Source organism: Rattus norvegicus, chromosome 4, assembly GCF_036323735.1.
Source record: "Rattus norvegicus strain BN/NHsdMcwi chromosome 4, GRCr8, whole genome shotgun sequence".
Taxonomy (NCBI): Eukaryota; Metazoa; Chordata; class Mammalia; order Rodentia; family Muridae; genus Rattus; species Rattus norvegicus.
In genome coordinates, this window is record NC_086022.1 from 120563003 (window position 1) to 120634613 (window position 71611).

Below are 71611 nucleotides of genomic sequence, written 5' to 3' on the forward strand. Positions count from 1 at the left end.
CACGTTAAAATGGGGAGAAGGTTCACATGAAGTCACCTCAGTGCATTATTCACTCCTCATCCCAGGCAGACCCTTTTGGGAAGTGGAATTAGCAGCAAAATACAAACAACACCAGGGCAATCCGTAACAGTTTATCTTTTAAAAAATTACATTTGTTCATTTTATGTGCGTGGAGTAGAGGATGGGATGGCATGCAGGTGCCATAGTGCCCTTGTGGAGATCAGAGGACAAGTTGCAGGAGTTGGTTTTCTCCCTCCACCATGTGGCTCCTGGGGATCAAATTCTAATAGTCAGGCTTAAGTGCCTTTACCGTGTGCCATTGTGTTGGCCTCTCAGCTGGTCTGTCTTTAAACATGCCTCCTATTTGGATGCCTGCAGTGGTCTTGGAGCTCCTTTAAGGTAGTTGGAAGGAGGGAGGGAGCATTTTCCAGACCACCTCCTTCTGGCCCAGACTTAGGCGCTGGCCTCCAGAGCCGCAGCAGTTTAGGGCTGGCTTGAATGTGAATCTGGACTTGCTTTCTGAATTGTGGGGAAGGACTTTAGGTGGAAATCTATCAGTGAAACACAGGAAGAAGTAAGGAAGAGGCCAGGCTTTGGTAGCAAATGCCTGGAGAGGCTAAGGCAGGAGGATCTGGACTATATAGTGAAACCCTGTCTCATGTCATGAACAGGTGCTCCCATGTGCCAAAGAGCCATGAGAGAGGCTGTCCCAAGTCCTCTTGGAGGTGTACTGTTTTCTTTCTTAAGATTTATTTATCGGGCTGGAGGGATGGCTCAGCGATTGGGAGCACCCGACTGCTCTTCCGGAGGTCGTGAGTTCAATTCCCGGCAACCACATGGTGGCTCACAACCATCTGTGAAGAGATCCGATGCCCTCTTCTGGTGTGTCTGAAGACAGCTACAGTGTACTTGTATATAGTGGATGAATAAATCTTTGAAAAAAAAAAGTACACTGTAAGCTATAAGTACACTGTAGCTGTCTTCAGACACACCAGAAGAGGGCATCGGATCTCTTCACAGATGGTTGTGAGCCACCATGTGGTTGCCGGGAATTGAACTCACGACCTCCGGAAGAGCAGTCGGGTGCTCTTAACACTGAGCATCTCTCCAGCCCCTGTTTTCATTTATAGCTTGAACTTTCCTCGAAGCTGAGAGGGGGCAGAGCAGAAACAGTCCTTGCTAAGACAGTACACTCTTGTGTTGCGGTAAATACTAAAAACAACCAGCAACCATCATAGAACCATATGGCGTTTGCGGGAGTATTTTCATCTCAGCAAAGCATCTCACCCATTAAGCTCTATCCCATGCTGCCACTGGCTACTGCTGAGCCTGGCAGCAACCTCTCCATTCACCTAGTTCCCAAGGCAGGTTGCTGTTGTGCCAGTTTCATACAGAGACCGCCTGTCTTGAGGCTCTGTTGCTGTGGACTCTGCCCACGTTCCCAGCATTCCCCCCTGTGGCTATAGTCACTACTCCCAGTAACACGTTAAAGTCAAAACTCAATAAGCTTGTAATTTATCAGATTTATATCAGTTTTAAATTCAAAACCCACAAAACTTCTTCTGCACAATAAACTCACAACCAATTGATAATGATATAAACTACCCACCTAGATAAGATAAATTGACCTATAAAAATCCATCCCTTAAGAAAAATAACTACCATTTAAGGCCACAAGGATCTGAGTCATCCTTCTCTGCCTCCATCTTGGTTCTTCTCCACTTTCTCCTCACTTTCCCTTTACCAAAACTCTGTCCTGCCCCCCTTTCTCACTATCCAATCACAGGTCCTGCCCCATCCTGTGCCAGCTCTCACCTGTATAAAGACGACAATCCACACTCTTGAAGGCTGGAGAATGTGGCACGGATGGGGCAGTCTAGGGGGTCATCTGTCCTATGTGAAACACATCTGTCCTCCAAGCAGAGTGATTCTGGTGACTGTTGCTAGTTTTCAAGGATGCCCTCCCTGTCTTTGCCCTGTTTTGCACTCTAAGTGTGTCCTTTGATGTCCCCACTTCTTTTTTCTGTTTAGATTCCATAATCCACTCAGATCTATATTCTAGATTACTAACTGCATGCCCAATTGGACTCTGGCTGTGCACAGTTCACTAATACTAAACTTGTCAGCCATATTGCTTCATTAGCTGTCAGGATGATGATTTTGAAGCTTTTAAAAAATAATTTAACTTTTGCTGGGCATGGTATGCAAAGCAGAGGCAAGTGGGTCTCTGAGTTTGAAGCCAGCCTGGTCTACAGAGTGAGTTCTAGGACAGTCAGGGTCACACAGAGAAACCCTGTCTCAAGAAAAACAAAACAAAACAAAATTAACTTTGTTATAAAACAAAACAATAACTTAGAAATAAAAAAAAAACAAACCAGAAAACCATATCACACCCTGAAATTAACCAGACTCAGAGTCCATAGATCTCATTGAACTTCTGTACAGTTAGAATAGGCATTCCCTAACAAATATATTTTCAATATTTCAGCTTAGCAATTTGAAGCTGTGGAGTGAGAGTGGAGGCTGAATTCAAATGTAGAAGCCCGTGCTTCCCTCCTAGACGCTCTACTTAACAAGTATGGAGTGACGACCAGGGATGTGTAGGTGACCGTCCCTCAGATGATTCTGATACCAGGCATCATCTGAGGGACATGTGTCTGAGATCCATGGACTTTGGGGTCTTTGTCACCTCCTCACTATTCAAGGACCAGGAAGCCTTTTTGCTTTTAGGGCTGGAGAGATGGCTCAGTGGTTAAAAGCATGTACTACCTTCCAGAAAACTCAGGTTCAGTTCCTAGCACTCACATCAGGTAATTCACAACCACCTGTAACTCCAGCTCCAAGGGTGCCTGATGCTCTGGCTTCCATAGGCATCAACACTCATGTGCACGCATGCACCACAGCCAAGAATAAGTAAAGTAAAAGATCCCAGGAACTTGGTGTGTGCCACGTGAGAAGTCAGAGAAGGTTTAAGCAGAGATGAAGGAGGTAAGTGAGCAGGTACGGAACTGAGAGTGAGCCTGGGATGGGATCAGGACACACGTACAGACAGTGGAGGACGGAGCAGCACCCCGATGCTTGCTTACACGGAGGGCCTTGATGTTAAGTCCCACTGCAGACAGTGCTTTGGAGATTTACCAGAAGCTTTGCGTAAGAAAGCAGGTTTAAATACAGACCCTGGTGGCTGCCCAGCGTATTAGAGACTTACCTCTAGGATTTTTATATTTGCTGTGCTCTAGCGAAGGCCTTCCTCCTGCAGTCTGGCTGCCCTCAGTCTCCAGAGCCCTCTTTCACATTGCTTCAGTTTCTTATAAGCAACTGGATGCCACTTACCTCCTTTAAGGGGTTCTCCTTGCAGCCTGCGCAGCCAAGTTCAGGGCTTCAGTTTAGAATCAATAGCTCTCCTTAATTACATTTGAATTATGGCCGCCTGTTAGGCTTCCAGTATCTGCCCACGCAGCTCAGTACTTTGCTTCTTTTCTCTCTTCACTATATAGCTCAGGCTGGTTTCATGATCCTTCTTAGCACCCTCATGTTAAGATTACAGGTTTATGCCACAATACCCAGCTTAGTTCCTCTTGTAGAGGCCTTCGCCCTGTGTTATGATTTCACCTAGGAAAGAGAAAGATAGTGCTGTCCATTTAGAGACAGCAAACTTGAGTGCTGGATGGGAAGGAGTGTGCTTGTCTCTGACCTTAGTACTTAGCACTAGGACTGGGGAGAAGGCTTGCTCTTGCAAAGGACCTGGATTCAACTTCCATCACCTACATGATGGCCTGAAACTGTAACTCCAGACCTGGGGGATCCAATGCCTTCACATGATGTACAGACATAATGCAATCAAAGCATGTGTACACATAAAATAAAAAATAAATAACACTTAGACAGCATGTCTCAGGTCACTCAGGGATCATCAAATACGATGAGGTAGAAAGATTCTAAGAGCCAGAGGTTGGGAAAGATGAGAACAAAAAGTATGCTTTTGTGGTTTTGAGACAGAGACCTCTCTCTGTCTCTCTTCTCTCTGTGTCTCTGCCTCTGTCTGTCTGTCTGTCTGTCTCTGTTTTTCTCATGCCCTGGTTGTCCTGGAACTCTATGTAGATCAGGCTGCTCTCAAACTCACAGTGATCATCCACCTGCCTCTGCCTTTCAAGTGCTAGGATTAAGAGTGTATGTACATCACTACACCTGGCATTAGCAGAAGGAGGCAGCTCATAATTTACCCTAGAGTCATGAAATGATGTCTGCTCAGTGTGTGCAAGTTCAACACAGACAGCGCAGGGGAGACACTGCTAGAGAGTATCAGTGCCTGCTTTTCTCTGACTCATCTGGTGACTTGTGCCCTTCTCAGCAGATGTTTTTTTCCAACTGAATATGTTGGAGGCCTGGTGTGTGCGTGCATTGTCTGTTCCTATTGAAAGAACACAGAGGGAGCAGAAGACAGACAGACTGAGGCCCTGGACTGGTACTAAGTAGAGACTTCTGTATCACAGCTTAGGAGAATCTGGGTTCTCTAGATTAATATAAATAGTTATATAGTGGTCAGCAGAGAAGCTGCAACATGATAAACCTTGAGCTCTTAAATTCAGTAAATAGCTATAGAATAGAATAAAAGTGTTTTGTTTGCTTGTTTTGTTTTGGGCAGTCTCAGATAGCTCAGTCTGGCCTTGAGCTCTTTTATGTAGCTGAAGATGACCCTGAACTTCTGATCTTGTCTCCTTCTCTAAAGAGCTGGAATTACAGGTAGATGCTACTTTTATGTGATGCTGGGAATTGAATTTGAGGTTTCATGTATGCTAGGCAAGTACTCTACCAACTGATCTATACCCTTAATCTCATTTTTTTATTTAAAAATTATTGTGTGTATGTGAGTATATATGCGTGTACGTCCACCAGCCACAGCATGGGAGTGGAGGTCAGAGGACATTTGGTTTATGCAGACTCACCATGCGGGTTCTGGTGATTGAACTCAGGTTGACAGGCTTTGTGATCAGAGCCTCCGTGACCACCAGTACATTTTTTCTTTCTTAAAACAGTGTCTGTCTCTGAGACTTAGACTGCCCTGGAGCTCACCTAAGCTAGTCTCAAATTTATGTTAATCCTCCTGCCTCAGCCTCTCAAGTGCTGCAATTGGAAGCTCACACTTGGTTCCAAGCAGCTTTCTGGACAGCCCTAGTGAGGGCATCCTGCATTTCTGGAGTAGCTGTGGCAAGGCAGTGGGTATGGGTGGGATGGGGGTGGGGCTGAGCAAGAGTCAACTTTTCTAAAGTAGCTAATGGCTTACATGGAGGAGGGGAGAAAGCAATTATGCTAGGTCTGATACTTTGTGCTCACTACCCATAGACTCAGATACTTGTTGTATGCTAGGGGAGGAGCTCTGGTCTCCTGTGGCCATTTGTTTCCTTGTAATATCTCAGTCTTGCTTTCTGCAGGCATCTGGAGCTCAGGGAGGGAATAAATAAAGCTAAATAGCCTGGCTTCAAACCCTAGGGATATCAGGGGGTTAGGCCTTCTGGGACCTCTCTTCCTCATCTGTCTTGGTCAGGGTTTCTGTTCCTCACAAACATCATGACCAAAAGCAAGTTGGGGAGGAAAGGTTTATTCAGCTCACACTTCCACATTGCTGTTCCTCACCAAAGGAAGTCAGGACTGGAACTCAAGCAGGGCAGGAAGCAGGAGCTGATGCAGAGGCCATGGAGAGATGTTACTGGCTTGCTTCCCCTGGCTTGCTCAGCTTGCTCTCTTATAGAACTCAAGACTACCAGCCCCGGGATGACACCCCCCACAATGGGCTGGGCCTTCTTCCATTGAACACTAATTGAGAAAATACCTTACAGCTGGGTCTCATGGAGGCATTGCCCTCAACTGAGGCTCCTTCCTCTGTGATAACTCCAGCTTTTATCAAGTTGACACACAAAACCAGCCAGTACACCACCCCATCCAGATTGCTTGAAGGTTGCCTTCGACTTTTTCAGACCCCCTAGCCTGGCTTCTAGGAAGAGGAGGGAGCATAGGGACTGTGGAATAACTTGAGTTAACTGTTGCTGTTCTTAAGTCCTCTCTACAACACACTGGAGGTGGAGGAAGTGAGTGGGAGGCGGTCAGCATGGTACTCTACTTAGGCCTCTGTTACAGCTTCTGCCCTTCTAAAACTGTCCCTCTCCTCCAGCTATTAGTAGATTATGAGCACAGACCCTTTTGGGATTATGCTTGTCTTGAAGCCAGGTCTTGCTGTGTCACCCAGCTGTGAGATCCTCCTGCCTGGGTCACCCAACGGTTACGATCACAAGCAAACATCACCACACCTGGCTGATTTTATTTATTTATTTATTTATTTATTTATTTATTTATTTATTTATTTATTTATTTTTATTAAAATTGTTTTCATAGGCCGTGATGGCTCTCTCGTCTTTAATCTCTCAACACTTGGGAGGCAGAGGTAGGTAAATCTCTGAGTTTGAGGACACCCAGGGCTACAGAGAGAAACCGTGTCTTGAGAAACCAAAAAAGAAAAAAAGAAATTCATACAATATATTTTGATTGCAATTCCCCTTCCCCAACTCCTTCCAGATCCTCCCCACACATCCAACAACAACAATAAGCCCAAACATAGCAGTAGGAGACAAAAAGTCTAAAATGTTTTGAATTCATTTTGTGTTTGCCATCTACTGCTGGGCACGAGGCCTCCCCTGAAGTGTAGTTAATATAACCAGTGAGACTGTTGGGGAAACTAACGTTTCTGGTGGATGTCAGTTACAGCTGGCTTCTTGGTTAGGTGTGGGAGCCTGTGTCCCACTCCCCTCCCAGCACTGGGACTCCATCTGGTTTGATTGCTGATTTTATATAACTTGACTATTAAAGATCCCTTTGGGGCCTGGAGAGATGGCTCAGCCCTGAGCACTGGTCACTCTTCCTGAAGATCTAAGTTTATTTCCTAGCACCTATAAGGTACCTCAGAACTGGCTACTACTCCAGCTCTGGGAGCTCTGATGTCTTCTGGCTTTCTGGTGCATTGTACATATGTGGTTCATAGGCATGCAGGCAGGCAAAATATCTACACACATATAAATAAAACAAAAAACCCTTTAAACAACAACAACAACACCTTTTCATGCCTGTGATCATGGCACATACCTTTAATACCAAAATTCAGGCAGAGGCAAGAGGACAGTTAGGGTTACATAGACCCTATATAATAAATAATATATAATAAATATAAATAAATGTAAAATAAACAAAAGACACTTTAAAAAAGATTTATTTTATATATGAGTACAGTGTTGCTGTCTTCAGATACACCAGAAAAGGGCATCAGATCCCATTACAGATGGTTGTGAGCCACCATGTGGTTGCTGGGAATTGAACTCAGGACCTCTGGAAGAGCAGTCAGTGCTCTTAACCGCTGAGCCATCTCTACAGCCCAAAAGACACTTTTCGTGTCATCAAGAACAGAGTAGATTATAGGGAGGGGATGAAGTTTTTAGTGTATTGGCATAGGCAAAGACCAAAGCCTTGGACCCGTGGGAAAGTGGTAAAGCCTTTCCTCATATGGCGGAGCTCAAGACTTCTTCCTGTGTTCCAAGTCTAGAGGGTTCACTAACAATTGACACTGTGGGCAAAACCTAGCAATTCTACCTTCCTCTTCCTTGTTGTTTACATCCTGAGACTGCTGCCCTACAGATTAGATTCTTCTTACAGAGATTAGCGTCTTCCCTCCTCTGCTGTACCAAATAAAGGCTCTGAGATACCAGGGTGCAGTTCCACCAGGGTGCACAGCTCTCCTGACCCCAATTGAGTGTGTGTGTCTTTCCTTTGTTCCCTCAGTCTCCTGGTCAGTGTTCCAGGACTAAGCATTGTGGGATGCAGCAATTGAGGGGTGAAATATTTCATTTAGTGGTTGAATCATGGTGCATTTATTTCATAGTATTTAATCGATGCATCTCATGTTTAATATTTTAAAGCTCCTATATCTCTTCCTTTTCCTTTTATCAGTAACACTTTATACTGTTAGATTCATTCCATGCTTTTCTCATTTATTTATTACCTCCCTTCTTCCAATAGAATCTAAGCTTTAGGGAGACGGCTTTTCTTCTCCTTTTAGTGCATCTCAGACCCTGTCTAGAACAGTTGATGCTTAAGCACCGAGTGGTTGAATGTAGACTTCTGTTTGCTGTATTTGGGGTGGTTATGCACACAGTGTTATCTTTGCACCCCTTCCACTGTTCCCTTGGTTGAAGTCTGAGAAGTGGAGCAGCAGAGCTGGAGGATACACATGTGCACCACATCAGTTCACGGACCAGCTTCCCTCAGGGTTGCTCACGGCCGTAACCCCACCACTCAGGGCATGGAACAGGAGGATTAAGAATTCTAGGTTGGCCTCTGCACATCGTAGGTTCAGGATCTGTCTAGGCTACATGAGGTAGTGTCTCAAAAAGCAAAACAGAATAAAAAATCCAAAACAAATAGGAGGAGGTGAAGTTCAAGCTGGGTAAGCCTGTACTGCACAACATGACTTTATATAGATAAAGTCATGTGTGTATATGTGATATGTAAAGCTCTAATGAGTGTGTGTAAGAAAATGGAGGGTAGTGGTGGGGAGTGTGCTCAGTATACAGTATAGGTTTGTGAAAATGTCCTATGTCATACAGTACCATGTATGATGAAGCACTCAGGGTGGTTGATTTTGAAACCATGATTCTCTGTATAGCCTTGCTGACCTGGAACTCATTGGGTAGACCAGGCTGGCTTCCAACTCATAGAGATCCTCCTGTTTCTGCCTCCTGAATGCTGGAATTAAAGGTGTGTACCAGCATGCCTGGTGGTTTCCCTGTGGTTCGAAGAACACTGAGTCTTGTGTTTCAGTGTGCTTCTTCACTGACGGGTGGAGACGTGGTCTGGTAAAACTGTCGTGCCTCAGAGTGTGGCTGTGGAGTTAGACTGCTTAGCCTTGGGTGAGTCATTTATCTTCCTGTGTCCCTCCGTTCTTCACAGGAAGGAAGGGAAATAGGGGGTTTTATGAAGGACCCTCAGTTAAGCTAAGGACAGTGCTTGGTCTAGTAGCCGGGTCAGTTACTGCAGCAGAGCTGGTCTGCTTTTGTAGTGCTGGTTCTGCCCATGGCTTCACATGTGCTGGGCAAGTGCTAAGAAACACGGTTGCTTTTCACCTCTGACTGTAAGGGTGAACCAGGGGTCTCATGCTGTCTGAGCTTGTCTCAGACTCAGAGCTCTGTAGCTGAGGCTAGGCTTTCTGACCTTTTCGTCTCCATCTCCCAAGTGCTGGGACTATTGGCCTGCCCCGCCATTTCTGGCTTAAGGTTAATCATCTTACCTGTGCACACTGGGCAAGTATGTAGCCACATCCCCAACTTTCTGATTGATTCTCCCAACACTCATAAACTATAAATTATCCCATGTTTCTTTCAGCTTTGTTTATGCAGTTTTCTGCCTGTAGATTTTATAGTTTTTGGCATTCAGATATTTTCCCTTCAAATTTTTTTCTGGTTTGAGACCAATATTTAGAAATAAGTGTACTTTTCTATCTTGAAATTACAAAAAATGGCTTTTTGTTCTTTTGAGTACTGTGTGTATTTAACTTATTAATTTGAACATTGAAATTTCAACAATTATTCAATCTGGAATTTATTGTTAGGTTGAGATGGTTCAGACATCAGGACACTCTCTGATGTGCTGAGAGAAGAGACATCAGGGGCAATCTGCATATGCCGCTGCCCCATCCCTGGACAGACGAGGGAAGAATGCAGAGAGTGGAGTCAGCCAGGACTTCACAGGGAGACTCTCTCACCATAATCAAACATTTGCTTCAGTGAAGGTTTAGACAGCTGCCCAAATGAAAGTGGAGGCAGAGAGTCTTGATTTTTGTTGTTGTTGTTTTGTTTTGTTTTTAATTTAAGGGCCGGAGAAATGTTGAGAGTGCCTGCTTCTCTTCGAGAGGATCAGAGTTCAATATGGCGGCTCCAGGGAATTCAACACTTTCTTCTTGACCTCCTCAAGCACCCACACACACATGACTTATAAACACACAGGAAAAAAGTAAAAAAAACCAAAACTTAAAAGCAGTTGTATATTTTTAAATTGTGTGTGTGTGTGTGTGTGTGTGTGTGTGTGTGTGTGTGTTAGTTTTCATCCTTTTCTCAATTGTGCCACTAGCATGAGTGTCATGAAGCTTGGTGGCAGGCACCTTTACCTGCTAAGCTACCTCTCTGCCTCCACTTTCATTTGGGCAGCTGTCTAAACCTTCACTGAAGCAAATGTTTGATTATGGTGAGAGTCTCCCTGAAGTCCTGGCTGACTCCACTCTCTGCATTCCTCCCTCGTCTGTCCAGGGATGGGGTAGCGGCATATGCAGATTGCCCCTGATGTTCCTTCCCCTTCTCTCAGCACATCAGAGAGTGTCCTGATGTCTGAATGTGGTCAAGACTGTTAGAGTTGTGACCTGTAGTAAATGGACTGAGGTGAGGAGACTGCAGCCTTTGCCGGCTCTGCAGACCCTGATGCAGGACTGCTGTCCTGGGCTCACCACTCATGCAGACAGAGTGTTCTGCTTTGTTCATAAACAAATAACAGGTTTGGGACTAGCTTAGCAGAAAGCACTGGTCTAGCATTTCAATGCCCTGGGCTTGATCCTAACACCACAGAAACAACCAGATCACTGTAGCAGCCACTTCCTCCAGCCCATGGATACTGTGGAATGTTGGCGAAGAGGTATTGAACACTGGATTCCAATTCTGTCCTTGACAGCTGGAATTTTAATTCCAGTAAGTTTCTTGCCTGGATTTAAAGTGAAAGAAAGCCAGGTATATGTGTATAATCTTAGTACTACTGCTGCTGGCCACAAACAATGCTGACCTTCATGTGGGACACTTTGTGTAGGTAAGGTTCTGAGCGACAGATGAAGTGAGCCCCCCTTGATGAAGTGTTCTGTCTGGTGTGAGTAGCAAACTACATACATACATATACCACTAGTCTTCATGTCTGTCTGTGTGTGTGCTCACACAAGTGCTCTGCCCACAGAGCAGAGAAGGTGGTATTGGACCTGCTGGGATTGGAGGTATAGGTGGCCGTAGGGTGGAAATTGAACTCTGGTTCTTGGCAAGAGCAATAAGCACCTCTTAACCACCGAGCCTTTTCTCCAACTGGGAAATACAGGTTTTGCAAATGTAACTTCAAATGACACTGTGGCAGATCCTAATCCAGTGATGGTACTCCATAAGACAAGGTTGCCATGGAGATGGAGGCAGGGACCAGAGTTCTGCATGCTTCTGTGAGCTGCTCCAAGGACAGCCAGCCATCACCAGGACCAAATTCTCCCCCTGCTTTTGGGAGTGTGGCCTTGCTGACACACCTGATTGTTGTCTGTGGTCTCCAGGCTGTGGGATCAGCTTCTGCTGTCTGAAGCCTGACAGTCATTAGAATATCTCTAGAAACTAAAACACACAAACCACCTCTGTCCTCTAAAAAAGAAAATGGAGGCCCAAAGACGTCAAACATTGGAGAGCTCTGTAGCCAGTACCCTGTGTTGGCTCCTGCTCTCACTTTTGCTGGCTGTACCCCTAATCATGTATGCTGAGCTATTAAAATGATTCTAATGTTAGGACACTTCACCCTGTGAAGTAGACACGCTTGTTAACACCAGGTGTCTTCTCAGCTCTTATTTTTTGTGCGTATGAGTGCTTTGCCTGCTTATGCACCACCTACATTCTTGGTTCCTATGAAGGTCAAAAGATGGCACTGGTTCCCTGGAGCTGGAGTTCAGGATGGGTGTGAGCTGTCATGTGGGTGCTGGTGCATACCAATACTCTGAAGAGATGTTTATTGGGGATCCAGAGCAATGGCTCAGCAGTTAGGAGCATTGGCTGCTCTTCCAGAAGACTCAGGTTTAGTTTCTAGTGCCCACATCTGCTACTTCAGTCCTGGAGATAGACATCCTCTTCTGACTCTCACAGGTTCTGCGTGCATCTGGTGCACAGACATACATGTAAGCAAAACACCATACATCTAAAGTTTAAAAGTGGAAAAAAACCCCAAAACCTATTTTGGTGTGTGCTTTGCCAGTTTCTGAAGAACCTGCTGCCAGGTGACCTTGCCTAGACCTAGTCTGCTGGTGCCTGGACTTTCTCCATTTCTTTCTACCACTTGCTGAGCTTGACTGGCCTTTTCCACTCCAAGATACATCCATCTCCTTAAACTTCAGGCCAAGACAGTGTCCGGGCCCTCTCAGATCATGACCACAGAATAATATAGAACATGGGCACGGCCGCTGCGACCCACTTGTTGAGGCCCACAGGAGCTGTGGCTTGTAGTCCTGTTATGCCCAGGCCTGTTTTGGTCACAATGATTTGGTTCTGCAATCCTGTATGTGGAAAGGCTAGACACTTAACTCGTGACGCTCCTTCCTGAGTCAGAGTGGTCAGTATACAGGACCATTCTGTTTCCTACAGACAAGGCACTGAGGTGCATAGTTTACATATCATAGCAGATTTGGCCAGGTTCTCCCATCATTCCTCAATCCTTACCAGGCATACCCTGCCCCCAACCCTGAACTTTACAGCCCAGAGGCTGGGTTGTTCTCCCAGCAGAGGCTCTTCCCTATATAGTCCAGACATTTTGTTTCTCCCTGTCTTCTTTTTCTGTGTGAATATTCCCCTTTCTTCTCCCATCCCCATGGTGACTTCTCTAGCCTCAATATCATCTAATCTGGCTTGAATTGGCTCATTTCACTGGTGGAGGAATAACCTATCACTGGGCCTCATTGAGAAAATTTTATTTTTATTTTATTTTATTTATTTATTTATTTTGGTTCTTTTTTTTTCGGAGCTGGGGACCGAACCCAGGGCCTTGCGCTTCCTAGGTAAGCGCTCGCTGTACCACTGAGCTAAATCCCCAACCCCTGAGACAATTTTATAAAGAAAGGTTTGACATTGTGAGGGCCAGGCCTCTTCACAGAGTTAATATAGGAGTCAAAGTGGTGTCCACGTGGCATTGAACTCAGGTCCTCAGACTTGCTTTTGTGTGAACAGTGTGATCAGATCAGCTCTTGCAAGGGAGGGGAAGATCTGATAGGGGTTACAAAACAGACAAGGTCTGCAGGGCACACTGCTTGACCTGGTGAACAGAGTAGCCGAGGAGCCAGGGCCTCTTGTATCCTGTCATCTGCCACCCTCAAGCTGTCCCTCCACTAGCCCACTTCAAGGATCCCTGAACAGGAAGGTCAGATGGGAAGAACAAGCCCTCACCCTCATTGGTCAAGAGTGTCTGTCACATTGCCTTTCCTTCTCTATTGGGTTGTAATCCAAGCATCCTGCTGCTGTTGGGCAAGCTCAAAACAAAAGAGCTGTATGCCTTGCTCAAGGTCATGCAGCTAGCGAAGGCTAAACTGGGACTGGTTTCTTCTGGTTTGGCAACTCCAAAGCGGGAGCTGTTTCCCAGAGCAGTTGTCTCTGGTGAGATTCGGGACAGGAGGCTGGGAACAGCAGGAAGACATCGTGTTTCCCTGCCTCACAGTTTGGCCTATACCAACCTGTTTAGCCAGTGTGCCCTGTTTATAGAGACCACAGTGACAAATGACAAGATACCAGTGGGCTGCACAGGAGACCTGACAAACATTGCTGTTGTCTGTTTGTTTCCTCAGTGCAGCCCACATTGTTGAAACCTCACTGCTGACTGACTGGCTTACACCTGCGTAGCCCTGTGTTCATCTCAGATGAAGTCTGATGTGTGCTAGTGAGTAAGGTCTGAGGCAGCAGAAGAGAGGGTGTGGCGTGCCACACTACCTGGGTCAGAGCTGGCCACACCTGTCGTGAGTAAACAAGGCTGGCGCTCTTGCCTTTCTGAGGAAGACCAGATGGCTATAGATGCTGGCACAGGGCCAAAGGGGTCCTTGGCCTTTGGCCAGCAGAGAAAACAGCTTGAGAGAGCCAGTGATTTAAAAGAAAAAAAAAAAAAAAAGACGGGTATGACTTCAGAGGGACCAAGAATGTCCTGTTTCTGTAATCTTTCCCCGGCCTTTTGCTAGTGCTTGGAATTTTACAGCTGAAAGCTCTCATTTTAATTGTGTGTATGCATGTGTGTGTGCGTACCTGTGTATGTGTGTGTGGGATGGTATTAGGGTCCTCTTTTTACTTTTGTTTTGATATAGAGCCCCATAAAGTTGCCCAGGCTGGCCTTGAACTTGTGACCTTTCTTCCTCGGCCTTCTAAGTAGCTAGAATTATAGGTCTGTGTCTTCAGGCCTAGTTCTTACTTTAAATCTTTGCTACTTAATCAAAAGTGAGGGTGGAGGATGTAGCTTAGTGATAGAACCCAGGCTTAGCATGGCTTTTATGCCCAAAGCTCAGCACTGGAGAGAGGAAGGGAGGAAGAAAGGGAAGAAGGAGGGAGGAAGAGGGAAGGAGAGAGGACGAGAGAACGAGAGTACACTCCAGAAAGGGATTTGATCAGGAAACCTCTTGAATGTAGAAGTGGAAATGAACATGGTGTGAGGTTGACTTCCTAGAGCTAGCGTGTGGAAGCGACAGGGAAGGATGCTGTACCTTAGCTGTAGAGGCAGGAGAGAAACCAGTGAGTCTAAGGTCAAGGCAGCTGGGCCCTAAAGGGACGATTCTGTTTTCTTCAGTTTTGTCTACAGAAGGACAAGCCTTGAGGGCTGCTGAGGATAAAGGTTGTTGACACAAGAGTGAGTGCTGGGTAGGGAGGTTTCCACAGGGAGCTAGGATTCAGGCATCTGGAGGGTGGCTGATGTCCAGACTACAACCCAGGAGTGTGCAAAACCTTTGGGTCTGTGGTTTGTTGTGATGTCCTCAGACTGTCCCAGATCTCAGGAAGGGGAGGCTCGGCTTCTCAGAAATGATGCACAATGATGGCGTAAAAAGGCCTCCGGCGACAGCAAGGGCGGGGCACTTCCTCGGTGCTGCTGGTCACAGACTTTCCCAGTGAGCTGTGCTGTGAGGGGGTTTTTCAGGAAACTGAATAGGCATGCGAGAAGCAACTGAAGCCCCTGACACACAGCCCCTTGGGCTGTACCTGGAGCTTCTAGAAGAGCTCAGAGGGCCAGACCAGACTTCAGCCTGCCCTCCACCAGAGAGAGTTTTTCTGGTGTTCAAACTGCCAAAAGGGTTTGGATTCTCCCATTTTCTTTCCCTAGAATCTTGGGCAGGACCAGCTCAGGTCTCAGCTCCCTGAAGATAGTATTTTCCTTTGGATTCAGACTTTACCTTCATTCAGGCCTTGTAACATTCTAACCCCCGCTCCTCCAGCCCCTCAAGTTTACAACATGTAGATCACTAGTAACAGAGTAATAGGACTCTGGAAGTTTCTAGAATACCATCCTTTCAACACCCTTAACCCCATATGCAGACTAATGGCAGCTGTGTCTGCTGTTGATTGAAGGGCTAGCATCCCTGGAGGGAGGGACCCCAGGCATTCGTTCTGTGCCCTAAATGACAATGTTGCCACTTCTCTTTGCCTCCCTCCATCTTACCTTTAGTGTGCTTTTACAGTACCAGGTTCTGTCCACCATCTGCCTCTCACTCTCAGACTCTGGTCCAATAACCCAGTTGTGAGTCCCCTCTTCAGGAGCTGTGGCCAGACTTCAGCGGGGAGAAAGTCCTGCCCACTCTACTGGCCATTTTGAACTGCATGTTGCTTTGGGGACTAACTGGATGTCATGCTGATCGGTCTGCTCTTTTGGAGGAAGGCTTATATCTTCCCTGGATTCTTGTCTTGGATTTTATGCTAGTTCTCCATGTCCTTATCTCAGGAGAAGTTATCAAGAGACATAAACCCTCAGAAAGGAAACCGAGAAGGCATTTCCCAAGCCATCTACTCTTTTGAAGGAAGTTGTTTTTTCACAGTTAGTTACTTTATTTTTCTGGAGCTGAGTGTTTGCTTACCTGTGTGCCTGGTCCTCATGAAGGCTGCATCCCCAGACCTGGAGTTACATATGGATGATGTAGGCCACCCGCCGTGTGGGTGCTGGGAACCAAAGTCTAATCTTCTGCAAGAGCAGCAAGTGCCCTTACCACTGAGCTAGCCCCAGAGTAGTTACTGAGTCTACCAGAACACAGTATTGATGGAATGCAGTGCTGGAAAGGTTTACCACAAAAAGACAGGCAGATGGACTCATGGCAAGAAACCATAACACCAGTTCAGATAAAAACCATGAGGAGCAGGGTTTGGTCACTGCGTCCGTCCGGATTCCCTGCCAGGAACACTCACTAGCAACTCCCAGCGGGAGGCAAGCCCCTGAAATTGGCTCTCTGCCCTTTTGAGTAAGAATGGGATGTCACCTTCTTGACTGTAGGAGTCACCAGCTGTAAGGACCGAGGCTTCTCTTGTACCCTTTCCCCCCTGACCTCTCAGGATTTACGGGCTACACTTTAGCAGTCCTGCCCTCTTGTTGGGAGACCATTTGTCTCAACATCAGCTCAGGGCATCACCGCACAGGGTCATTGGTGTCAGGTGGCTCATTTTTTTATGGAGCATATATAGCATTATAAAATTCCCACTTTCCCTATTAAATCGCCCTCCTTTTACAGTCTCCCTATGGGCAGGGCCATGTAAATCTGCAGGATAAGTGGGCAAATGCCAAGGATGTTGGCATAGCTGGTACCCAGTGGAAGCCATTCACCTTTGAGTGAGATCATTCTTCAGAGTCCATCCCTTCTCTGGACTGCCTCTGCTCTGTGTCTATGTCTGGACTAGAATTTGCTTTGTAAAGCAGGCTGGTCTCAGTCTTGGGAGCTTGTAGTCTTGGGCTTTTGCCTCCCGTGCTGGAATTACAGGTGTGTACAACCACATCTAACTTGTCAAGTGCTTTTGAACCTGAGTCTCCCGCCAGTATGTGTTCATTACCCACAATGGCCACACACTATTGGCCTGTTACCCTCCATAGTGCTAAAATGTCTTAAACTCAGTATGTCTCATCCACATTTCATATTTCTTCTCAACCCATCCTCCCCTTCCTCCTCCTCCTCCCCTTCCTCCTTCTCCTCCTCTTCCTCCTCAGGCTGCCTTCTCTAGACTTACGAACATCATCCAGGTTCATTTATGAACTATGTTCCCATTGCTCTTGTCCACCATTCCCACCAGAAATGGAAAGAACTTTAAAAATTCTCTTTGTGTGTGTATGCGTGTGTGTATGTGTGTTCCTGTGTGTATTCATGCACACATGTTCACCTAGGCAGCGGTGTGCTTGTGGCAGTCAGAGGAAAGCTTTATCATGTTGGTTCTCCCAGTCTACCACGTGGATCCCAAATGCTGAACTCAGGTGGTCCTCAACAACAAGTGCCTTTCCCCATGGAGCCCTCCCAGAAATAATAGCTCTAAGATATGGTTCTTTCTTCCTCTTCCTCCTCCTCCTCTAGAGGTCGGCAAGGAATCTGTAGGTAATCCCTATGGAAGAATTCATATTAAACTAGAAATCAAGCACCAGGAACTGGAAAGTAGGTTCTTGTTGGAGAACAGAGGCCAGGATCAAGTGAAAAGTCCAGCACAGTCAGGACACAAATACATGAAACAGGGCTGGTAACTGGCTAAGTGGGACAAGGAGACCATGAGTGGGCGCATGGCACACACCTGTCATCTCAGCACTGAGAGGTGAGGACAGGAGGACCGTGACGGCAAGGCCAGCTTGAGTTACATACTGAGGTTCTGTTTTTAGAACCTGACTACTGGATAAAAGGAACGAGATGACTGAGAGACTTTAACACCACAGTGATAAAGCTGGTTGCGGTGAGTCACATGGTAATCCTAACAGTACTGAGGAGGCTGAGGCAGGAGGATTGTTGTGAGTTCAAGACCAGCTTGAACTCCCTATGAATTTCAGGACAACCTGGGAGTGTTTTTTTGTTGGTTTTTTTTTTTTGTTTTGTTTTGTTGTTTTTTTTTTTTTAAAGAGCAAAGTAATGAATGTAGGAGAAGAGAATTCGGTGAGACAGGGGTCTCACTGTGGACCTCTTCCTGGCTTGGAACTCTCTATGTAGACAAGGCTAGCCTTGAACTCACAGAGATCCACTTGCCTCTGCCTCCAGAGCCAACCATACATGGTGATGATTAGGTTTTAAAGAACATCTCGGGGCTGGAGAGATGGTTCAGCGGTTAAGAGCACTGACTGCGGGGGCTGGGGATTTAGCTCAGTGGTAGAGCGCTTACCTAGGAAGCGCAAGGCCCTGGGTTCGGTCCCCAGCTCTGAGAAAAAAAAAAAAAAAAAAAAAAAAGAGCACTGACTGCTCTTCCAGAGGTCCTGAGTACAAATCCCAGCAACCACATGGTGGCTCACAACCATCTGTAATGGGATCTGATGCCCTCTTCTGGTGTGTCTGAAGACAGTGACAGTGTACTTATATAGAATAAATAAATCTTTAAAAGAGAGATTTCTTATTTAAAAAAAAAAAAAAGAACATCTCTAATGCATACAACACTCTTACAAATCAGTAGGGAAAGCCAGTACCCCTGACAAAGTTCAGCCCAAGCCATAGAAGTACAATGAAGTCAGTGAAGTACAAAGAAAAAGATGATTTTAGTTTGAATCTAGAAAACACAAGCAAAAATGAAATGTCGTATTTCAGTGTAGATCAACGACAGATATTCAAGGAGAGAGACTGGGAGTGGGGCTTGGGATGCCACTGAGGGGCAGGACACCCACAGTCGGGTATGCATTTAAAAATCAGGGCCAGCAGTGTACATCAGGATTTACTGTGCCAGCAGCTCGGGGAGTCAGCTCAGGATGCACATGGCTGGGAATGTGATTAGAACTGTCTCTCTGAAGGGCAGCATGATAGTACTGATCGAAGTCCAAAGCACAATGCCTTAGACCAGCTGGACTGTGTCTGGGGACTTGTGTTAGGGCAGACTTGCCAATCTATGTCTATTCTGTGTATGGGTAATTTATTACACAGAGTTCAAAGAGCAGCCATAATGGACCTGAATGGCCAGACTACGGCATGTATGTCCATGCACTGGTAAATGAAGCAGACCCATACTTACACGAAAGCATCACTACAGTGTCTACATAGAACATATAGAACAGGAATCTCACTGGAAATAAACATAGCCATAGTTGTGTATGCACTTAAAAATCAGAGCCAGTTAACAACAGCAACAGAAGAATGAGAACCGGCAACAGAACTCAGTAAAAAACACTGTGCGAACTGACCTAACTCTGTCTTTGGAGCCCACAGGGGAAGGGAAACTGACTCCGGAAGTTGTTCTGACTCTGTTACACGGTGCCTACACTTACGTATGCACACAAACATAACAATAATCAAAAATTGCACAACATAAAAATTTTGCACAATACACAAATTATTTGGGGGAAACACTAGTAACAGTGGGAATCTGCCTGGGTCTTGTGGTACACGCCTACAGTCTAGCACTTAGGGGGTAGAGGCAAGAAGAGCAGGAGTTTAAGGCCAGCCTGGGCTACATGAGACTGTCTCACAAAAGCAAACCAGCAACAACAACAATAAAAGGACCCTGACTCCGGAGTGATCTGACCGAATGATTTACTCAGCGGGTGAGGTAAGAAAGAGGCTCGCAGGCCCTTGAGCAGGACCCACGGAAGGCAGCATTCTGCGTAGGAATGGAGGCAGAAAATGAAGTGCATAGACCTGAGGTTCTGAGGCGTCGGTTAGACCGGGCTGTGGAATGATAGGCCAGGATCCGACCAAGGACTGCATGAGGGGTAACCATGGATCCCAGAACGCATAGACGGGTGGGAAGAGGAGAAAGAACACGGTAAGATGCCATAGAAATGACCTGGTCTGACTTCACCCTGTGAAATACAAGCTAACACACATGACAGCAAGAAAGATGAGCACTCTTCTAGAAAGGGAAGATTCTGCGATTGCAGATTTCCATTGGGAGAAGTTTCTCTAAAGCAGAGGCAGCTCTCCTAGGAATCCTACAGCCTGGTCTCCTTGCCTGCTGTAGGAGGTAAGTCATGTTGGGAGGAGGAGAGATGTGTCTCAGAACCCATGAGTGTGGAGCCTGAGGAGAAATGCAGCCCCAGCATGCGAAAGTCGCCTCACCATTGTGCAGCCCCACTGTGTGCACAACTTCAACTGGTAGAAACCCACATGCTTCCTGGTATCTCTTTCCTTTTCATATGAGCTAAAGCTAAGGAATAGAATTGGGGGGGGGGGTAGGGGTGTGTCTCATACCTGTAATTCCAACACCGGAGGCAGAGGCAGGAGGATTGCCATGAGTTCAAGGCTTCACCGTGAGAACCTGACTCAGAAAATAAACAATAAATGAAAACCAGACCAAAGTAGAATTAAGATGTACAGTGTTTAGCTTCAGTTTCTCCTTTCCGTTTCTGTTCCCTGTTTGTTGGGATGAAGTTTCCAAGGGAGAGACTGGAAGCAAAAGATGCAGCCCAGAGCTAAGAGCTGTCAAGGGCACCAGGGCAAGGACACGTCACTGACCCCGTTAGACATTCCCTGACTAGAAAATGGTGGATGCTCTGTTGAGGTCAGTTGGGGGAAAGTTCTCACCTGTCCTTAAGAACCCAGGAAGTGTTTGGACGTGAAGCCGTCCAGTGTGACCGCAGCAGGTAGTGGCGGCTTACTACTTTGTGTCAGTTTATTCTGGCTTCCTTCCTTTGGAAATAATAGAGTAAAAGTGTTGACTTAGACCAGTGAGGAAAGCGTCTGTCTGAGTTAGAGGGAAGAAAGCTTGTGTGAAGTCCTGAAGCTTGGGTATCTACTTTTAAAGATTTATTTATTTATTTTATGTATATAAGTACACTGTTGCTCTCTTTAAACCAGAAGGGAGCATCAGATCCCATTTCAGATGGTTGTGAGCCACCATGTGGTTGCTGGGAATTGAACTCAGGACCTCTGGAAGAGCAGTCAGTGCTCTTAACCACTGAGCCATCTCTCCAGCCCGGGTATCTACTTTTAGATACCCATGCTGCCTCTCCTTACGTATTCACGAGCAGGTACAGATCCCAGATAGACTTCTCCAAGTGGTAGATCAGGCCTCTTAGGTCACGTTGCTCTTCCAACAGGTACCATCTTTATGGCACCAATCACTTGACCAGTGCAGATAGCACAGGAGGTGCACGCTTCAGCCTTTCTGAGCTCACAGGCTCGGCTCTAAGTAGCTCCCAGCACTGCCCTGGTGTCTCAGCACCACTGCGTGAGTTCACCTTGTAGCCCGTTCTCCCCAGTGTTGGGGAGGGAGAAATGAAGACTGAATGAGCTTCAAGTGAAGCACTTGAGGCATCCTCCCCCAGGCATGTGAAGGTGTGGGACAACTTTCCTTGCTTCAAGATGCAGCTTGGGGGTAGAACAACTCCTGCTCAGATTCTACAGTGGACGGGAAAAAAACGGAAAGCCACTGGAAGTGTCTGTTCGGTGACTCCTCAGGCTTTTCCAAACTGTCTCACGGGTCTTAGAGGAAAGAGCAGTCCTCCTGGAAGACCAAGACACTCAGAGTCTGGAGTAGATGAGGAGGCCGGCGGGAGTCAGATGTCGTACCAGCAACCTAGATTTTAGAGCAGGTGGGTAGCTGTTCTCCGGCCCTGAGCAGGAGGCTCTCCACGTCTCTTCCTCCTGCCTGCTTGGCAGAACTCAGGTGCTTCTGCCTTGTCCCTGGGTTCTGGATGCGTGCCAGGGGTGACTTAGTGGAAATGACTACTCTACCAAGCAAAGCGAGCTTGGGAGGTGCTGGCTCTGGCTCCAGAGGGACTGGAGCCTGTCACCTGGCCCTGCCCTGTGGTTTCTGGCATGTGTCCCTGGCCATCCTTTTACCCTTGGCACATTTCCTCTAACCCTGTAATTCTGCCTGGGTAAGGATTACGTATTAGCTCCTTCCAAGGAACTTTGGGGATAGGAGACTCATTACCGTGGAAGGTATTCCTAGATAACCCTGTCTCACCATGGGGAAGGTGCAGTTCTCCTGCAGTCCTGTGGGGGGTTGGGACATGGAGGCATGGAGTGTGTTCACAATAGGTGAGGATTTGCACTGCCTTTGCTTCTAGAGCTCTCTTGCTTTTTTTTTTTTTTTTTTTTTTTTTTTTGAGGTAGGAGCTCACCATGTAGCCCAGGCTGGCCTAGAACTTGCTACGTTATCTTGGGCTGATATGAAACTCGTGATATTCCACCCTCGGCCTCTCAAGAGATGGGATTATAGGTATGCTGCATGTGTCAACCTGCCGGGTTACTAATGTAGTTGGAGGCTAGCCTGGTCTACCTGTGAGTTCCGGCCCACCTAGAGCTACATAGTGACAGCCATCTCCAAAACAAACAAAATGAGGAAGAAAGACAACCTCTAAGGCTGGATTTTTGCCTCTCTCTTTTGCAAGCTAAAACTTATTTTCCACCCTACCCTCCACTTTTTCACTGGTTTATTTGGGCATTACAAACTTTAGCACCTGAGAAGAATGTAGGGACCTCTCTCAAACCCTTTCTTCTCAGAACTAAAAGGTTCAGTGAGCTGGAAGGCTGCCTGACTGCAGGCTGGCCACTGGCCTTCTGTTTTGTTCACACACAGATGTGAAGGGGCACCTCTGTAATCCCAGCCCTTAGCATGATTGCAGGAGTGGAGAATGAAACTTTCTCCTCGGCTTCCTCCCTCTCTCCGGGGAGACCTCTGAGTTGGCCTTTTCCTTCTTTGTTTTTTGAGACAGGACATTACTATGTAGCCCTGGAACTGCTACATAGACAAGGCTGGCCTTGAACTCACAAAGATCCACCTGTCTCTGACTCCTGAGTGCTGGAATGAAAGGTGTGTCCCCATTTTAGGATTATAGCTCTAAGGGAAGGTGCGAAAGTGAGGGCGGAAAGAAAGCTCAGGATGGCTGTTCCCTGAGGAGGAAGAAGGTTTTCATTGTAGGTAAGAGAGGGAGAGGGTGGAGTGGGAGGAAGCTAGAGGCATCTGGAAGTGTCCAGAGAGGAAAAAGCAGCAGCAGACTGGATGTGGCTAAGGCTATCGGCAAAAGAAGTGAGAACAGCAAGAAAGAAAATCAAGAATAGCAGGAGGTGGGGGATAGGGGTGGGAGTGGGGGTGGGGTGGGGAGGGCCAGGAAGCTAGTGTGGACTGTGGAAGGCATAACAAGTACTTGTGAATAGGGCCTGGAGAAGTCTGAAGGCTGGCAAGGTAGGTAAGTAAGTGGCCCTTTCTGGCAGGCAGAAACTTATTTCACCAGTTCCTGAGAAACGCTGGCTGAAGGCTTGTAGCAACCCTTCTATAGCCCAATTCGAGCTGAGCCAAGACTGTCATTTCCAGACACAGGCACTGCTTTTTGGAGTTTGGGTATTGGAGTTTCTTTGGGCCTTTTGTGGGTGACTAATTCAGAGCTGGCCAGGGTTTTCACAGGGGGCCCAGAAGGCTGGAATATAGGACAGAGTCGGGGAGGAAAAGGGGAGTGGGGGATGGTGGGGGATGGTGTCAGGTAATGGCAAGAGACTTGTGGGAATTCTGTCAGAAGCTCCTGGTTTGTTGACCATTGGGTAATTTCACCTAAAAGAACCTGGAGACAGGCAGCACTATAACTATGAAAAGGGGGGCCCCAGAGAGCTGGGAAGAGGTAGAGATGGGGCCTAAGGGAGACCAAAGGAGAGCCTTGGCGTCGACTTCTGGATGCCATACCTTACAAGCCAGTTCTCCTTCACTGGGTTGGACTGCTTCCCAACCGATCTATGGCAGTGTCCCAGAGTTGCTGGTCTGCAGGACCACCCAGGCTGGGGAGATGAGCCCGTTACAGAGCAGTTGCCGGTCACTGTCCCCTGGATGGTGTCTGTCAGCCAAGTGGAAATCTGCTGGAGGAGTTAGACTAGGGACGGAAGGTATTGGCCTGACCACTGTTTGAAATCTGCATTGCAATTCTCATTGCAGGAAAGCAGTTAACAAGTGTCTGGACCAGTGGAGAAGACGCAGGCCTCTGAGCCACAGCGAGGACAAATCCTGGGACATTGTCAACAGGAAGAAGCATGAGCGTCCGTCTGCCATGAGACGGACGGGTCCTGGAGGAAAGAGACCCAAAAAGAAGAGGGGCCTGGGGCCCAGGAGCCCTGGGGTAGAGGCGGACAGCTTTCCTCGGTCCACAGGGCTGCAGAGGTGGGGGCTAAGCGCAGATGTTTGCAGCATCTCTGTCGGCAGTGTTAGCATTCCGTCTGAGCTCCACCCCCACAGTCACCTGGCTGGGGGAGTTAAATGCAGATGTCTGCAGCACATGGGGAGCACTTTTATTTAGAAAAAACCAAAAGGAATTTAAAAGCCTGTGACTACAATTTTTAGCCTGCAACTATGATAATTTTTTAAAAAAAAGGTTTAGTATCCAGTGATAATTATAACTGTTACCAAGGCTGGGCTAATTACTTATCAGAATTCTATCAATGTGTTCAAGTTTGAACTCTGAAGTCTTAGCACCATGCCTCGTCTATAAACCTCATTTTCATGTGCCTTGAATCACTTCCTCAGACCTTTACAACTTACATTCACACACCTTAAATGATTTCCTTGGACCTTTACAAGTTACATAAATTTTGAACTTTTTTTTTAATCTGGAAATCTCTGGTCATTTGCCATGAGACAGAAGGGCTAGACCACTGAGAGCAGTCACTGGAGATCAAGCTCCTTTAGATAAAGGAGTAGTAAGAACAGTAAAGCTGCAGTCAGAGCAGCAACGTGATAGCTTGATTTGGTTTTTACACTGAAACCTGTTTTGGGAGTTTCTCTTTTTCAGAAAGAGGCTTGACACTCTAGGAAAAGCCACACCTGGTTTTTACATATGAAACTAATTCAGGCTGGCAGATAACTGAGTTTCAGTTTTAAAACCCTTTTTATTAATTTTAATTAAAATACTTTATTCATTTGTTTTTGTTAGTATCAGAGGACAATTTACAGAAATGGGTCTCTCCTTCCATGGTGTGGTTCTGGGCTTGGTCACTGGGCTTGGTGGCAGGCACCTTTATATCAGGTGAGCCATTTCTCTAGCTCCTAAAGCCCTTTTTATTAAAGAGACTTAGAGAACTAAACTATTTTTTTAATATTTTATTTTATTTGCACTGGTATTTTGCACGCATGTATGTCTGTGTGGTGTCAGACTTCAGAGAGATAAAGAAACCACTTAAAGTGGGGCGGGCTCTGCTGCTGAAGGTGGGCGCTCCTGCCACTGGGGCTCCCTCCCTCCACGGTGCTGGTGAGAAGGCTCAAGACTGTTCTTTGGTGCTGGTTAAGGGTAGACCCTAGGATGGGCGTCCAGAGGGCCCGGCTCCATCCAGGCAGGAGGATGGATGAAGAGCAGCCCGCTGGGGATCCCATGAGGGGAGGAGAGCGCCCTGCTTACTGTGATATGAGGTGCTGGAGCAGAGGGTGAAGGGACCACCATGCCATGTGTAATAAAGCCCCCATTTCTGTATTGCCCCAGGGAATGCAGCAGACACTTGGTATTTATTTATTTTATTTTATTTTGTTTATTTTATTTTATTTTATTTTATTTTATTTTATTTTTTTGGTTCTTTTTTTCGGAGCTGGGGACCAAACCTAGGGCCTTGCGCTTCCTAGGCAAGCGCTCTACCACTGAGCTAAATCCCCAACCCCCGGTATTTATTGTTTTGAGACAGGGTTTCTCTGTGTAGCCTTGCCTGTCTTGGAACCCACTCTGTAGACCAGGCTGGCCTTGAACTCACAGAGAGCTGCCTAGTTTTGTCTCCCAAGTGTTGGGATTAAAAGTATGGGCCATTGCTACCTAGTTATCTAATATTTTTATTTATGTGTATGTCTGCCCCTGTAGAGGGTGTCAGGTCCCCTGGTGCTGGAATCAGAGGCTGTTACAAACGGCCTAACATGGGTCCTAAGGACCACATGTGGGTCCTTTGGAAAACAGCAAGTGCTCTGAACTACTGAGCCAGTTCTCCAGCCCCAAACACATGATATTGTATGTGTGTGTGTGTGTGTGTGTGTGTGAGTTTGTGTGTGAGTTTGTGTGCGAGTTTGTATGTGTGTGAGTTTGTGTGTGTGTGAGTGTGTGTGAGTGTGAGTGTGAGTGTGTGTGTGCGTGAGTGTGAGTGTGTGTGCGTGAGTGTGAGTGTGTGTGCATGAGTGTGAGTGTGAGTGTGAGTGTGAGTGTGTGTGTGTGTGTGTGTGTGTGTGTGTGTGTGTGTCTTATTTTCGATAAAGCATGCAGAGAACCGAATCCCAGTCTGGGGATGCTTAGTGTAGAGGGGAGAGATCGGTCTTATGAAGTGAGAGTGGACGGGACTGCAGGAGCCACTGGGACTTCTCATGGACTTGGGATAAGGGCTCATCAGCTTTAAGAGCATTCCTAAGCTCACATCGATGGCTGCTGTCCTAGTGGTTCAGATGTGTAACCAGGTCTCCCTGCTAACAATCCTTTCTGACCAAAGAAGGCCAAATCTAGCTCAGATACCACAAAGGAAGGTCTTGGTCACACTCTTCCCTCCCTGTGAGTTACACAGAAGCCCAGGGCACTGACCCAGAGCAGCAGTCTTCCCAACCACAACCCTCAGAGTGAAGGGCTGAGGAGACCAGTAGCTCTTGGGACTTGAAGACTGCTCTAGCAAAAGCTAAGCAGACACCACTGCTCCAGTGAGTGTTGTAAGGCAAGGGGCAAGCCTGTGCCAAACTTGACAAGTATCCTTAGGGAAAAAGACCTGGTAAACGGAGATTTTAAAAGATATATTAAATTTATGTATTTCTTTTGTGCTTGTGTATCTGTGTTGGGGTGTACCCATGCTACAGTATGCTTGTGGTAGCGGCCAGAGGACTACATTCGGGGGTCTCAGGTCACCAAGCTTGGTGGCAAGTGCCTACCTACTGAGCCACCTTGTTAAGCCTCTCATGTCACTTGGCTTGACTGTTACTCCAGGCTCTGAGAGCTATAAAACCAGCGGGCTTTGGCTTTTAGGCATACATCGTCCTGTCTTCGTTAAAGAACTCCATTTTTCCTCTGAGGACTACCTCCTTCCCAGTCTCAGGGAAGGTCCTGATAGGTAAACACAATTTTTCTTTTTTTGAGACAGGGTCTAGAACTGTCTGTGTAAGACCATGCTGGCCCCAAACTCAAATTCATAGAGATCTATCAGCCCCTGGGTACCAGGGTTAAAGGTGGGTGCCACCACATCCATTTTCCATTTCATTTGAAGAGCACATGGCCCGTCAGTTGGAGAGTGGTGGCCCCATGCCGTGGATCCCAGTTGGGCAGCCAGAGCCATCTGGGTCTTGGTTAGAACTGTTAAGAAGTGACCTCTGTTTCTTAAGGTGGAGTGTAAAGTCCATGGGATATGGCCATCGCTGTGCCAAGATGTCCGAGATGAAGCAGACACAGATGAAGGTTGAGCTGAGACAGGGATCTAGACGCCAATAACTGCGTGCTGAGAGCCTGGGTATGATGGTGTGTCAAGTTTCTTCTCCATGGGCCCGACTACCATCCCTTTTTTCCTTATGAATGTTTGATTTGGATTTTCATCAGCCAGAAATGTTCATGTATAAAATTGTACGCAGTCTTCGCTGGGCTGCGTCTTCTCAGCAGGTCCTTTTGTCTTAAAGTGCTGTCAAGTGAGACCCTGCACATGAAGAGTCTAGTGATCTGCATAGGAAGATCCCAGTAAATGTTAACTACAGGAATCAAGGAAGCAAGATGCAGGAGGACCCAGAATGCCTGAGCATGACCTCTGACCCTTCTGTATGCTCTCAGCAGTTCCTTGTCACCACGGTCCCTGTATGATGCCTAGCAGGCAGTGACTACTCTCCCAACAACCCCAGCCTGAGACAGTCCACAGATACTGACTGAATGAGTTATTATAGATTAGACTGGCCTCCTGGATTCACAAGGTTAGGACTGGGGCAAGATTGGCAAATTGAGGGAGAGAGTCCATCCCCTCTGTGCCTCCGGTAGTGCCTGCCCCACTGCCAAAGAGCAGGGAGCGCCTCCTCTCTCCAGTAGGCTGCAAAACACTTAACCAACTGACTAGGGTTCCAGACTAGCATCTTCAGAACTTTGCAAGGGGTGGGGTGCTCTTTGTGCCCCTAAGGCAGCCTTCTGGCTCTGTGTTTACTTTCCCTGTCCTGCAGGAAGGTTTCGGAGGCTGTTAGAGGCCAGGAGTTGGTGTTTGGAAAGGCCCATGGCTCTGGAGACTCCATTCCTTAGGAAGAAAATCAAGTCTAAGGGTGCCTGGGCCAGAGCCCCTCAGCACTTCAGTTGGAGTCGGAGCCCAGCTCTCCATCGCCTCCTCCCAGCCAGGCTGCCTGTTCCCTTCCCCCAAAGCCCGCTGTTCCTGCAAGGCCATGGGGGGAGGGATTTCCCAGGGTCCATGTGACTCCTCTGGCAGTTGGCAGGCCATGGGGCTGCCAGAGGTTTTTGTGCTTCCGGTCCTTCCCTGTCACGAACTCCAGGGATTTTCTGCTGTTGCCAGTCGTGCTTCAAGTCAGCAATTGCAGGGTGGGTTATGTAATGGCTGGCTGTTAAAAATAGAAAGACCGAGGTTTGCATCTATTTTAACCAAATCAAAACAGCCAAGGGAGGGAAGGGAGGTGGGGGAAGGCAAAGATCATGTGACAGGAGGCCGTGGATTGTGTCACATGACAGACTAACAGCACAGGGTTGCTATGCCTCTATTTTAGCTTTTTCTGCTTGCATCATCAGCCAAAAATCCCTTCAGAGGATCCCTGGTCCCTGTGGGTATCCCCTAGCTCTGACCAACAGAGTGTCATGGGTTGGAAGGCCTCCCATTAATGCTTGGTCTCTATGTTTGATTTCTGTTGTGCTTTTTAGTCAGGTGGTTTGTCTTACTGAGCTAGAGTCAGGATCTGGCTGATGGGTCCCCACAGCGCTATCTGTCCTGCCACACAGACACCCCTACTCTGTGATGTGATTTGAAAATGTAATGTCTCCACTGGTAAAATGAATCAATTCAAGCCATATATGTACACACACACACACACACACACACAGACACACACACACAGATACACACACAGAGAGACACACACACACACAAACACACACACAGACACAGACACACACACAGACACATACACAGACAGACACACATACACAAACACACACACAGACACAGACATACATACACAGACACACAGACACACACACAGACAGACAGACAGACAGACAGACAGACAGACAGACACACACACACACACACACACACACACACACGCAGGTTCATTGGGAAGCTGCTCTCTTGGGCAGATTTACTGGCCCCAAGGATGGAGGCCAAGAAGTTGCTATGGGAAGGGAGAGGAGAGAGGAAGAGAGAGAAAGGGTGCACAGAGAGAGAGAGAGAGAGAGAGAGAGAGAGAGAGAGAGGAAGAGGAGAAGAGATGTCTGGATTAAATAGGGAAGAGCCTCTGGGTGAAGGGCAGCCCAGCCTCTGGGCTGGAAAGTTCAGAGTTGGAGACAGGGTGTATGGTGTAGGAACTTAGAGATGCTGGGAGAACCTGGAGACCAGGTCTGCTTTGATATGTAAAATACTCACCTCTGTCGCTTGTCCTGGCTCTGAGACCAAACATCCCAGCCTTTTGTTGATAATAAATGACGAAGGGGGCAACCTAATCATCTACAACTACTTCCTGCTGACCTCAGGGAATCTTTAGGGGAGGGGGGGGAACTGGAAGTCAGGGAAGAGCTGGCTGTTTCACTGCTGTCCAGGCTGTGGGACCATCTGGGGTAAGAGTGTGCAGGCCCAGTTGAAGCATCCTTTGAGGCTGGGTCAGAGCACTTGTGGGTAACTGCTTCAGAGCTGTCCTGGATGCAGGTTCTGAGTCTGAGGAAGCACCTGCACTTGGCAGGATGCTGGAACAGATACGTATGTTAGGGCAGAAGAGAAAGTTAAGGAGTTAGGGAGAAAACCTTTTTCGTGGGTATACATTTGAAACTCCTGGTCTTGGGAGTTGGAGGAGGAGGATGGGTGGGTCCCAGGATCAGGGAAAGGGGAAGAGATCCCACATCAAGAATAGGCAGGAGGGAGGGAACAGGCTGTTGACTGACAGTACTTATCTGTAGTCTGACCTGTGGGAGGTAGATAGAATTGTTTTATGTTTATAACAGCACCACTGTGAGGGGAAGAGATCTGAAACATTTCCCTTTCTCCCGTGTCCCTTAACTCACTCTCCTGTCACCATCCGAGGTTTTCATGTGTCCAACCTTCATAACCTCAAAACCTTACCAACCTCAAAACACCTTCCTAGACCCTCAAACACTTTCTCAGACCCTCAAACACTTTCTTAGAAGCTTTAATTGCCTCAGATTTTACATAAACTTCAATCTTTACACCTTTTCCTGTCTATTAATCCTGAGGCACAGGTGGTTGGTGACTGGGAGCAGGCACTGCAAAGTGAGTTCCTTAGATAAAGCTACTTCTTTCACTAGTTTAGCCTTCAAACCCCTCGGAGACAGAGGAGGATATATTGTAATCTAAATTGCCTGCGACAGCACGGCTTCAAGACAGAAGTCCCTAACCCTGACAGATCCCTACTCTACTCCCTTACTCTTGGGATTGCCACCCCAAAGTCCCTGACACATGGGTCCCAGGACCGCCTCCGGTCTTTTCTTGTGTGACTACAGACTGCAGTTGCTCTTCCTGTTTCTTGTTGCTCATGAGGGCATTGCTGGTTTTCCAGAGTAGCAATTCTCAGTCTGAGGGTCGTAACCCCTTTGAGGGCTGACAGACCCTAAGACCATCAGAAGACGCGGAGTTTACATTACAATTCATAATAGTAGCAAAATGAGGTATGGAGCAGCTGCAATATGATCGTATGGCTGGCGTCACCATAACATGAGGGACTGTATTAAAGGGTCCTAAGGCTGTAGGAAGGTTGAGGACCACTGATCTAGAGGGACACTTTAAGGGCCAGGTAGATGTAGCAGGGTGGATCCTTTCAGAAAGGGGACTGTGGAGGACTTGCTTGAGTGTCTCAAACATCACAGGCCTCTTACTGTGCCACGGGAAGAGGGCCCCAGGGATGGAAGTTTTGGACTCATTGGGTGGTTATGGTTCTTGAGTGTGCCTGGAGCCCACACAGAAAGCTGCTCACCCTGGGGATTAAAGTTGCTTTGAAGAAGATGGACGCCAAGCAGGTTTGCTGAGGTTAGAGAGAGACTCAGTAGCTGTGCCATCACAACCATGCTGGTGGCTTTTCTCCTTGGTGTCATTCAGAATGCCTACTTCTGCATCACCCATCATCTTCCCTGGTCTGGAGCCGTCTCTGCGATCCTTGTAGGTGTTTACGTCTCTCATACCTCAGTGTTAGCCACGCTGTCACCAAAGGCTGACTCCCTTAAGATCCAACAGATATCTGGTGAGACCAGACTTTAATTCTTGGGGTTTTTTGTTTGTTTGTTTGCTTGCTTGTTTGTTTTGAGACAGAGTCTCAAAAAATGTACCTTGAGTTTCTTGGATGATGAGATTCCAGGCATCCAAGAGATGAGTTTGGGTAATGACCAAGATATACCATAATACCATAGGTTAGACATCAGAACTCCACCACTGGCTGCAGTTCCTCCAGCTGGAGTGCTGGAGGGGAGGGTCGGGGGCTGGTGGGGGGAGGCAGGACTCAGGGAGAGGAGGTTCACCTGCAGCTACCCTGTCTACGATGAAAGGTGGGCGGTTCAGAGGGCTGGCACAGAGGGGAGGAGAGGAGGGGAGCGGGGAAGAAAGGGGCGAACGGGGAAGACTCTGTGGGCAGTGCTTCTTTACTGCTCTCTAGCCCTGTCTCTCACTAACTTATAAAGAGAGCCAACCCCAAAGAACATTGGAAAGAAAGAAAATCTACGTGGCCTAAAAACATAAGAAAAGATGTTACTAGCAAGTAAGCAAATGCATCTTCTAATACCTGACCTCTAGGCTTGAGAGGAGGACAAAGGCTTGAAGAGGCTTAGTCCTGATGCCCTGCAGAGGGACCGCTGGGCACGGTTAGAAGGCTCTCTTCCAGACCATTCTCTTCTGTACAGGTGAGAACTGATCTTCCCCCACCAGTCAAGGCTCTGCCCTACCTCACTGCCATGTCACAACAGGTACTGAGTGTGAGGTGATGAGACTCCCGATCTCCTACTGAGGTCCTCCCCTGCCTTCCCCTCAGCCAGCAGGGGCCTATCTTACCAGGTGTAGGCTTTGGGAGTCTCTCTGTGCCTTCTGCCTCGCCTCTTCTTCCTCTGTGTTATGTTTAGGATTTTACGATTCTGTATTCTGTGGGTGGTGAATGGGAGGATAGGTGTGTTGGAAATACCCCCAAGTACCTGGGACAGGAGAGGAAGGTCTCCATCAGTGGGTGACGAATGTTTGGTTGCAGGACCACATTCATAGTCTTAGTCCCCACTGCCTTTAGTTTTATTGGGGTATAATTCACATATAACAAACACCGTATACTTAATCTGTGTACCTTCAGTTTGGAGACGCGCATGTCCTGTCCTGCTATCTCCATGGCCTGTCTGAAGATACCTTATACACTCACCACACCACAAAACACCAAGTTCGTTGTGTTTGGTGGGTCAGAAACGTCAGGTGACAGGCTTCCTCTTCTGGTATTTTAGAGTGTTAGCTCTGGGTGTTTGTCGAGCGGCAGAGCTTTAGAACATACCTTGCACACAGAACAGGCCCTGTATCTCGTGTGCCTGAAGGAAATGAACTTAGCAGCACACAGCAGAGTGCGAGACTCACTGGTGAGACAGCTCAGCAGGTAAAGCGCTTGCCTGCAAGTCCGGCGACTTGAGTTTGATTTCGAGAACCCATGTAAAGGGAGAACCAACTCCACGAGCTGCCGTGTGACCTCCAAAGACCGAGGTGGTGCCCCCCACCCCCCGTCCTAGTTAGGGTATTCTCATTGCAGTGAACCATCACGACCAAAAACAGCGTGGGGGAAGGAAAGAATTTATGTCACTTACAATTCCATATAATAGTTTATCCTCAGGATGAACTCAAGCACAGGAACCTGGAGGCAGGCGGAATGCCGAGGCCACGGATGCTGCTCACTGGCCTGCTCCTCACGGCTTGCTCAGCCTGCTTTCTCATAGAGCCGCTCTTATCTGTACTTTGGTTACTTCATGGGTTCTTCTTTCTTCTACCCTTCTCCACCCCTTTCCCACCCTTTCAACCACTTACCACTAGGTAGGAGAGAGAGAAGAATAGGAAGAACGGGGGGCGAAGTATCATTACACTACTTCCTGCCGATTAGGGGTGTTAAGTTCCTTGGGGCAAGTTTGGTCTTTGCCATCAGGATATCTAATTTCTTCTTTCTTCTTCTATGTGCTTGACTACTTAGCAAACGGTGATCAACAGCCACCAACAGCCACCAACCAACAACCCTGCCTCTCAGGGCCCTAACATTTATATGTCCTCTAAAATGCCCCCAGAATTCCAAACATCACACACACACACACACACACACACACACACACACACGATTGCAGAAACCATTTTTGCAGCTGGCAAAATCACACCCCTTTCTGGAGCACGAGGCAAATCATAGTCAGCTGCTGTGAACAACCTGAAGCAGCTCATATCCCATGCCTGGGATTAGGATAAAAACATATTCTTATAAAATTTCTGTGTTTTTAAAAAAGACCAAAATTTCACAACTGTCACTACAGATCCCCGAGTCTGTAACACTATCATGTTAAAGACAGGAAACAATACAATAGTATGTGTTTTCTTGATCTATAATCCAAACTGAGGCAGGAAGATTGTGAGTTTGAGACCATCATGGAGAATATAGTAGACCCTGTCTCAAAGCACTAAGTAGAAAATGGCAATCTGAAAATAGAAGTGGACTACCAGGAAAGGGGAAGGGAGGGTGGGATGAGAGGGGAGGGGAGGGTGAGAGGGGAGGACCGAGTGTCAGGAGGGGAGGGCAGGCAGCAGAGACATACCCTCTCTCCATTTCCCTGACAAATGTCCCGTTATCACCATCCTCTCACCCAGCTCTAGAGAGAGCCTCTGGATTGCCAGCGTGACTCTACATCCTCTGCTTCACTCCCGCAAGAGTGACTTTCCCTTTGTCCTTAGCTTAGTTCATTTAACATGATGCCCTCTATGTCAGTTCATGGTTTTTCAAGTCACAGGGTTCCTTTTACTTCCTTCCTTCCTTCCTTCCTTCCTTCCTTCCTTCCTTCCTTCCTTCCTTCCTTCCTTCTCTTAATGAGGCTGAGCAGTAGTCAGTGCATCAAATCTTTGTTCTTGGATGAGTGAATGGTTTCTATAGCTCAGCTTTTGTGAATGATGTTGCAACAAATCTTGGGACGGTGAGTATCACTTTAACACATTGGTTTCCTTTCTTTTTAAAATTTTTATTTTATTTTATGTGTGTGTGTGTGTGTGTGTGTGTACATGTGCACAAGGGTGCACACACAAATGCAGGTGCAAGTGGAGGCCAGAAGAGGGCACTGTGTCTCCTAGAGCTAGAGACAGAGTCTGGCATGGGTGCTGGGAAACAAACTCTGGTCCTCTGCAAGAGTAAGCACTCTTAACTGCTGAGCCCTCTCTCCAGCCTCTAACTTACTTTCTTTTTGATAAATATCTAGGCTTGGGACTGATGGATCATGTGCCATTTCTGTTCATTTCTTTTTTTTTTTTTTTTTTTTTGGTTCTTTTTTTTTTTTTTTTTTTCGGAGCTGGGGACCGAACCCAGGGCCTTGCACTTCCTAGGCAAGCGCTCTACCACTGAGCTAAATCCCCAACCCCGAAAATAAATCAGTATTTTTTTTTTTTTTTTGGTTCTTTTTTTCGGAGCTGGGGACCGAACCCAGGGCCTTGCGCTTCCTAGGTAAGCGCTCTACCACTGAGCTAAATCCCCAGCCCCCATTTCTTGAGGAACTTAACAATGGTTCTGTAAATTTTCACTCCTGCCAACAGTGCACAAAGGCTCCCTCGTCTTCATTTTCCTTGCAACGCTTTTCCTGGTTTTGTTAATAGCCATCCCATCTAGTGTGAAGAGATTTTTAACAATTATGTCATTTATTTATTTGGACATCCCACTGTGGCAATCTGGCTACCCTCCAGGTTGTGGATCTCTGCCTTCTCGGGGTTGGCAATAAGGCGGATGGGTAGGAACTAGCCTGCCTTTATTGTTTTGAATTTCATTTCCTGGTGATTAGGGAAGCTGGGGGCCTGTAAAGCCTGCTGGTCATTTGTACATCCTCCGTTGAGAGACGTCTATTCAGACTCTTTGTCCATTCCTCTACTGAGTTGGCTGTCTTCTGACTGCTGAGTTTCTGTTCTTTCTTCTCTCTTCCTTCCTTCCTTCCTTCCTTTCTTTCTTTCTTTCTTTCTTTCTTTCTTTCTTTCTTTCCTTCTTTCTTTCTTTTTTGGACAGGGTTTGTCTGTGTAGCCCTGGCTCTCATAGAATTCACTCTAATGTAGACCAGGATAGCCAGAACTCAGAGCTCTGCCTGTCCCCTGCCTCCCAAGTGCTGGGACTAACGGTTTGCACCACTACCACTCAGCTCTTGTTTGTTTTATATGGAATTTTCTTTGAGATGGTTTTCAGATTTATTTATTTTACTATTTTGTATGTCTGAATGGTTTGCCTGCATGCATGTACGTGTGTGTACCACGTGTGTGCCTGGTATCTGAGACAGTCAGAAGAGGGCTTCAGCGGCCCAGGGACTGGAGCTGCAGATGGTTGTAAGCCGTCATGTGTGTGCTAGAAGCAAACTTCTGCAAGAGCGACAGTGTTCTCAGCCGCTGGGCCGTCTCTCCGGCCCCGCAGCAATTTCCTCTCAGAGGCACGATTTACACCCACATCCTCTGCTTTTGGTGGTGGTGGGGCTTTTAGTGTTCTAGCCGTTTCTTATACTGGCTGGATGTTTGCCCAACAGGACCCCCACCCCTCATGCCCTTGCTATCAGATCCAAACCACCTTTGCCTAGACCAGAGCCAGCTGCTTCTCTAGTGCTCACTTTTCATTGCTACATAGGCTCAGGGCTTGCTTTGAAAAACAGACTTCTTTACTTTCATTTTATGTGCATGAGCGTTTGCTTCTATGTATGTGCACCACACGCATGCAGTAGCTGAGGACAGGAGAGGGAATTGAGTCCCCTGAAACTGGAGCTTGTGAGCTGCCCTGTGGATACTGGGGACAGAACCTAGGTCCCTACAGGTGCTTCAAGCACTGTAACCACTGAGCTACTTCTCTAGCCCCCGGGTCTCATATTCACCTTACCCAGGAGGAGTGCGTGGTTTTGGCTACTGTGAGGTTCAGATCTAGCTGCATTCTCTGCTTCTGCCTATCCAGTTGTCCCCTTGTGCTATTTGGTGCCCTGGTCACAAGTCACTGACTGTAGAGTCACGGGTCTATCTGGGGTATTCTATGCTGTTCCGTTCGTCTCTGGCTGTGCTGTTGGGGAGTTATCTATCCTCTGCTCCCTGATTACAATGGCTTTGTAGCAGCTCTCCATTTGTGGTATTTCCTCCTTCTCTCCTTCCAATCCTCCTCCTTCCCCTCTTCCCAATCTCCCCACCCTTTCCTCATGTCGCTACCACCTCTGACTTGTGGTAAACCCGGGCACTTCACTGTGCCCACAAAGGGGACACTGAAGAAAGCTTTTGGTGTTGCTATGAAGATGGTCTTGATTCTTGGACCCATGGGAGAGTCTTGGGGACACCCCAGAGCCCATTGATTTGAGAACCATTGGTCTGTATGTGCATGGCCCTCAGCTGCCAGTGTCCTAGCTGCTTTGGTCACCCTTCTGAGTGCCTTTCGCAGCTGTAAGGCACACACAGGAAGACTGTGATGGCCAACTTGACTGGGCTTAGAATTAATATGGGAACCTCTGGATGTGCCTATGAGGATATCTTCAGAGAAGTCTAACCGAAGACGGACAACCCACCCTGCATGTGGGCAGCACCCCGTGGGCTGTGGTCCTGGACTGGATAGGGAGGAAGAGGCTGAGCTCTGGCATCTGCTTCTCTCTGCTTCCTGACTGCGGATGTCATATGACCAGCTTTAATGTCACCACAGCTTTGCTGTGACAGACTGAACCCCCAAACTGTGAGCCAGGAAAAGTAAACCTGTCCTCCATGAGTCACTTTTCCAGGCATTTTGTCACACTGATGAGAAAGTAACCCACACAGGCCTCACTTCCTGCCTGCCACAGGACACGTTAGTCCCTGAAGCTTCTCTCACAGCCAGTGCTTCCGGGTGTCTCTCCTTCTTTCCTGACCCCTAACTTTCTCTCCATAGCTCTTCCTCAGCTCACCCTTGTGAGTTGGCTTCCTCTCTGTTTTGCCTCCTCCTTTCCCTGGGCCACTGTCACCTCTCTGGGTCTTTAACCATCACCTGCAGGCTGCCAAGTCCTGTCTCTGGGTGTCTGTCTCCAAGTGCACTTCATGGTTCCACCTGGGATAGGGAGGGAGTTCAGGTTTGTCCTACTGTCCTGTCCGCAGGCCTAAGCTGATCCCTCACCTCTCAAGTGCTTTACCAGCGTAGCACTTCCTAGTCACTCCGTCCATTTGGCTCCTGAAGCCAGAAGCCCATGAGCCCTCTCCTCCTAACCTGGCATCCTCATCATTCTCTCGGGCCTGCTCATTCTGTCTCTGAAACATCTCCCCTCCCTCCCTGCTCTCCAGTGGCACTGTCACCTCAGCTCAGCCATCATGAGTTCTCACCTAGACCACTCTAAAGAGCCTTCACCTCAAGTTCCCCGGGCTGCCAGTTTCCAATCTAGACTCTACATCTTCAGTGGGAAACCACATGAGCTAAATCCTCACATTCTGTGTCTCATTAAGCCGGCATTGAGTGATTATCAAGATGGCTACTACATGTTGGAGCAGCATAGACCGCACTGGAAGTTGTTTCTGACCTCTGGCACTCAGGATGCAGAAGAGGAGGGGACAATATAGGTTACTGAGACTCATCACTAGGGGTGGGGGGACAGTGTTGGAAGTGCTGGCCACTCCTGAATGCATTGGCTTAGCCTGGGGTGTGGGGGTGTTGGCTGAGGGGATAGTCTCTCATGCCCCGGCTCCAGGCTGGCTGGGGGTCAGCTGAAAAGTGGGGGTGTGGTGGCAAAGGGTCAACACCATCATCTCATTTCCCTAGCTGGCTGTCTCCTCGCTTTACCACCGCCCACAGGACAGAGTCCACATTCCTCACGTGTGGCTCAGCCTCACGCATTACCATTCCCTAAACTGTTTCCGGTTGCCCCAAGCCTGTACTCCAGGCCTTGGCACATGTGGGTCCCCGTGCTCCACCCTTCTATTGCCTGTCTGAGGGCTCTGAATCACTGAATGGCTCAGGGGTGGCTGTGCACACACCCGAATTCTCCCACATGGCCCCCGTGATCAGAGTTCATCCATGTGTGGTCCCAGGTGTGGCCTAGGTGCCACACCCTCACTCCACAAACATGAGGGTGTCTCGGGGTACGTGTCTCTCCGTGTTAGTGGGCAAGGCTAAGCAGTGATCATTGAACTGTTCTCTTCCTCTTGGTCTGTGACCTCCCTTTGCCCTTTTCCACACCAAGGCAGTGGTCAGCTCTACTGGATAGTGCCCTGCCCAAGAGGCATCTCAGCCCTCTGAAGAGTCCGTTGCTGGCACTCCTGCTGGCTTCAGATATGACCTGCTCAGTCTGCCTGGCATTGCTATGAATGTTTTCAGGGTCATTCCTATCTTTAAAAACTTTATATACAAAGCCATTCACGGCAGCACACTGTTAATCCCAACATCTGGTGGGAGGGGGATCACAAGTTTAAGGCCAGCCTGAGATACACAGCAAGACCCCCATTTCAAAATAAAAAAGTAAAACGTATATAGATAAATATAGCATTATCTGCATGGAATACTTCTAGAACCTTCAAGAATCATGTCAACAACTGTCAAGTCTAGAGAGAGGGAATGAAGGACTGGAGTACTAACTTTCTCTTCCAGTAGTTTTGCATTGTCTACCTAAGCAGATATTTTTTGAAGGCTTTGCAGACCAGGCTGGCCTCAGACAGAGAAAGAACCACCTCTAGTCTCCCGGGTGCTGAGATTAAAGGTGTGCCCACCACATTCCATAGCTTCAGAGGGTTGTGACAAGAAAGAGAGAGACTGGCCTCATCTAGCAGCATCTCTGGCATGGGGGAATTTGAAGAGAAAACACAGTGTTCACTTCTAAAAGCAGGGTCTGAGTAGAGAAAGCCAGTGGGATGGATTTCAGTTTAAAAAGTAGGTGTCCAGGAAATTTAACTTTTGGGCCAGAGAGATGACTGAGGGGGAAAAGGCCTGTGCTGCTAAGCCCAACCACCTGCTTTCCAGCCCCAAGGCTCACACGGTAAAAGGAGAGAGCCTACTCCCATAAACTCCCCAGAAAACACACACATACACATACACAGAAACACACACACACACATACACACACACAGAAACACACACACACAGACACATGCACATACACACACACAGACACACACACAGATACACACACAGACACATGCACATACACACACACAGACACACAGACATACACACATACACAGACACACACAGACACACACATACACACAGACACACACAGACACACAGACACAGACACACAGACACATACACACACAGACACATGCACATACACACAGACACACATACAGACACATACACACACAGATACACATACATACACATACACACAGAAACACACACAGATACACATGCACATACACACACAGACACACAGACACACACGCATACACACATACAGACACGCACATACACACAGACACAGACACACAGACACAGACACACACACAGACACACACACAGTCACACACACGCATGCACACACACAGACACAGACACAGACACACACAGTCACACACGCGTGCACACACACACACACACGCACGCACACAATGTAATAATAACTGTCAAAAAAAATCACTTATAGCCAAGACTGGCAGTGCATAACAGTAATCCTGTATAAGGTACTCAGGGATGGAGGCAGAGATCACGAGGCCATCCTCTGCTACATAGCATGTTTGAGGCCATTCTGGGCTACGTGAAAGCCGGTCTACATAATGAATAAATAGGCAAATCAGGAAATAGCTATGCATCTTTTCCCTCCAGGCTGGCGGCAGAAGGCTATGCAAGCCACACCTGTCTGGCATTCGTGGTCAGCCCTTGGCAGTCTCTGTATGTAAAGGGTGGGAGAGCCTTGAGGAGAGAGCTTCTTCTGGGCACAGGAGCTAAGCAGAGCAACCACCTGCCCAGTGAAAATGAACTGACCAGGCTGAACAGTACTTGTAAATTCAGATCTATCCTCAGGCCACACTGCACGGCATCACCGCACTGCTCAGGGCTGAAGCCAGCAGGAGTGCCAGCAACAGACCAGAGGAGTGGGGTGCCTGCTGGGCAGGGCAATGTCCAGCTGGCAGCTGCCTTGGTGTGGAAAGGAACAAGGGCAGGTCACAGACCAAGAGGAAGGGAACAGTTCAATGGTTATTGCTTAGTCTTGCTGGAGACATGCACTCTGGGACACCCACATGCTCGTGGGGTGAGGGAGTGGGAGCTGGGCATACACCCACACACACACACACAGACACACACACACAGACACACACACACAGACACACACACACACATGCACACACACACATACACACACACGCACACACACAAATAGGGAAACCAGGAAATAGCTATGCATCTTTTTCCTCCAGGCTGGTGGCAGAAGGCTATGCAAGCCACACTTGTGTGGCATTCGTGGACGCATGTGTGTGCATGTGTGTGTATGTGTGTGTATGTGTATATATGTGTATGTGTATGTATGTGTGTGTGTCTGTGTGTATGTGTGTATATGTGTGTGTATGTATGTGTGTATATGTGTGTGTATGTGTGTATGTGTGTGTGTATATGTATAAACATGTAATAATTGATGAAAAAGAGAGTAAAAGAGTAAGGAGGGGTATTCGAAAGGGTTGCAGGGAGGAAAAGAAAGGGGCAAATGGTGCAATCAAATTATAATCTCAAAAATAAAATAAAAATATTAAAAATAAATAAGTAAAAATAAAAAGAAAGGAAAAAATTACCCACAAGGGCCAGGGATGTGGCTCTGTTGGTACAGAGCTTGCCTAGTGTGCATGAGACCCTGAATTCAATTCCTGGTGACGAACTTCCTTAATCCCAGGACTTGGGAGGTGGAGGCAGGGGGATGATGATAAGTGCAACTCATCTTTGGTTACCTAGCAATTCTGAGGTCACCCTAGGCTAACAAGACCTCATCTTAAGAAAATAAATGATAATGAATAATCAGTAAAATATCAAATAAGTCCCAAGTCTATTACACTTATCTCTATATATCTTCTATTACACAACAGACACGTTTCTCATTACTTATTAAGTAGGTCCTACTTGGCTAAGCAGATGCAGTTCTGTGCTGTCCAGCATTCCATAGACTGAATGCCACAGGTATTTTTAGACAATCAACATTTAAGCTTCCAGGGCTCAGCTACACATTGGGTATATGACTAGCTAGCATTTGTTGAGCACGGATGACCACATTACTGTTGACATCTGGTAAGTCACGTACATCTTGTCCCAGCCCAATCAGGCCCTCTTATCACTCATTTCCCAAATGAAGGAACTGAGTCACAGGCGGTAATAATTCCCCCGGGTCACGTGTTTGGTGGTGACTGGTCACAGTACACTTTCCGTGGATCCTCAACACTTGGGCTGTGCCCACAGCCAGCACCGGGCCTGCCCAGGCAGGATTCACTGCACAGTGCAACATCCGACGTATCACTTCCTGACAGGGCAGTGTGATTTTCTAACAACCCGGAGTAAATGCGACCTAGTGGTGCCCGGGGCCCCAGCTCTGACTTCTCTCTAGGCTTCTTCAACTGGATATACATTTCTCTCATGCCCTCTTAGTAAGAGCAAGGCCACAGGCTGGCACAGTCTGCCCTGGTCTTTGTTTTATTGGCAGCTTTAGTATCCCAAGGGCGAGGATGCCTCTGCTATCACAGCCCAGCCCGCTTTTATTCTTTCTCCTAGGCAACTTCCTGGAGAAGCAGAGCTGGTTGCTTGGCGTTCCCACCTGCAGTGCCACATGTAGCCACTAGAGGCGCTGATGAGGCACCGTGATCAGTATCAGAGCTGGCCAGAGGCAGTTGTCAGGGATGGCCTCTGTGAGGCTGTCATAAGACTGTCAGTGACTTTCTCCCCACTCCCAGCAGGAAACATTTAGCAATGTTAGGAGACATTTCTAAATTTTTAAAATTACCTTTGTTTATTTAGTGTGTGCATGTGTGGGATACGTGCATGCCTTAGTGTGTATGTAGTCTGAGGTCTAGTGGAGTCTGTTCTCTTTTCCTATCATGTGCGTCCCTGGGACAGAACTCAGGTTGTCTGGTTTGGTGGCAAGCTCCTTTACCTGTTGTGCTATTTTGCCAGCCCTGTCTCTATGTCCTCAGTGTCAGAGAGCTTCTCCATCTTTTTTCTTTTTTTCTACAAAGGGTGAAACTGGAATGAGTATCCAGAACTAAGGGCAACATTGAGGCTTTGCCTCAATGAGAGAACCAGCGCCTAGCAGATTAGTTTAACTCGAAAGCCCATTTGATTGCTCAGGGAAGGAGGAGTTGGTGGGGCTGGTCTGTTCTGAGCAGCCATGGGTTAGATGAAGGAGTATTTGTGGAAGGAAGCCTCCAACAGCTTAAGTGAGGGAGGCAGGAGTGGGTGTGTCTGTTGGACCAATGCCCACTGTATATCAGAAATAAGAGGAAACACTTACTGGCTCATTCATTATGGGATGCCCTAAGACTGACTTTTCTCTGGGAGTGGAGCAGCAACCTGTGCTCTAAACAGACAACCCTGTCACTCAACAACAATAACCACATACCTTCACAGACCAGACAGACAGGAGACCACAACACACAGCCGAAAGGCTGACCGAGAACTGGCCGGATGCCAGAGCCATGAGGCCAGCCGGCCTAGCTTGTCCAGCCCGCAAGGGTGTGGCCATGGAGTGAGGCACTCTTTCTTGGGCTGATGGCTGAGAGGAGGCTCCATTTGAGGCACCGAGGGGAGCAAACAGAAACCGAGGCTTAACCAGTCTGGTGGATTAAGTTTGAGAAGTTACACAGCAGGGCAGGGAGGTATCTCACCCTGAGTTCAATGCCCAGCAATGAAAAAACAAAACAAGATTAAAGAGCAGCAGAATGCACATCCTATGTGCCCCATAGAAAGAGTGGGGGCCACAGGGAACCCCCAAAAGAGGGTAAGTCAGGGGTCACAATGAAGGAATTAAAATTTACACTAAGGATCCTTGCCAGAAATATGTGCCATTAACTGAACAACTGGACTTGGATCATCAGACTTGGTGGCAACCTTTACCCCCTGAGCCACCTCAGTGGCCCACACTTTGTCTATCTTTCTTTTATGTTCCCTTCTTCTTTCCCTCCCTCCTTTTCTGCTTTCCTTCCTTCGAGACAGGGTTTCACTGTGAAGCCTAGGCTGTCCTGAAACTCTTTATGTAGACCAGGCTGGCCTCGAACTCACAGAGATCTACCTGCCTCTGCCTCCTGAGTGCTGGACTCAAAGGTGTGCACTAGGCCTGGCTCTCACGCACACTTTTAAACCATGGGTTCCTGCCGCCCTCACCACTCCACCTTGCGCTGCTTGTACTTGAACAGTCAGAGCACACTTCACGTTTGGTACGCTATGGAGCTCTGTACTTCACTGTGCACTTTCTTGTTTCATTTGTGAGCCTTTTTAAATGGTGTGTGTGTGTGTGTGTGTGTGTGTGTGTGTGTGTGTGTGTGTGAGAGAGAGAGAGAGAGAGAGAGAGAGAGAGAGAGAGAGAGAGAGAGAAATATTCCCGGGTGCCCATGGAGGCTAGAGGTGGGTGTTAGGTCTCTCTGGGCTGGAGTTACAGGTGGTTGCAAGTTGCCTGATGTAGGTGCTGGGACTTGAACTTGGGTCCTTTGAAAGAGCAGTGTGCACTGTCAATGCTGAGCTGCCTCTCCAGCCCCTGTCTGTAGCTCCTGACCTTTTTAATTTCATGTTATGTATTCTTTTCCCTTATTGAGTCTTAAGAGGGCTTGGGGTTATTTTTCGGATTAGTAGTTTCTCACCTTTCATTTCACCAACATTTCATCCTAGAAGTTATTTGTCATTTAATGTCACTGATTATAGAAAAACATTCTAAAATGTCCGCATGACCCAGGTCATCTACACAGGCTCTCCAAGACCCTGGACTGGTGGTGGGGCACTTGCTAGGGTGGGAGAGGGGTTTGGAGGTGGTGACCTTCCTTGGGAGGAGCGGACGGGAGGGGAGGGGCTGCAGTGACTCAGGGGTTGTGACCTGGGTAAGGGTTGAACAGATGGAGGATGTTGGGCCAGGGACCACAGTGAGGCAGCCTGGGACTGAAAGGTGTGGTAATTCCCCTTGGGCGGGATGAACACAAGCTCCCACTGGGATAAGTAGCCCAGACGGCTAAGACTGAGGTGACTCCTGTCTAACTCAGGATGGTCTTTCTTTTCTTTTTTTTCTTTAAAGATTTATTTATTTATATGAGCACACTGGTCACTTTCTTCAGACACACTAAAAGAGGGCATCGGATCCGATTACAGATGGTTGTGAGCCACCATATATATGGTTGCTGGGAATTGAACTCAGTCCCTATGAACAGTCAGTGTTCTTAACCACTGAGCTATCTCTCCAGCCCCAGGATGGCCTTCCTGCTGTTGAATTATATAGTGACCCACTAGGTCCTAATACTTTAGTGATTGTTTGTCTGTTTGTTTTAAGATAGCATTTCAGGGAGCTCCGGCTGGCCTTGAACTTATACTATAGCTGAGGGTGACCTTGAACTCCTGACTCTCCTGCCTCTACCCCCAAGTGTAGATCACAGGCATAGGCCATGACTTGTGCTGTGTGATGATGAACTGTGAGGATCAGAGTCTCCTGTGATTACAATGTCTTCTTCGCCCCTGCATGGACACATTCCAGGTCTTATCTCCATATCTCCCTGGGTTCCTTTTAGGACTCTCTGGTTGGCTCCTGTGTTGTCTGTCCGCACAGCTGGGCCCTCTGTATTTCAAGGCTGACAGGTACCGGGGGCCTCACCACACAGTTTTTTTCATTGTTTCAGTTGCTCTTTGAGGATGAGCTTTGGCTCAGGTTGCTGAGCCCAGGGGCTGAGTGCACGTGATCCCAGCTGGGCTCTTTAGATCCTGCCCACCAAATGCACCAGTTAGAGATCGGATTTGGAGGGGTCAGACTGCCTTCCTGTGATGAAGTCACCATGCTCCTAGGGGGAAGCCCCTCACCATCCCTAGCCTCCTGTCAGTCATTGTCACCATTACTGGCCTCCTAGTGGCTCAGTCATTATCCCCAGCCTGAAGATAGTCCTGCAAACCAGGCACAGCAGTGCAGCCTTCAACCCTAGCACTAAGGAGTAGAGGCAGGTGAATCTCTGTGAGTTTGAGGTCAGTCTGCCTACACAGTGAGTAGTGAGTTCTAGGCCAGACATGGCGTCATAGTTAGACCCTGTCACAGGAAGGAAGGAAGGAAGGAAGGAAGGAAGGAAGGAAGGAAGGAAGGGAAACAAAAGGAGGGAGAGAGGGAGAGGGCGAGGGAGAGGAAAGAAAGAGGGGGAGAGGGGGAGAGGGGGATAGGAGGAGAGAGGGAGGGAGGTCAGTCCTGCTGCTCAGAGGTCCTGCTGTTGTCAACGTCACCCTTGCCTTATGCGTTCAACCATGACCAAGCCTTTCTGTGCTGGGTTTGACTGACTCTGTGCCTGCCTGGCCTCCTGACAGGACTTCCTGTGAGCTGGATCTGGGATCCTTTCTCAATTTGTTCTTTAGTTGTTCCTGAAAGCCAATTCTTCATGGCACTTCCAATTTTCTTTGGAAGATTCACATTCTTTTTTTTGTCTGTCAGTCAGTCTGTCACAGACAGGGTTTTACCACATAGTTCTGACTAGCCTGGAACTTTCTATGTGGATCAAGCTAGCTTCAGTTTCCTCTTGTGTGCTGGTATCAAAGGCATGTGCCATTAGGCCTGGTTCGTGTGTTGGAACCCAGAGTGTCATACAACACAAGCTCTCTACCAGCTGAGCCACATCCCCAGTCCTTGACATTTAAATTTTAAGACATTTCTTACTACTATTAGTGAATGTGATGTATTTATGAGTGTGTATGTGCCAATAGTATGTATGTGGAGGTGAAAGGTTAGCTCTGTGTAGTGGTTTCTCCTCTGCCTTTATGTGGATTGCAGGGGTCAAACTCAGTTCATGAAGCTACATCGATAGGTAGCAAGCACATCTATCCACTGAGCCATCTTGTCAACCCATGCTTTTTTAAGAAAAAGATTTTATTTAAAGAATACTTTCATTTTATGTGTATATATGTTTTGCCTATGTCTGTGCACCACATGTATGCATTGCCACAGAGGTCAAGAGGGTGTTGGATTTTCTGGGGCTGGAATTAAAGACGTCTGTGAGATACCATATGGATGCTGGGAACTGAACCCAGGTCCTTGGGAGGTAATACTAGTGCTCTAACCACTGAGCAATATCTCTCTCTCTCTCTCTCTCTCTCTCTCTCTCTCTCTCTCTCTCTCTCTCTGTGTGTGTGTGTGTGTGTGTGTGTGTGTGCATGCCAGAGGCACACTGGATCCTCTAGAGGTGGTTACAGGCTATTGTGAGCCACCTGACACGGGTTCTGGGGACCGAACTCAGGTCCTCCTGTGGAGTAATACACAATCTTAACCAATGAGCCCTCTCCAGCCCTAAAGGGTCTTGGCTATTGAGAGCTGATGAGCATGAGCAAACTTCAGTGACCTTCCACACAAGCAGCCACTTCATAAGCGTCTCCCATCCACGATTTCCTCTTGGAGTTAAGTGGCTCTTAGGGACAAACTCACTCACACACTGTCAAACTTTTCTACAATGTCACCAAAGGTGTGGTGGAGTCTCTTTGACCCCTGCTATCCTGGATGGCTTCTGCCTCAGTTTCCATAACTGTGAAATGGGAGCAGATGGTTGTGCCTGCCTCAGGCTTCTCAAGAAGATTTCAGGAGGTAGAGCTGGTAAGTTGGGAGCCTGCTAATTGTTGTTTTGTTGCTGTTGGTAATGACTAGAGGAGGAGGAGGAGGCCATGACAGATGTATCAGAATTACCTGGGCCATTTATCACAAAACCCACCTGCTCAACTGGGCCAGACCCACTGAGTCAGAATCTAGACTTCACACACCTATCTAGGTCACTGTTACTCATACAAAATTAAAAACACACGAGTGGTCATGGCAGGAGGCAGGGACATCAATGGGCGGTCCTGTCTGGGTGAAGGTGTGCAGGAGGAGGCCCAGCTGGGGAGAAGGTGGCACCCATGTGTGGGAGGGAGGGAGTGAGTCTGCTGTGATTCATGGGGTGCTGACCTGGGCGAGGACTGGCAGGTGGGGATGAGGCAGGCTGAGCTTTCAGGAAGAGGCGCTGTGTGGGTGGGAGGGGTTGTGACAATGCCTTTGGGCTCTCCGTGGAGAACTGGTGGCATTCGTATCTCTAGGCCTGGGTGGGGGGCTGTGGGAGGCATGGAACACAGGTGGACAGAGTCACCGACTGTCACTAAGAGACTGCAGAGAGCAAGGGGAGGACATGTCCACCAGCTTCTATCCATGCAGAGACCTGTATCTGCTGATCCTGTCCTTGGTTCAGGAGCTTGTGCCCGTGTAACGATCCCACGATTCCAGGGGATTCAACAGGAAGCTGGTCTCTAGAGTACATTACAGGCATGCACACCAAGGCCAGGGTGTGAGGTGCTAGTTGTAGAACCCTGGGTTTGCTAGTGCTCAGCAAGTACTCTTCAACTGAGCTACACCCCCAACTCTTTAGATGTTTAAAAAATTAAATCCAGACTCCTGGAACCCTGCCACACCTGTAGTTACAGCCGTATGCTAGACAGCACTTGTTACCAGCTTCCCTGGTTCACTCTGAAATTCAGGGTCCTCTGTGGGCGGGGGGGGGAGATGGGGGGTGAAGGAGAAGAAGTCCAGTCCCTGCCTTTATGATGTCACAGCCTAGCCTGGACCTGTGGGGGTAGCTTCGGACAGTGCTGGGCTGACCACCACCTGAGCAGTGCCCATCTGGGATGGCCATGGGGTGTGGAATCCAGCTTTTGAAGCCATGGGGCATGACCAGTATGATCTTGGGTGGCTCTGAGGGTGGCTGAACTTGCACCCCAAACATGTCCCAGAGAAGCATTTAGGACAGGCTAGTCCGGCTGGGCAGGTCTACAGGAGCAGTCTTATCCGAGGACCGCCTCTGGGCTTAAGGCCCACAGCCACCATCCCAGGCTTCAGGCCTACTTATCTTCTGAAGTGCCCACAGGCCCTTCTGTGCTCAGCACTGTGCTGGGTGGTGGTAAAACACCTTGTCCTGAGTCGTGATGGTGTCAGGGTCATCCCACTTTACAGCTAAGAAAACACCCTGAGACGTGAGGTGTCTTATAAAAAGCCAGAACTTAAAGTCAAGGTTTTCAGTGCCCAAATCAGGTGCATTTCATTCTCCACTCGAGGTAAGCGTAAGGGCGACTCACCTGAGAACCCTGCCCTCAGTGGAACCAGGAATCTGATAGCTGATCATCTAGAGTAGAGCAAGCCAGGAAGGCTGAGAGAGAGAGCCCTGTTTTACCCTGGAGCCCCAGAAGCCCACAGATTCTCCTGGGGAGAAACTGCTGGCCAGTGGTTCTGCAGGGCTGCTCAGAGATCTGGACAAAGTGATAGGGCTGTAAATACTGTTTTTCCCAACCAGGAGACAACAGAATATGCATGCACACGCACACACAGAGACACAGACACACACAGGCACACACACACAGGCACACACACACAGACACACACAGACACACACAGACACATACACACAGAGACACATACACACAGACACACACACAGAGACATATACACACACAGACACATACACACAGACACATACACACACACAGACACATACACACACAAACACATACACACACAGACACACACAGACACACACACAGACACACACACAGAGACATATATACACACAGACACATACACACACAGAGACATATACACACACAGACACATACATACACACACACACACACGCACACACACACACACACGCACACACACACACACACACACACACATACACACGAGATACAGTCTCAAGTAGCCCAGGCTGGTCTTGAACATGATATGTTGGATTTATAGACATGAGTCATTACACCCAATTCATGTGGTGCTAGGGATTGAACCCAGGGTCTTGCACATGTCAAGCAAGCATCCGACCACTGAGCCATATCTTCAGGTTCTTTTTTTTCTTTTTAATATTCATTCATTTGTGCATGTGTGTACAAATGTGTGTGTGTGTTTGTGTGTGTGTGTGTGTGTGTGTGTGTGTGTGTGTGTGTGTGAGCATGTGGAGGTTGGAGGATATCTTGCGAAAGTTGGTTCTTTCCTACAGTGCAAGTTCTAGGAATTGAACTCAGGTTATCAGGTTTGACAGCAAAACCTTTACCCACAAAGACACCTCACCAGCTCCCCAAATACCAAAGAAACAGGGGCACGTATCACGGGTGGACTTTGCTTTAGTGTGATAATTTACCCACATGCATTGGGCCAGCCACTGCTTAGGGAGAAATATTACTAAACCTCTACACACTGTTAAGACCTACGTGTAGGGGTTGGGGATTTAGCTCAGTGGTAGAGCGCTTGCCTAGCAAGCGCAGGGCCCTGGGTTCGGTCCCCAGCTCCGAAAAAAAAAAGAAAAACGAAAAAAAAAAAAAAAAAAAAGACCTACGTGTAGAGAACTGCAGGGAGCCTGCCACCTTACAAGGAAGCCCAGAGGCCTGTGGTGAGGGGGGAAGGTCGTCACCCCTTACTGTGGACATGGCATGGGTTCATCTGAGGTGAAGAGGGGCTAACCTGAGGACAGTGAGGGTCTTAAGCAGGGTGGGTGTGTGGTGATCTTTACAGCATCTAGGAAGTGGCATGAGCTGAGAGATTACGAGGAACAGGAAGCAGGGGAGCTGTGAGGCTGGGAAAGCCCTCCCTGTTCTCGATGGTCCCACAGTTTGGCTATTTAAACCTGGTAGGGACTTAGGAAAGGGAGACAGAAGGGGCTCAGGACTGGATGCTTCGGGACACCCCTCAACTTCAGCCCCGGGGAGAGGGCATAGGTTGGCCCAGGGGCTTTGTGATTTCTCATGCACACTGAGGCTGTCTTCACTCAACCCTGATTCTTAGCAAGCTCACAGCCTCGTCTCTGTTCCTCTGCATAGGCCCACCCTCCTTTGGCAAGCATTCGGTGCCTTTCCTTCCTTCTTCCCTCACTCCAGGGGGTCTAGCTCCCTGGCTGACCCACAGTTTCAACAGGCTTCTACCCTGATCCCAGGGCCCCAAACCTCACCCTTCTCCACAAAAACCAGCCCAGTGTGGCCAGCAGCCTGCCAGGAGCAAGGATGGACCTTGTGCTAGTGGAGCTCCTCCTCAGACCAGAACCTTTCCAGAGAGGAACACAAGTGGGGCCTGATAGGCGACACCAGACAGACCCAAAGATGACCAGTAGCAACTGAGGGCTCTCCAGTGTCTGCTGGTCCTCACACCCTGGACCTTCAGGGCCTGATTCCCCAGTGTGGAGTGGTGAGTGATAGCTGTCAACATTGCCTATGGCCCTCTGAATGGATGAGGGCCTGGGCTGGGGTCAGAAAGACCCAATTTAAGGAAACTCTGTAGCTACCCCGTGAGCGTGTTGATCTGGGCACTTTGAACTTTGAACTTTCTTAGGTGGCAGGCCACAGGCAACAGATTCTGGTCAAATGCACTTGGGACTTTCTGGAGAGGGACAGAGACCACAGTGCCTCCTTCTCACCCATGGGTGTGGGCGTGGGCTGCTGAGGAGGAGATTTATCCTGTGGCCAAGCAGCCCTGTAGCACACAGCATGGGTGACAGAGTGAACCGGCCAGCGGTAGCCGAACCATGAGGCCACTTGGGGCACAAAGTCCTTCACACTTTGATTGAGATCCAAATTAGACTCCTCGATGGCTTTCTCCAGGGTGTAGGGACATCTGTGTTCTACTCAAACATCTGGTAGACCCCTTGGTTTCAGGCTCTAGGCTGACTAGTTTCTTTTCTAAGTTGTCCTCTGATACAAACACACACACACACACACACACACACACACACACACACCACTTGTACATAACCACACACACACACACACACTCACTGGCATAAAAGCACACACAGCCTGACACATGGTCTATAAGACTTTAATACATTTATTTAGTGTGTGTGTGTGTGTGTGTGTGTGTGTGTGTGTGTACAGTGTCCACATGTAGAGGTCAAAGGACAACTTATCAGAGTTAGTCCTCACCCTCTAAGACAGAGTCTCTGTAGTTTGGATTGTCTTGAAACTTGCTATGTAGACCAGGCTGACCTTGAACTCACAGAGCTCTGCCTGCCTCTGTGTCTTGAGTACACAGATCGTGAGTATGGAGACTAAAGGCGAGTTTAGACCCCAGGCTGGGCTGTTTGCTCCTCCTACCATGTGGGCCCTGGGGCTCCAACTCAGGTCATCAGGTCCCATGGCACAAGCCTTTACCCAGAACCATCTCTTCAGCCTGTGGCTACCCCAACTTCCTCTTCAAATGTGTCCAAATATCTGCCCACTGTCATTGCATAACACGCAGAGGTGCTTACACACACGTATGTCCTTCAGCAACCTGTGGGTAGTGACTGACATACCACACCCAGGCCACAACCTGTGATATAGGGTAGCAATGGCCTCCTCATTCTTCAGGCTCTTCCTCTCAGAAGACAGACCCTGTAGCCATCCCTTGGCCTTTGGCCCTGGCTGTGTGGGGCTGGGCTTTATACAGACTTGGGTAGCAACTGGATTTTCCTCTTTCTTGACACTTCCACACCTTAGCCCTGCTCAGACCTGGACATTACAGGGTTGATGGGTCAGTCAACTGATGGGGCTGCCAGAGGGTCACCCTGGAATATTTCCTAGCCTAGGCTCGATTCGAGTTCTTTTGAGAAACAAAAGAATGTAAAAGCTTGATTCTACTAGGTATCTGGTACCTAGTAGAATCAAGACGGGACCCACAAGTGAGGGGTCCTGTCTCCCCACAAGTGTCATCAGGGGTCACATTGAAAGCGGTTCAGCAAAGGGGGGAGGGTTTGGGTAACCAGACACAAAGGGGCCTGTGTGGTGGCACATACCTGTGACCTGGCTATAAGCAGGTTGGAGGACACAAGCAAGCTTGAGACCAACCTCATCCCCACATCGAGTTACAGGCTAGTCAGGGTTACATAGCAAGACTCCTGCTCAGGCAAACAGGTAAAAACAATAAAAGGCCACAGAAATGAATCCGTGGGTAGAGGCTGCCAAGCCTAATGGCTTGAGTTTGATCCTTGGACAGACGCGGAGAGAACAGACTTCGGAAGGTGCCGTCTTGTTCCTGTATGATAGGCACATTCACACGCAAAGGGAATGAATGAATGGATGGATGAATGAATAACAAAAACAAATCACACACAAACAGGCAAACCAAAAGACAAAACAAATAGTTTTACCTGACCATCCTCAGCCAGAAACCAGGGATGTTTGCTAAGCAGTTTTTCTGCCCTTGATCTCTGATAGCCAGATCAAAATGGACCCGAGCCAGTTTCTTCTGACTGTGATGTCCAATCTGGCAAGAGCTCCTCCCCGGGTGGGGAGATAAATGGATATTGTGCCTCTTATGTGGTGGGTACTCACTCCAGAGACAATGAGAATGACTGTGCCATCATGTTTTGGGTCCCTGGATCAGTTTTGAGACAAAGAAGGGGCATTTATTAGAAGCCACCTAAGGCTCCCAGTTGAAAGTCTCAAGGAGCACCAGGAGAGGGGCACCTGGAGCTTGAAGGACCTGGGCTGCTGGGGGCCTGCTGTGTGACTCATAGGTCCCATCTCCAGTCTGTGGCTGGTTTATGGACTGGGCTGACTGTCCAGCCAGGACCTCATAGAGTGGAGCTCCTTGTAGAAACTGAGGCATGGATCCAGGAGGGGAGGAGCAGCCACGGGGTGACCTGACCAGTACTTGGCACCCTGGGTGCTGGTTTGCCCAGCTGGTTGGCTGGCTGGCACTGAACTGTGTAATTCTCACTTCCTCCACCTCCTCACATTCCTCAGTGTTCCATAAACACGCTCTCTCGCAGGTGGCCTGGCCAGGAGGGCGGTCCCTTTATTTAAAGGCCTGCTATTCCGAGTCCCAAGCACCCACTCACCCTCAGTCTTAAAACTCCACTTGCTCCTCCCACTTTCCCGTTTCCAAACTCTTTACATTTTACTCCTGGCCAAATCTGGTAGCGGGTGTGCTGCCAGGTGAGCTGCTGAGCCTTGGGTATGGGGCAGAGCTACAGGGACACAGAGTAGTCAGAAACAAGAGCCAAGACCAGCAACCCCACTAGGCTGGGGAAGGATGGCACAGGTTGGGCCCGGCTGTGTCTGCTAGCCTGTTCTGTTCCCATGTCCTTTCAGAAGAATACTGTCCTCTCAGGTCCCCGTAAAGAGTGTAGGTTTGAGCGTCGTTTATAAAGAAGAAAAATGTCTGTCTTTTTTTTGAGAGGCACCTCTGCTGTTTATTGTTTGTAGGACGGTTTCACACCTGCCGTGGTGATTTTCTTCAGGGTGTTTGCTTGGACAGTGCTGCCCTCCATAGTTTGCCCTCACAAAATACTCTTCTCCCTAGTACTCCCCTCCCCAGTGCTCCCCTCTCCAGTCCCCCCTCCCCAGTACTCCCCTCCACAGTGCTCCCCTCCCCAGTACTCCCCTCCACAGTGCTCCCCTCCCCAGTACCCCCTCCACAGTACTCCCCTCCACAGTGCCCCCTCCCCAGTACTCCCCTCCACAGTGCTCCCCTCCACAGTGCCCCCTCCCCAGTACTCCGCTCCCCAGTACTCCCCTCCCCAGTACTCCCCTCTCCAGTGCTCCCCTCCCCAGTGCTCATCTTTACAGTGCTCTCCTAAATACTTCTCATTCCAAAATGTTCTCCACAGTGCTCCTCTCCCAGTACTCCCCTCCCCAGTACTCCCCTCCGTAGTACTCCCCTCCACAGTGCTTCCCTCCACAGTGCTTCCCTCCACAGTGCTTCCCTCCACAGTGCTCTCCTTTAGAGGCCAGAAGACAGCTTGGAGAAGCCAGTTTTCTCCTACTTTTCTTTGTGTCTTGGGGATATGAACTCAGGCCACCAGGCTCGGCTGTGGATGCTTTTTGAGCCATCTTGGCAGCCCTTTTAAGTGTTCGATTCAGTGTTGTTTTTATTGGTTGCAGTGTAACGACACTGTTTTTACTGTTTGTCTTTTTCTGTGTGTTTTTTAAAAATATATTCACAGAGTGGTGTGACCATCACTATGTTTGTTTTTGTTTTGTTTTGTTTTGTTTTGTTTTTGAGACAGGGTCTCTGTGTAGCCCTGGCTGTCCCAGAACTCCCTATGTAGACAAAGCTGGCCTCAAAGAGGCCTACTTGCCTCTGCCTCTTGAGTACTGCCTGGCTTCTACTATTTATCACAGAACATCTTCCTCACCTAAGAAAACCCCATTTAAACCTATCACCAGTCACTCTGGCTTATCCTCTGTCAACCATGAATCAATTTTCTGTCTTCCTGGATTCGCCCATCCTGGACATTTTGTATAAAAATGATCACACAGTGTGCAGCCTTCGGGCCTGGTGTCTTAACCTCTTCAAGGTCCAGCCATGTTGTAACCTGTACCAAGCTACATAGTATTCCTCCATCGGATTACTCTGTTGTGTAGTCTTCGGCAATCACTGATGGTGTTTCTGGCCAACAAGATGGTGAGGTGCCAGCTTCACATGCCTTGCAAGCTGAGTTTGATTTCCGGAACACACATAAAGTTGCAAGGAAAGAACAGACTCTGTAAGGTTGTCCGCGTGTTCTGCAGAAGGCCTGCGCATATATACATCCCCCACACAAGTACATCTGAGAAAGAGTAAGGTTCCCATGAGCGTGCATTTGCTCTTATGTTTTGGGTGTGAGTTTTCACTTCTTGGATGGACATTGAGTAGTGAAATTGCTGGGTCATATGGTAACCTTATGAACTGCTTTTTGAGGAACTAACATGTGCAGGGAATTTCTAATCCTTCGTCCTGATAAACATACCCCCACTTGTTGTAGAAACCCATAATACATATAAATACATTCAGGCAAAAGTAAGAGGGTAGCGGGTGACCTTGGTGCATTGTGGCCTTTCCTCAGGCTCAGCTGAACGGGCTGAGCTGTCCTGGGTAGCTTTTCTTGCTTTCTGTTGGAAGCCTTTTCTCAGCTATAAACACTTCACAGTGTGGTTCTTCCTGGCCACACTGTCTCAGTCCTGCTCCAGAGTGCCTTAGCCAGTAAGCCTGCTGCATTTGAATATCTAGATCATTCCTTTGCCTCTTGTTGTTTGACTCAGGTCTCACTCTATAGCCTGGCATGGCCGCAAGCCTGCAGTGTATCCTGCTCTTCTGACAACCCAGCCTCCTCCTCCTCCTTCTCCTCCTCCTCATTATTATTATTATTATTATTAATTATTATTATTATTATTACCACTATTACTTTTTCCTTGAAGGCTATCTTAGGCTCTGATAAGTTTTGACATAAAACTCTTAGAAGGGAAATTCGGAGTAAAAGAGTAAAAGTTTTCTTTTTCTTTTAAAGAAATCTTTTATTTTGAAATAAGCAGATCTACAGGGAAGTAGTGAGGACGGTGGGGAGGGTGCCCACACGCCACTTCCTGATACCTCTAAAGGCAGTCTTTCCTAATCCAGGCACACCTGTCTGATCCAACAGTTAAGCTGCCCTGGTTCTGAGGATGAAATGCCAGGCTTGATTTGAGAGCTTCATTAACTCTTCCACAAATGTCAGTCTCTTGCCCAGGGAGCCGGTTTGGGACCTCATATTGTATTTAGGGCGTAGACATTTGTCTGTGTACACTCAGGACACGTCTCTATGAATGAGTGCATATATGGGCTAACTGTGCTTAAGTGTGGGGTTTTGTTTATTTTTTTCTTGGAGTGTGGAGGGCTGAGGTGGGGCTGGGGATAGGGTGAATGCTCTCTGCTGGGCCATACCCCCCGCCCCAGTTGTTCTGACTTACGTTTCCAGCAACGGTGTTTGGAGGACTCTGACAATGGGATAAACACAACAGCAGCAACTCCAGGCTTTCTCAGGCAACTTTTTATTTATTTATACAGTGTCTCATGTAGCCCCTGTAGTCCCAAATTCCCTATGTAGCCAAGAGCTTGACCTTCTGACTCTCCTGTTTCTATATCCCATAGGTTGGGATTACAGAGGTGCACCAACATACCCAGATTATGCAGTACAGGGACTGGAACCCAGGCCTGGGCTAGCATTCTGTAAAAATGCAGGCCCAGGCCCAGCCCAGTTAGGCAACTCTTTTTTTTTTTTTCTTTTTTTTCGGAGCTGGGGACCGAACCCAGGGCCTTGCGCTTGTTAGGCAAGCGCTCTGCCGCTAAGCTAAATTCCCAACCCCTAGGCAACTCTTAATAGCTGGTCATAATTTTTTTCCCATTCAGTGGCTAGCCTCTTTTCTTGAGTTTTGATTCCCCAATCCCCTGGCATGACTTTGTTATTGTCTAGATCTTTACCTTGCATTCTTATTGACATACAACCAGTCACGTGGGCACCCCTGGTTGTGACTGTGTACTGAGTCACTCAGGTAGGGTCTCGCAGGCTTCAGCACCCCGCCTTTTGAGCTCTCATGTCTCCTTCTGTTCAACAGGGCCTGTTCAGGGACCAGAAGGGTGGCAGTGGCACTTTGTGACAACCTGGACTGACAGCAGACACTGTTGTAAACAGTTGTAAATGGCACTGAGCTTGGCCTTCTGAGAACAACATGTCTTAGGTTTGTCCCCTAGGGTGGCTAGAACCTCCTGGACAGACTTCAGTCCTCACATTAGTTTCTTGCTTGTCTGATGAAGAGCAGACCCCATGTGGCTATGATTGGATCCGACCCCACAAGGGTCCCCCTGAACCCATGAGGTTGCTGTCTCAGGTTCAGACTCTGTCTCCACCTCCCTGACCACAGGACTTGTCCAGCCTTTGGAGATCCCCTCCAAATGAAAGTTGGTCCCTCTTCCCATTCTTTCTCCTCTCCCCTCCCTCATCTCTTCCCCACGAGCAGCAGGATCAACACTCAGCTCCAGGAAAATCAAGGAAGGAGAGGTGGCACTTCCTGAAGTTCAAGCATCCCCTTGGCAGGGGACCTGGGCACAGGACAGAAGACAAGCACCTCAATATGGGGGAAAGCCCTGAAGCAATCTAGTCCTGCAGAGAGGCCACAGAGAGGCTGAGCCTGTGTTCTGACCACCCTAAAACTGCCATGTGACCCCCACGCTGACCAGGAGCCCTAGTCACAGGCCCTCTTTCCATAGGGGTGAGGGGTGGGCTCCTCTAACAGTCCCAGGCCACTGTGAGCATGGTTTTGGTCATCGTGGCCTTTTCTGGCAGTTGTCTGCCTGGAGCCTTGCTGCAGATGGTTTTTACTGTGGCCTGTTGGAATAATTGGGAAGGTTTCTGCAGCTTTCTAGTAGCATCCTGACAAGCTCTGGGTCTGGCCAGGTGTCCCTGGTGCTGTCTTAGCTTCTTCTCCTAGAACTGTAGGGAGAATGCTCATCTGCCTGTGGTCAGTGAGGAGCAGGCCTGATAGGACCCAGGATAGGTTCTAGAGCCCTTTGGGTCTGTACCCCAGGAGTCACAGAAGAAACAGCCCTTCTAGAATGGGTTTACTAGGCGCAGCCTGAGTAAACTTGTATTTTGTGTCCCCCTGCCATGTCCCACTGAGGCAGAAAGACTATGGCTGCATGGCCTTCCACAGGAAGCTTCTGTGTGGGCTGCAGCGCGCCTCTCTCAGACTGTGGAGGTCTTTCCAGCTTATTACCCTGCAGAGGACTGTGGCTGAGGATGTGCACCTGCCCAGTTGAGTTGACGCAAAGAAGACACCAGAGTTCCCAGCAGGCCCCCTGAACAGTGTCCCCCATGCACATGGCCTTCCTGGACAGTCCTCCCCTCCTGGATAGGGCCCTTCTGGGCGAGCTCATACACACTCGGGGTCTGGTCTAGGCGTGTCCATAGCCACTCTTCAGGCACCATGCAAGGACAAGAACACACTTCTGGGGTTCTCAATGTGAAGGATGGCACAGTCTCAGGACGGTACCAACAAGCTGTCCTGTGCAAGAGTCACTCCTGATTCTAACCGCCGCTCTTTTCTCCTTCATCCCAGAGACCAAACATTGGAAAGAGAATCGCTAAGTCCCCTGACCCTCTGAAGATGGCTCCTACCAGGCTCTCCCCAGGAACCAATGAGAAGTGATGGCTTATTTATCCACATTTCAGCCTAAACACCCGTGGAGTTGAGCTGTTTGTTGTTGTTGTTTTGTTTTGTTTTCCCTATCTGTTCTGTGAAACACTTCCAGGTGACGTGGGGCTGGCACTGAGAGAGACTAGAAACTTGTGGCATAGATGATTAAAGCCTACCTATGGTTTCAAATGGAGGCCTGGCAACTCAGAAAGTGGAAGGACCTCATCCAAGGTCACAGAGTGCTCAGGGGAGGGGTCTTGACTCGAAGTCTTAAAGCAGCTGCTATCTTACACAATCTGGCTTACACAGGGGAGCAGGAGTTGAACCTGCCAAGATTGCAGGACCTGAGTGTGGAGAGTTCCCCTTGCTGGTGATTTCCCACCATGAGGCTTGTGGCCAAGGCTAGCCCCATGTTTACCTATGCCTGCTTGTCTGGGGATTGTGATTTTGAGACACTGGGGATTTCCAAAACCAAGGTGGGAAAAAGACATTGAGGCAGTGAGGATGTGGCCGAGTTGGTTGAGTATTAGCATACATGAAGCTCCGAGTTACATCCCCAACATTGCAAAACTGGGTGTGGTGGTTTACACCTATAATCCTAGCACTAGAGGTGTGGAGGTAGGAGGATTAGACATCAGGGTCATCCTATGCTATAGTAGTGTGTCTGAGGCTAGTCTGGGGTACATGGGTGTTTCAAAAAAATAAAAGTAAAAATAAAAATGTTCAGCAAAGTTGAATTCCAACATTTGTGTCCAGTGTGGGTTTCTGCAGCGCATGTGTGTATCTGGTGCGTTCTATGTTTAGGCTGTCTCACACAGGTTTCTAATCTGTATTAGACGCTGGGCTTTGAGTGGTGCTCAATGCAGCAGTGTGGGAACGGGACCTGTAGTGCCGTGTTCTCAAGGACTTGCCTGCTCTGTCTGTGGTAGTGTGGATCTCTGAGGGACAGGAACCCACAGTGACATATTTTGAAAGCTTGCAACTTAAAGTCAATGCCACTCACCTATCCACTCATTCTTATGTCTCAGAACATTTTAAAGTTGTTTTTTTTCCTTTATTTTGTGTATGTGAGTATACTGTCCATGTCTTCAGACACATCCGAAGAGGACATCAGATCTCACTTCAGATGGTTGTGAGCCACCATGTGGTTGCTGGGATTTGAACTCAGGACCTCAGGAAGAGCAGTCAGTGCTCTTAACCACTGAGCCATCTCTCCAGCCCTCAGAACATTTTAAAAATAATCATTTAGGGCGTCTGGAGAGATGTCTCTGTGGTTAAGGGCATCTGCTGCTCTTGCAGAGGACCTGAGTTCAATTCCCAGCACCTACACAGAGGTTTACATCCACAATTCCAGTGCCAGGGACTCCAACACCTTCTGCTGACCTCTTTGGACACCAAGCAGACACATGGTACACAGGCTTACATGCAGGCGACACATCCGTATACATAAAGTGACCATAATAAAATAAAAACCTCACCAGCTCCGAAAAAAAGAACCAAAAAAAAAAATAAATAAAAACCATTGTTAAGAATAAGTAATTACTTAAAGACTCTGGGGTCACACTGTTGATGAGAGGCAGGGCCAGGAGGGACAAGGCTTCATAGGTCACATCTTTGACACTGTTTCCTTTGGAACTGTGAGTGGGATGGATTCTATCTTTCCTGTTTTGACCTTTTGTGAGGCAACAGGTTGGGGTGTGGGGTAGGGGTGGGGACAGCTATCAGGGAGAACGGTAAGTATAAGGTTCTTCTTTTGGACACTTTAGCAACTTCCTGTGACTCTTGAGAAAGGACAGGTGTACCCTCTTTCCCCCTGAGATGTGTGGCTTCCAAGCTGGGCCTGTCAACCTACGGCCATGAACTCCAGTTTAGCCAAAGCAAATTAGAAACCAAAGCCAACGCACTGAGCATCGGACTGGGGTAGGGTGGATGTTGAATAAGTGCTTTCTGCTCATGAGAAAGTCAACCTTATTCCTGACTTCCCTATTCCCTTCCCCTTGAAGTTCAGGGAAGCCATGTCTTCCCAGTGAAACTATGGCACCAATGGGAAGAAACTGGGCTTGGGTCTGGTCCCACGGAGGGATGCTGGTGGCAAAGTCTCAACAAATTCATGTGCACTCATTATGACATCCATAGCAGGACCTGTGCTACGGCCTTCAGAGCTGCCAGGATGTGACCAAGGCCATGTCTGCTCCCCATGGTATGCAATGCCAAGTCCATGACCAGCCTGGAAACAGCCTGGCCTTATGGCTCCTTGCCCCACACACTCAGGAACTCCTCAGCCATTCAACCTCATCTTCTCATCAGAAATGATGAGAAGCTGCTCCAAAGCAACCCCAGAATCCTCACTTTCTGCCTGACTAGTGATGCCCTTGCCAGTTCTTCAAGGCCTCAGGTAGCTAGCCATTCAACCTCCCAGCTCCTCATCCTGTTGCATTCTGACCAGTCTCTGTCTCTCTTTTGTCCTCTTCCTCCTTCAATTTTTTTCTTTATTTTTAATTAGGCCTCTATACCAGGTGTGTACAGTGCTTGTACAGGCCAGAAGAGGGTGTCAGGTCCCCTGGGATCAGAGTTATGGCCTTTTCGTGAGCCACCGTGTGGTGCTGAGACTCGAACCCAGGTCCTCTGGGAGAGTAGCCAGTAGTCTTAACTGCTGAGCCATCTCTCCAGCCCCCTGACCAGGGCCTTTCTAAACCCTCAGCTAGCATTTTCCTTGAGCCTTGCGACCCTGACTTCTTACTGAGGGTTGTACCCACCACCCTCTCCCTTCCTCAGACTCAGTCCTCCCACAGTCACAGCCAATCCAAAGGCTGGTGGGCCTGCTTTTCCTTAGCACTCCCCAAGCCTTCCTCCCAATCTCTGTCCACCTCTTCACACCTCACTTCTAGCAAATGACCAAGGTGCTAAGAGGGTGCTGGCAGGACACTGGCTCTGTAGTAGACACACAGATTTCTCTGCTTGCCTTGCACAGAGAACCTTCTAGGGCAGTAGCAGAGAAGCCACTTGGGAGAGCCACCATGCTGCTCACTATCTGAAAAGTCACCCTGCCTCTGCTGCCCTGACATCTGATACAAAAGGGATGAAGGGAGAGAGGAGGTAGGGAGGCTGAGAAGATGGAGGTTGACAGGGGGGGTCTGGCCTGCTTTGTGAATTCCACTCAAGGTGGGGACTTGAAGGGACCCCAGTCAATCTCAGTTCTGCTGAAGAAGCAGAGGCTGAAGGGGGAGCAGCAGACATGGATCCGGAGAGGCAAGATGAGAGACTAGAAACTGTGACCACGGGGCTTTGCCCAGAGCAGGACTGGACTGGAGTACACAGAAGCCATGAGGAAGGTGCAGGACCAGATAGGGGAGGAGAGGGTGGAGGGAGGGAGGAGTTGCCTGTCAGAGTCAAGGGGGATTTGCTTGCCAGAGCATAGAAAGCAGGGACAGACTCCAGAGATGCTTTACACAGCTTGAAGCCACCAGGAGGTGTGAGGCAGCAGGAGGTTTCTGCTCTTGTTTCTGGCCTTGGCTCCGGGTGGTGGGCGCTGAAACCCCTTCTCCAGGAACCCAGAGAAGAGCTATGCAAAACTTTAAGGTCACCACTGTGGTGCGGGTCTGTCCTCCTGATGCTTGGAGTGATCAGCGGTTTAAAGCCAGCTGCACAGTGGGCGTAATCTGACCTGGGCTACAGAATGAGAACGTGTCTAAAACCCAAGGCGAGAGATGGGGGGTAAGGGGGTTCTGGGGAGCTCTGGAGAGATGGCTCAGTGCTTGTCGTGCCAGCATCAACACCAGGGTTTGGGTCCCCAGACCATAGCTAAACGCTGGGTGGGCGTGGCCAATACCTGCAAACCCAGTTTTGGAAGTGACCAAAGTTTGATCTCTGAGAACCACATGGTAGGAGAGAAAAGACACCTACAAGTTCCTTCGACACCCAGTGCGTTAGATAAATATGTTTGTTTTTAAACCAGTGAAAGCATTCAATTGACAGAGGCTGGAAGATTGTTTGAAGCCAGTTTGAGCTGTATATCTTGTCTCAAAAAAAAAGTTTTGGTTCTATTTTATTGTCATTTGTAAACTTTTAATCATCCTCTGTTCGGTAAAACTGTGTGTGTGTGTGTGTGTGTGTGTGTGTGTGTGTGTGTGTGTGTGTGTGTGTGTGCGCGCGCATAAAGCCCCTTAACATTTCCAGAGCACCACTGGCAGACATCTTGGGCCAAGTAGAGACAACAGGCTTCACCCTGAGGGAGGGCTCTGCAGGAGAAAGGAGGCCTGACAGTGAGGTTCTGGTGGAGACAGCACCCTGAACTGGCTCAGAGACTGCGGTGGTGGGGGAGGGGAGGAGTTGGGAGAAGGGATGGTTGGGGAAGGCAGGCAACTGGACCCAGCTCCCACCTTCTCTGTTAAGTTGGATAAAGACATTTTTTGAAAGCAAGAAATGAGGAGCTGAGTTGGAAGGGTTGTCTGAGCAGCTGTTGAGGGCCAGCAGGAGGCAGGTGGGGACAACGAGGGTGAAGAAATGCAGTTTGCACAAGAACCACAGTGGACAGCGGAACCAGAGCCAAAGAACGCATCTACACTGGGACTTCTTCGTTAACCCCTGGACCCATGATGGACAGAGCTGAAGGGTTAGTAAAATCAAGCATCAGTCATTTAGGACCCGTAAAGGCAACCAGCAGAGTCAGGATTTGAACTTTGGTGCCTGGCAGCATCGAGCAGGCAGACTGCACAGGTGCAGCAAAGCCCTGGCTGATGATACACGGTCGGTGGACAAACATGGTCACATGTCGAAGTTTGTGGGCATTGAAAACAGTGACAAAGCCACCCCAAGTCTCAGGCTCCACCTGCCACCTACTTCCTGTCATCTGAGGCTCTGACCACAGCAGCAGTGCTCGGTGAATTTGTAACCAACGGTGCATGCATTATTTATACATCGTTGCTTTGTTTTGTAACACTTCGCCCTTATTGCATGTTTCAGAAGTAAAGTAGGTGACAGGTTAAGGATTTACATTACTGCCATGCCCCTTAGAACAAGTACTAGCCTGTGTCATGGAACCCAACTGCTCCCCAACAGCTGGCTTGGGAAGCTCTTCAAACTGGTGGGGACCCACTGGAGGCTATCTCAGGTGTCATTACTAGGATTTGAAAAGGCCAAACAAAAGCTATCAGGACACAGGTTTCTATAATTCAGGAACCAATGTTTGTTTTAGGCAACATGTATGTCTTAGCTTTGGCATATGTGTATTCAAGTTCCTCTGTGTGTGCCTGTGTGGCATGTGTGTGTGTAGGGAAGCCAGAGGCCAACTTCAGGTATCCTTACTTAGGAGCCATTCATATATATGTATATATATATATGTATATATATGTATGTATGTATGTATGTATATGTATATGTATATGTATACACACATATACATTACATATACATATACATTGCCTATACATTACATATACATATATAATGTGTGTGTGTGTGTGTGTGTGTGTGTGTGTGTGTGTGTGTGTGCATCCACATACAGGTGCCCCATGGATCCCAGAAGAGCATCGGAGCCCCTTAAGGTGGAGTTAAGACGTTTTAGGCAGTTGTGAACCATCCCGAATGGGAACTGAACTGAATTCCAGGACTCTGCAGGACACAGATCAGTACACACTCTCAAGCACTGTCCAGTTGTTTCTTGAGACATAATTTCTTGCTATCCAGGAGCTTGCAGACCAGGCTGGACTGGCTGGCCAGTGAACACTGGGGGATGGGCTTTACCTCTGCTAGTGCAGTGCTGGGATTACACACAGCCCACCCACCCACCAGATTCTTATCTGGGTTTTCAGATTAAATCTGAGTCCCTATGTTTGTAAATCAAGCTCTCTGCCTTAGGAGTCATCTCTTCAACTACTTCCACACCCTGCCTCCAGAGCCTTACTCTATAGCTCGAGCTTCCCTGGAAATCACTTACTACATAACTCAGGTTGGTCTCAATTGCATGGCAATCCTTCGGTCTCAACCGCCCCGGTATGGGGATTCTGGGAAGAAGCCATCACACCTGACTAGGTCATAGAAAACCCTTTGAATGCAGAACTTCATTACAGCCAGCCAGCAGTGCCTGGCTGTGGCTCAAAGCCCTTGGATAGCTGTAGCTCTTGCTTTGGAAGCCAAGAGGGTCACACAGGACCAGGTCAGTCAGTGATTGTGGAGGGAGCTCAGCTACAATCCTGAGCACTCTGACTGAGACAGGATCTGAACTGGGCTGGGAAATGTAGGGGTAATAGCACTAGATTTGCTGTGGGAGGCAGGGGAGCCAGGAAGGTGGCCCACAGTCCCTCCCATGATTTTCAAGAAAAGCACTGTGTTTGCCTGCATGCAGGGCTATGGTCGCCTGGGGGACTGGGGAGAGGAAGAAGGCCGAGGAAGCTGTCCTGTTTGGTGAACCTCAAGCCATTTAGTGCGGGAGGCTGATGAGAGGAAGAGCTAGGATCTTCAACCGTCCTGTCCAAGTAGAGAGCTTTCGTGGGGACAAGGAGCCTTGGGGAGACATTGAGCAGAAGGGCATAGAGGCTTAAATCCTTGGGTGATGACTCTGGACAGCATTTTGGTGAGAAGCCAGTGGCAGTGGTGGGCATTGGAGTAGCCTGGGCTAGGATAGAAGAGATGTGGAGGTGTGGAGGGAGACAGGGATAGCAGTGCCCCAGATGCCTGTGAGAGGAGGAGACCTTTCAAGCTGTTAAAAGCAGAGGAGCATCAGAGAGAAGAAATGAACATGGTTACTGTATAGTGTAACACTTGCAAATGGACACATCAGCAGGAACATGGGTACACAGGTGGGGCAGGGAAACTGAGGAGAATTGTCTAGGGACCAGAAAGGCCAGCGCTCAGTAAGCTGACAACGGGTTAGAAGCTGTGGCTGAAGGGCTGCAGGTACCAGGAGAGGCCACTGATACCCTTGGTCCCAGAACCCAGCAGCACGAGTGGACAGAAACAGCAAGGTGGTGAGGCTGTGCCCAGCACACAGGGCATCTGGGTGAGCTATTGCTTCCTCTTCCAGCAGATCCAACCCTGCATCCTGGCAAGGTGGGCACAGGCTGCACTTTAACCTCATAGACCACACAGTAGGACATCACCATGCCATGGCCCCTGGTGAGGTTGCCAGGAAAGAAAGAAGAGAATGCAGCCTTGATCCCTGGGATGCAGGACTGAGAGTCCTGTAGACAAGTGCAAGCCAGCTTGGATAGAGTGAGAGATTTAGGGAGGATCTGGGGGCTCATGAAATGGGGGTACAGGAGGGGACCCCAAACAAACAGCTGAATAGGAGCTGTAGGGAGAAGCTTGGGGTGGCGGATGTAGGAGATGGGTCAGGCTTCTGGGTACCCTGAGACCCAGCAGGAGCCAGCTCAGAGTTTGTCTCAGTGCCTCCTGAGGCACTGCTGAGAGCTGACCAGGAACACTGCCAGTCAGCAGGATCTGGTAGAGGGCCCCTGTCCACTTACTTGCTTTTTTAAAGTAGCTTTTTTAAAAAAAAATTAATGTAGTGTGTGTGTGTATGGTGTGTATGTGTGTGCATACCTGTGCTCTGTGTGTGCATATATATGTCCTAGAGGCAGGCAGGTCTGGGTTCCTCAGAAGAAGGCAGGCCGAACCTCTGTACACATGGAGTGGGATAAACTCACGGACCTGCTATCACCTCATCATTGGCTGCCCTGTAGACTCAGCCTGTGCCTTACAGTACCTTACAGTCAGAAGCACACAGTAGGTGCCCAATAACATTCACTAACCTTGCACCAACCACCTGGAGATTTTCATGAATTCTGCCAGATGCCCATGGGAGAGCACCCTGCCCCACCAGGGAAGATGCCCCTTCGGCTACCCTAGCTCCTGTGATGGGAAAGATTGCAGATTGGCAATGCATTCAAAAGAAACAGGGCCCTGCGTGAGGCACCTTAGAGGCTTTTGTTGTTCACCACCCTGGTTAGCATAACAGCAATTAAGACAATTTGGGGTCAGTACAAAGCTGCCTTTGAGGCAGCTCACCTTAAGCTGGGGTTTCTAGTGTTGATAGAAAGCCCACTTTTCCCTGGACATTTCTCAATCTGTGAATCTTGACTGCCTGGTATTTTATAAGCTGCCAAAATGGTTTAATGTCCCCAAAGTTGTGTGGACCTGTTTTTTCAGTCTTGTTCCCAATCTCAGCTGGATAGGAGAGATGCAGGACAAAAGGGAGGGGAGGAGGCAATCTTCTAGATCTTTCCTGGGTGCAACTTTTCTTGGTTGGCCAGGAAAAGTCCTTGGACCTTTGTGATTCTGAAGGGTAAAAGGCAGAGGTCAGAGGCCAGAGGGCAGAGGGCAGAGGGCAGAGGGCAGAGGCTGGAGGAAAACCATAATGGGAGAAAAACATGAAAACTCAGTGTGGGGGCCTGTCCTTGGGAGGAGACTGGGAGGCCTTCATATTTGATTGATAGGTAAAAGCAAGAGAGAACCAGTTTTGGTAACTTGAACTCCCAGGGGTTAGTCAGCAGATTGTATCTATTAACCTGTTGGTTACTTGTGGTCCTGATCTCAGATCCAGGGGCTCAGAGTGCAATAGGGCCTAAGTCACAGCTCCCCACACCCTTGGGTACCCTGTGGGATCAGTGACTCACCCTTGCATGTCAGACTCTCCGTGTGCTGGATTGGCAGAGGGTGCCATGCTGGACCATTTCCAGAGCTCCTGGGCAGCGGTTGAGGAGGGCAACCAAACCTGAAGGGAGGTTCTAGAAGACTGGAGCAACGAGTGCTCACTGGCATTGGTGAGGACTGAGCAGAGACACTCACTGTGAAGAGCTTGGCATGGTCCCAAAAGGTGGACAGGAGCCACCTTGCCTTTGGCGCATAGCTGTTATGAGTGCTCGGCAGTTTCCACGTGGCTCAGGACTGAGGAACCTGCCCTGGAATTCCCAGAATGCCTTACTTTTGATGATGGCGGCTGGGACCTCTGGATTCCAATCTGAACCCCTAGCAAGCTTTCTGAGTTGAGTCAGGGTCTCCTGTAGTCCTGGATGGCCTCATAGTCAATGACCTTGGTCTCCTGATCCTCCTGCCTCTGGCCAGGTGCTGGAATTGCTGGTGTGATTCCGCGTGTGATTTATTTGGAACTGGGGCGTTAACTGAGCTTTGGATATGTAAGGCAAGCACTCTCCTCGCCCCCAGTTAGAGTTCTGGGTCAAAAATCACCTCTTCATGTTGCTTTTCAACTTGAAGACCTGCGGCCACAGGCAGGAGCTGGAAGTAGGCCATGCAGTGGGCGGTTTTACTCGGAGATATCCGGATCCCTACAGTTCACATGTAATCATGGCCGCCCCAGGACAGAGCCCCAGGGTCAGCCTAGGTGGTAAGCTATGCAGGGTAAAGTAGGCAGACAGAAGCCCTGGCCCTCTGCACGGAGTGCAATGGAGGGCCTTGTGTCACTAGCCTCATGGAGTAGGAAAAAGCCGGGGACAGGATGACCCACTTACACACCAGCTCCTTTCAAAGTAGCGTGCCTGTGACTAGGGGCTGCTTTAAGTGGTTTGGCTTACAGCATATATTGGTCTTAAACTCTTCAAACCCCAGCTGTTAAACACTGGCATTTTGTTTTCATTAGCTTGTAAGCCTCTGCAGTGGGGACTTGCCTCCTTTTCTGAGGCAGCAAGTGTGCCCAGAGGCTAATAAACAGCAGGTGCCTCCAATAAGAGGCTCTTAATACTCCCTATAAATGCGAGGGACACATGAGAAAGAAAGGACAGATCTGAGTTCCAGTGCTAGGCGCCACTTCTTAGAGCCTGCATCAGAGAGCTGTAGTGAGTACAGGATGTGTGTATGGTGTGGTGCATGTGTGTAGTGGGAAGTGTGCACTCCCATGCACACACGTGTGTGTGTGAAGAGAAGGCTCCACCATTGGACGGGACAAACAGAGCAACGGCAGCAAAAAATAGCCACATCATTTGCAGGGCCTGGTGCAAAAAGATAGCAAATCTCAGGATGGCAGGGTGGGGACGGGGAACCAAGCTCGAGTTAGAGTGACATTCATGCAGCCCTCTCTGCGGAGGGAAGAACAACTTCCTATTCCCGGCTCTCCTTCCTTGCTGCCTTGAAAAGCTCGAAGTCACAGTCTGACAGGAGTTGCAAGGAGTTCTGTGTGGCCAAGGTTTGCTAGGCCTTTCCTGAGCATCCTCTCCTAGGCCAGGCCTTGAAAGGAACACCGCCATCCCTAAGCACCTGCTTTGCCTCCTTGTTCAGGACACCTCTCTCCCTTCTTGCCATTCCTGCTTGCCTGCATGCTGTGGAGGCTCAGGCCTCTTCCCCAGCCTTTACCAGTCTCCTCAGATGTTATCAGGAACCATTTAGAGAGGCTCAGGTGCTAGGTGTGGTGGCTTACACAGGGACCATTGTGAGTTTGAGGCCAGCCTGGGCTGTATAGTGAGTTTCAGGACATCCTGGACTACAGAGTCTGTCTCAAAAAGAAAACAAATTAATAAACCCATAAATAAAAACAGGATTGAATATCTGTCTTCACTTCCCACCAAGGCTCTCAGGTTCCCTGAGCAGCTCTGCCCTGGACTCCTGTTAAGTTGGCTTCTCCGCTGTGGAGAACGGCCAAGAGAACTCCTGGAGCTGGGTCAGAGTCTACACGAGGGGGCGGAGGGTGGAGGCTCCCTGTGCCCTTCCTGTTTATTGTCCTGGTCTGTCTCTTCTTGGGTCAAGTTCAGTGTGCCTGCTTCAGAGTACACTCAGAGGTACTCACGAGCTAATGAGGGCATTCCTCCCCAACCTCAATACCTATCTATATTGGTCAATAATTACACTTGATGTCCTGGGTGCTGGCAGGAGGTAATAGCTCTCACCTTCCCTGATGAGTTTGGGTCCTCCGTCTTGTTCACTTAGGGGAGTGCTTGGAGGTCTGGAGGTGGGACCAATATGGGGCTAGAGCCTGCTGTGAGTTCATGCAGGGGTAAAGCAGTTTTTAAGGGGAGGGGATCCAAAATTGTTATTTGCCAGTTTCTGTGGCGTTAATACCCCACGGCTTCCCATTCCGAGCTATGAATTCACTTAGCAGGTAACTAAGAAACTTCCTGAGCCTTCACAATCAGCTCTTGCAGCCTTCTGTCATGGCCACAGCCCTTCTACACCCCTCTTCCCAATCTCTGTCTTCATTTGTACCCTGCTATGACTGTGCTGGGCCGGGAGTTCTGACTTGCACGTTGAGAAGTGTGGTCTGAGTGTTCTGTCTTGGCCGTCTCGTGGCTTTCCACCTTTACTCCCCCCTCCCTCAGCCACATCTTCACTCCTCCCCACCTCCAGGGGTGTGCAAGATGAGCCTGGAAGCCACAGGGGCAGAGCTCTGGATGATGGGACTACACTCATCCTCTGGGCTCCAAGTCTAATCACACGCATCTCTCTGGCAGAAGGGGCTTCCTGGTCCTGTGGGTGGCTAGGCCCTGTCTCTGGACATGTGTGGTTCATTGCACAATTGCCTCAGAGGCCCACCTTCTCCTGATACCTTTCCAGCAATCGATTCCACTCCCTTGGGATCCTGGCATGCCACCCTGGCCCCACCTCAGTCAGGCAGCTGTGAGGAGAGGCGTTTACCAAATGTATCTCTGTTTGCTCACTGGGTCAGGTGGAAGGTGCTAAGGGGCTCAAGTGGTAGGGACCCTGGGGCCATACAGAGACAGGACACAGGCCTCAGCTAGGTGCTGAGTGAGGGATGGATGGATGGACTGAGAGATAGGGGCACGCTCAGTCAGGTGCGACAGCCACAGGTGACCCACAGAGCCCACCTTGTGTCCCGGGATAAAGTTTTTAGAGGAGCAAGAGACAGTCGTGAATGCCAGGCTAGTGTGCCCTTGGTTCTTTGCAGGAGGACTTGTGAAAAAATGTAAGAGAGTTCAGAACATGTGTTCATGCCAGGACAGGGTGGAGAGCTCCTTGGAAAAGATTACATCTGAACAGTGACATAAAACTGAGACCCTTCCACAGTCCCTGTCTCATGCACAGGTCAGCTTGAGCCCCAGAACCCACACATTTACTCTGTGGTTGTCAGGAACACAGCCAGGACTGTCCATGACCCCAACAGTGGAGGAGTCAAGGTGTCACCATGACCACCTCTGCTGGCCAGGGCCTTTCAGGCCCTGTCTACTGAGAACAACTCCATTGGGTTTCTGCTGCTCTTCAGATGAGGTGTGGGCAAGAGAAGAGTTGGAGCACGGGGAGGTGGGACAGTGGGTGGGAGCTCTTGGAGGACCTTCTAGAAGGAAGGGAGGCCACGGAGGGAGGATACAGTACTCAAGGAGCTGGGCGTGGGGCCCACCGAGAACTGGAGTCTGATCCTGAACTCAGGGTATCACTCACTGAAGTTCAAGATCTATGCCTACCCACTTCTGGGTCTTCATGGACCCATAGACAGAGTCCTAGCCCCACAGTGGGCTGCCTCTCTGAGTTAGGAGTGGACAGTAGAGAAAAGGGCCACAGTAAAATGTGCTTATATAAAATTGATATGAGAGAGGGTCCTAACTCACTTAGAATCAATGTGTGGCCACGATTGCGAAGGGGCGCTTCTGTGATCTCAGCACTTGGGAGGCTGAGGCAGAATAGCTGTGAGTTCAAGGCTAGCCAGGGCTACACAGGAAGACCTTGTCTCAAAAAACAAAATAAAGAGCTAGATGGTAGACATTACAGATGGGCAGATGGATCATAGATAGACAGATAGATATAGGTAGGTAGATGATTGATAGATAGATGATAGACAGATGATAGATGATTGACAGATCTTAGAGACAGGTAAATAGATAATAGATACATATATAGGTTGATATATGTTTGATAGAAGTTGGAGACAGACAGACAGATACAGATAGGGGATACATAACAGATGATAGGTAGATACGTGATGGATAGGCGATGGCGACAGACAGGTAGACAGAGATAGCTAGGTGGGAAGGAAGGTAGACCACGGACAGGTAATAGAGACAGATAGATTTTTATGCTTTCTTGACTCTGGAACCCTCTGTGTTCTCTTCTCTAGGGATCTTACAGGATCCGCACTTAATTTAGAACGTATGAGTCACCTTATCAGTGCACCCTGTGAGAGATGAGTGACTGCAGATGCCTTCTCTTTGCCCCAAGCAGTGATGGGGTGAGGCCAAAGGGGTCCCCTCTTCTGAAGCAGGTAGAGACCTGCTTCTGATTTCCTCTGACTAATGATAACATCTGAATGTCATCACACCTGTATCCTCATCTGGGTTATTCTGGGACGTGGCTGGGGAGGGTCCCAGGGCCCCATCCCCTGACTGAGACTGCCTTTCTCA

General features: G+C 48.6%; 1 long non-coding RNA gene across 3 annotated transcripts; it reads left to right on the plus strand.

Moving 5' to 3' along the window:
- Nucleotides 1–1016: 1016 nt before the first annotated feature.
- LOC102554372 (uncharacterized) lies at nt 1017–27901 on the plus strand. 3 transcript variants are annotated; one of them, XR_010065855.1, is made up of 3 exons: nt 1017–10890; nt 13649–21519; nt 23856–27901. It is a non-coding gene; the product is annotated as an uncharacterized LOC102554372 (long non-coding RNA). The 3 variants fall into 3 exon arrangements; XR_010065854.1 differs by having other exon boundaries at nt 1017–21519; XR_353438.5 differs by having other exon boundaries at nt 1017–13816.
- Nucleotides 27902–71611: the final 43710 nt, after the last annotated feature.